The following is a 72,089-nucleotide window of genomic DNA, read 5'->3' on the forward strand; positions in this document are numbered from 1 at the left end:
GAGTCCAAGGCTGAGAACCACTACTCTAATCTAAAGACAACTGAAGATATGTCACAAGAGCATTCATATTTCAGTTATGTCCATGCCTTTAAGTGTTTGGATCAGAAAGGCATTGTGTTGGGAGAATAGTTTACCAAAATTTTTCAGCTATCATAAAATATTTGACTCAAGCTCAGCTTTAGTTCTGATCTCATCTAAACCAGGGTGTTAAATATATGGCCTGTGGGCTGCATTCAGTCCACCAGAGCCTCTAGAGGGCTACTTGAGAACACTGAAAGTTGAGGTGTTCAGTCCCATTGGACATAGCCATTACAAAGTGAGCCTGGTTTGCTGATACTGGACCCTGCACTGTTCCACTACAGCTGCTGCAGCATCCTGATCCATCCTTGTCACCACTGGACCGTACAATCTGGCCACCACCAAACCTGCATTGCCCCCACTTCTGCCACCACTGTTGCTGCCAGACCCCACACTGTCCCTGCCAAGTACTCCGGCTGTTGCTGTACCTTGAAACCCCACCATCACTGACCTTGTGCAGCTGCCACCACTGCTGCAGTGACCACTGCAGCAACCCTTATGCCTTAGGTTGGATTTGGCTCTCAAGGAGCTCTGCAGTCCGGATCTGGCCTGGGGCACCAGGTGAGTTGGATACCCTTGATCTAAACAGTTTTCCTGTCTCAACTGAAAGACAATCAAACCAGACTAAGGAGTACTACTTGAAGAGGATCACAAGCATTTTCTCCTTCACTGTATAAAGGATACTACCAAAATATAAAACATAGAGTTAAAATATAATTTTCTTAATGTAGTGATATAAATAATTTATATTTAAAATAATTAAAACTGAAATGATAAGCCAGATCTTCAGCTAGTGCAAGTCAAATAGATCAACTAAAGTCAATGGAGTTCTAAAAATTTAGTTATGTATTAATACTTTATACAAATGTATTTACTTTTTGATATTTTGCCTAGTTTGGACAATGATCTTAGACTGATTTATTTAGCTGATTGAAAATATTTTGATGGTACTATATTCTGACAGAATATGGAACCTGTCAAAATTGAAACACTTTGCAAAACTAAGTTGATTTAAGAAAAACAAAATGTGTTAAAATGAAGAAACATGACTGGAACATTTTGATTTCTCATTTTGTAATGACTTCAGTTTTTTTTCTATTTTTCACTGTATTATGTATTATAATACAAAATAAAAAGCTAAAGTCAAATAAAATAATATATTGTTTCAGAATATTTTCTTCATTATCTAGTTAATTTTGAAATTATTCTGTTTTCCTTGGAGTGTTGGAGGAAAGGAAATTTCTAAATCTTGAAATCTGTTGTAAAATAAGACTCCTCTTAGCAGTAGAGATTTGTCTTTTTTTTTATAATCATGTTTATTTTGAAGGTTTCACACACTTTCCCAATATTTTAAAACGTTTATTTTCTAATTTATTTCATGAACACATGCTATATGTTACATTTTATAAATCACCACTATCTTTTGAGGACTTTCACAGAACTGAAATGTAGGCCCCAAATATTTGAAAACATCCTTTTCGTTCCATAATTCTTAGTTTCTGCAACTTTGGAAAAACATTAATTTAGGTCTATCTGGCATTCCCAGGAGGAAGAGTGTCAGTTAAAGTCTGGAAGTGACTCCCTATGTCTGAAGAAGGGTGATTGTGCCTAAAAGCTTAATAAGAACTTTTTTCCAACTACTCAGTTGGCCTAATAAAGGATACCACATCTACTCAAAGAACCTTGCCTGCCTATGTCCTTAGACCAGCACGGCTATAACCAAAAATCTGGAATTCTGAAAACCTGAATTTGAATGATTTGTAGTATCATGATGCAATACTTGGAAGTTACTATTATTCTCGTAAAACTATTTAATAGAATTTAACACCAGAGGTTACCATTATGACCATGTTCTGATATTCTGAATAACACAGATCATGAATTTTTTCTCCACTGATTCCTGCTGTTTTAAAAATAACTTCTAATTAACACTTCTGTGCCAAAGCTGAAGTGAAATGGAGCTTTACTTTCTCAGTTGTTTTGTCTGTCTTGTTAAGTTTTCTTAAGACAATTCTATAATTTCAAAATACAGCATTGCCTATATACAACGAGAGCTCAGGGTTAATGCCCATGTTAAGAAAAGCAAACCATATATTAGCCTGGAGAATGTGAAATTCTAAGTAAGATTTCAGAGGTTCAGAGGCTAGAGAATTACAAACAATAAACCATAATGGCTCTAGCTTCTTAAGAGTTTTATAATTGGCCAGTTCCGGGTAATGCCACTTAATTTATCAGGTTTTTTTATTCTGATTATCTCAAGCATGTTTAGGTTACATATAGTCCGATATACTCTTTATACTGCTTCTGAATTGTCTTATACCCAAAGATTATGTGAAATATTAGAAGTGGAATAAGAACAGTAGATAAATGCTGTTGTGGTCTAACTACCATTCTGCTGTATGCACTTCTACAGCTCATAGCAGATTCAAATTTTGCTTACCAGCTTTCCCAGAGTTCATTTATCATTTGGTAGAAAATATTTATAAATGGAATTAAATCAAATATTCTCACAAACCCTAATCATTATGGGTGATTAATTTTCTATTCTAGACTCCATTAAGTGCCTTTACAGATAGTCCTTCCACAGGCCCAGGTCTCTAATTTATTTCCCCCTCCCCCTTCTTCTCCTAACGGTGCAGGGTCATGCTGGGATACTCATTAGTTTTATGCTAGCGATTCTGCCAGGCAGCCTCAGAGGCATCAGCATCACCTCAGAAATCATTAACGTAACTGGTGCTGCAATCTAAAACTGCCAAGCGTAGAATAATCATTTAGGGGGTGAAACATGTTCCTCCATAAATGAGCATTTTGAAGGAAAAAAGTGCATGTGTTTCAGTCATTCTCTGGAGACAAACGAGATCTCAATAAATTAGATCTGAAGTCACTTTTCTGCAAAGATCCTTGGCATGTCTGAGAAATAGTAGCAGGTTTTCTAGTCTGAGATTTACTTTTTGCTGACAAAGTACAGAGGTAGTATATCATATATGACAACAAACTATTTTATCATATTTGTAATCTACTATTGTATTAGCTGACACGATTATACTATTTGCATAATTTGCCACAAGATGGTCAATGGTCTTTGAATTGGCTTTTGTGTAAAGAGTACAGAACACAATAAAGAAAGTGACAAAAAGAAGATAATTGTAGTAATAGAAGTTACAATTTAGAGACACTCCCATACTTAGAAGACTATAAAAGTTGGGAATTTGGAGATGGTTCCTCAGTTAGGCTAGTGACTGAGAGAAAGAGAAATGGTGTATAGGGGTTGCCCATAGCTCCACAACAAGGTTCATTGTTGTTAGTTCTTCTCATTCGTTAAATGCCTGTTTTTGTTGAAGCCAGTGATCACTACAGTGATGTTCAAAATGTTTGGAAACCTGTGTTCGGCTCCACATTTTGTTACAGTCTTACTATGGAACCTTAAGGAAATCACTTAGGGCTACTTCCAATAAATAACCTATGCCTCTATGTTACAGACTGTGTTGCCTAATTTTTAGATGTTTGCCTCCCAGATTAGTACCTGAAATCCATAATTAGGCATTTAGGACCCAGTGAGGAGAGCTAGACCCCTCAGAAGGAAGTCCCAAAGTACCCACATGCTGAGTGTGGAGTTACCTAGAGTTAGCTACTAAGAAATACTAAACACAGGAGTGTGGAAACTGAATTTATGCATCTCTCTGAAGTGTAGGTGTCTGAGCCAGGACTGTGATAGGAAGACTCTTTGGTCTGTTTGAGATCCAAACCCTGAAATCCTCTGCTGAAAAAATCTACTCCCAGTCTTCCAAGGAACTAAGTAGGACTTGCTTTTTTTCTTTTAAAACATAGCAGCAGTAGCATCAAGCAATGACCACCTTGTGTGAATAGCCTAGAGGTCAGAGCATTCATCCAAGAAGTGAGAGATCTCCATTCTACTCTTTTCAGCCTGAGGAGATTCAATCCACATCTTTCATATCCCAGCTGAGAGCCCTAAAAATCAGGCTAAAGGCCAGTTGGGAAATGAAGTGTCTGCTTTCTATTTCAAGGACCATTTCTATTCTTATTCATGAGCACTGAGTTCGTTAGCTGTATTAGTCAAAAGTACAGCAGAAGGTAGGGCAGAGTTGCACTTTACAGACTAACCGGTTTAGAACAATATGAACTTTGTAGACAACAGTCTACTTAGTCAGATACTATCTGACAACATCTGACAAAGTTGTTGCCTATGGAAGCTCATACCTCCCTGGACCTATCTAAGGTTCACCCTTCACTATCTTCTGCCAGTTTTTATCTTTCTTGGGAGGCAGGAGTGGTGTGTGTGTTTGAGCCCCCTCAGTTTGACCAGTGCCTAGAATCTGGATCTCTCCAGGTTCCCTAATCATTAGCTTATCATATAAAAAGGGAGCAGCTGCACAGTTGCCAACACCAACTGCTTGAAAAAAAAAGCACCTACAAATATATTGTGTTAATGGCCCATCATATTAGGTGTGCTCTGAAAATTCCTACTGTATCAAGATCTTAAGGGGATTCACATTTGCCTGAGTGGGGAAGAACTGAGATTCCAGTTGTGAATAAAAGCACCTAAGCTCTTAGTTTCTCTGTGCCTCAGTTCTCCATTTGAAGACAACAGAATGAAACAACACACCAATCAGGTGTAAGCATACAGGGTTACTTCAGAGCAATTGGAAGGTCCCAAAACTGGCTCGGACCAGGAAAAATTGCTCAAAACTGGGTCAGTGGAGTGAAACGGGCATGCGCTAGATGCTGCATCTGCACCCAAATATGGGGCACTAGATGCTGCATCGGCACCTGAATATGGGACTTATGTTGAGGCGGAGTAGGAGGGGGCCATGACACCAACTCACTCCATATAAACCAAGCATAAGCAATCCCAATTCAGAGGAGAACTCACTTGCAGAGCATCGAAGGAAGAATCGCAAGTAGTTCACGTTGCAGCCTGATCAACTGCGCAGAGTCCCCGAGACAAATATCTCACTCTAAGTGAACAAGTCGTCTCGTTTGAAAGCCACGGAACAGCAAGCCAGCAATATCTCATCTGACTCAGTAACAGAATAGAATAACCAAGTATGCTAAACTTATTGGTGTGGTAAGTATGAAATATGAATAATACAAATAATTCTGAAATCAGTAAAGTAATTGTAACCTGAAACTGTATTTGTAATCCCTTTTCTGTAGTATTATTATCAACAGAAACAGAAGCAACAATTTCTCTTGTATTTTGTGTTTTGTATGTTTGTGTATGTTGTGTTTCGTATTGTTTATGAAAGCTAAGTAGTTGTACAAGCGATCTAAGGAGTGGTAAATTACTTAATACATTGTGCGTAATAAAGGAAGCTTAATGGTTAATAACACCTCAGAAATCTCCTCAGTACTTATCCTTCACACTCCTACATTCCAACTCCTAACGAGCTGTACCCTTCGACCCTGTAACTTTACCACCCCCACACGGTAACGATATCCACACAATAAGCTGGGGATCTTGATAAACTTCTTGATAAACCATAAGCTTGGTTTTGGATCTGAGATTGCAATCTTCAAACACAGGCATCCAAAGGCTGCGTTTGCACATTTGAAGTGATATTGCATTTCTTCATTGAAGTCAGCCTTCTGAGAAAGATGGCTTCTGAGGCACAGGAAGTACTCAACATTCCCCAGAGTCTCACCATGAATCTGAACTACCTAAGCTGGGGACTGCTCATCTAGAGCTTGTTGATGGAGGATCTTAACATTCTGAATGTTAATCATCCGTTCCATTTTCTACTATGCCTCAGTAAAGACGCTGATGGTTGCTTGAAGTTCTGCTTCTGAGTGAGCACATGCTATAGCATCACCAGCGTACTGGAGCTCAATGATTGAGGTTGGAGTGGTCTGTTTTGGCTTGCAGTTGGCTGAGATTAAACAGTTTACCATTCATTTGGTATTTTAACTCCACTCATCATGGTAAAAAATATTGAGAAGAATGTTGGAGCAATGACACAGCCTTGTTCAACACTGGTCAAAAGCATCTGTTATAGATATGTTACTGAGAATCACCACTCGCATACTGTCATGGAGCAGGCAAAGAATTTGATAAATTTTGGTGCACATCCACACTTCAAAAGGATCCTTCACAGTGCTTCTCATTTGACAGAGTCAAAAGCTTTTGTGAGGTCAAAGAAGGCCATGTAGAGAGGCTTATGTTGTTCTTGGCATTTTTCCTGGAGCTGGTGAGATATGAAGATCATGTCAGTTGTGCCTCTTGATGCCCTAAACCCACACTGAGATTCCAGGAGGAGCTCATCATCAAGTGGAAGGAGACAGTTCAGGAGGGTTCTCACAATGATCTTTCCTGTGGTGAACAGCAAGGTAATCCCTCTGTAATTTCCACAATCAGACTTGTCTCCTTTCTTGAAGATTGTCACAATCCTGGCATCCATGGGTCATCTGAGATTTTCTCATCCTTCTAAACAGTTAAGATGAGGACATGGTGTGAGCTTCTCTCCCCCCTACTTGAAGATTTAGGTGGTGATGCCATCATCTCCAAATGCCTTTTTATTCTTCATCTGCTTAATGGCTTTCCTCACCTTGTCAAGCATTGGAGGGATTCCAAGGTCATCTCTGACAGGATGTTGCAGCATGGAGTTGACAACAGTTTCACCAATAACAGAGTCTCAAATGAGAAAAATGCTCCTTCCAATGGGCATTGATGGCTCCCCTTTCCTTGATCAGGTCTCTTTCACCCTTAGGTGGAGGAGTTGGCCCCTGAGAGCTTGGGCTGTACATGGCTTTGGTGACATTAAATAAACCATGCATATTATGGAAGTCAGAGAGAAACTGAATCTCTTTCACTTTGTCATCCCACCAGCTGTTCTTCATAGTGCAGGTCCTCCTTTGGACCTCTACCTTGGCTTGTTGGAGATTCAATTTTTTTTTTTTTTCTGGGAGATGGTGGCAGTCTGCCAAACACAAAAGCCCTTGCACTTGCGGCTGATCAACACTTGGATCTTCTGATCATTCTCATCAAACCAGTCTTGATGTTTCCTTGTAGAGAATCCAAGCATCTCATTGCAGGCACTGATGATGGTGAACTTAAAGTGCTGCCTATTTTCTCCCATTGTTCACCCATCCCACTCCCAGATAGTACTCCTCACCTGCCTGCAGCTCCATCCTATCTACCTGGCTGAGTGCACCCTTCCTGTGTGGGCCACTTAGAGAGTTTTGTTCAGCTGTTGCGGGGGGGGGGGGGAGGGGAGGATGCTGAACTGGCCCACAACAGCTCACCAGAACTCCCTAGGCGGCCCTTCAGCCCAAATAATTGCCAACTCCTGACATATAGTCATTTTACCTCAAATAGATAAGTAGACAGTCTGGTAAGCAAAGACATGGCAGGCATTTGGAGAACTCTTTAGGAAAACAAAAGTCTATGCCAAATACATTTTTTTATCAGTTTATATCTCTCAAGACATCATATCTCCCACAAGGGACTCTAAGGTCTCTCCTAGGAACAGACAGGCATGTTTCTTTTTATGTAACTGTTTCCTTTTACACTGTTTTTTTTTCCTCTGGTTGTCTGTATGCCTGTCTGTCTTTAAAAGAGATCTGGTACACATAAACTAAAGTAACATGCTATCTGGGGATAGCATATGCAGCACTATACAGATTCCAATTTAGTTTTTCAAAATGCAAATTGTATCATTAGACCCACAAAGTGTTCTTCAATAGAATTGAAGAATAAAAACATACAAACATATCATCAATTTTAGTGAAACTATGGACTTACTGGAAAAATACAGCATGTATTAGGCTAAGTTGTTAAAGTCTATGAAATAAACTGTCCTAGGTAGTAAATTCTTGCAGCACACTGGAAAAGTGAGGGGATGAAGTTTCAAATAACATTGGCTTTATCTTCCTGTCTCTGAGTTGCTTCACCGAGTGAATTATACCACACAGTCTGCATAGCCATTACCTCAGACAGAGAAGTGGAAGTGAGGGATATACAGTAGTTTGGATAATGGTGTCAAAGAGAGAATTCTCGTTCTTTGTTATGTGTTCCAGCAAACTTTAGAGAGCAGGTCTCTGCATCCACAAATGTACTCATGTTTTTGCTTTTTCCTGGAATGGTAGCATGAGCACTGCCATTAACGGAAACAACATGGAGAATACTAACATGCAAATGAACAACTAAAATTTGTCCGAGTGTATAGTGTATTGTCCGAGTGTATCCTATAGTGTATCTAACACTACAGCAATAACAAGGTTCTGCATTGGCATATCACTGTACCCCTGACGAGTACTAAAGCAATCTGATCTGATGTTTTTAATTCTAGGCCTAATTCTGTTTTTGTTATCTCACTTGCAAGTAAAACCAAGTCCTAACTTCACTGAAATGACTTCACCCATGAGAAATGAGATCAGAACCAGCTGTTATATTAGCAGAGTCAAGGTAGAAAAATCTACCCAGAGAACTATAAAGTAGATAAATGTTCTGTGATGACCGGAACATATAGCATAACAGGTGGTTTTGCTGTGTGGACAAATGTCTACACAGCAAATGCAATGTCCTACAGAGATTAGGGGTGTGTGAAGCTTCAGTCCTTGAATCGATTTGGAATAGTCGGTCCAATTTGGTGGCCAAATCTCCAAATCTGAATTGAATCAGGAGACCCTTTAATCTCTCCAAATAGAATCAGAACCCTCCAAATCAATTTAGAGAGATTCGGAAAGATTCGGAGATCTGGACAAAGATACATAGAGACTGCTTTAAATGTTTTTTCTACATACCTCTAAGTAGCAGGGGATCATGTGTGCTGTGAAGCTGGGGCACATGGAGTGTCCTATAAAAGCGCAGGGGCTCCCCAGTGCACTCAGCAGTAGACCCGGAAGTGGACCAGAAGTACTGCTTCTGGTACCTGAGTTGGCTTACGCATATCTAAGCATCACTGCATTATGCAGTGTAAGACCCTATGTTCCTGAAGGTGGCAACCAATATAAATGTCCATATTAATCTTTGGTTTTGGAGGAACCCTAAAATATCCCATACATATTGAAAATGTGGAGGCTTAGATGAACTTCTTTAATGTAAATAATTAGGCTGAAAGCTCATTAAAAAGAACCATTTTTATGTTTCTGGCTAGGTCAGACTGGGTATTCTGGGAATTGGAATTTTTTATGTCATTGTGGCATATTCAGTTTTAGTCCTAGAAGTATTTTACAGCATGAAGATTGAAATAGAGCAAAGTATTTAAGTATTTAAGTCTTTTATCTATCTAGTTTTCATTGACTTATCAGGTAACCCTTCTGTCAACACTAGCTGCAATTGAGTGTTCATGCAACTCATGAAAAGCTAGTTTTATATACCCCAGAAAATTATGTGCAGAAACATTCAAAATAATGTGCAGAAAATTCAAAATTATGCAAATGTACACACACACACATACAAATAAAACTGAATATAACACTATTTGAACCTTTTTTAGAAATATATGCAGGTACTTTTATGATGGGGGTGTGGTTGGGGATGTGGGTGTCAGCTGTGTGTGGGAGAGTTGTGAAGATGTGGGGGGTGCGGGTGTGGGTGGGGTTTGTGCAAGATTGTGAAGGGCTGTCAGGGGAGTGGGCATGTGGGGGGGGGTTGTGCATGGGTCTGGGAGTGTGTGGAGTTTGTGAATGGGTGTGGGCTTCCCAGCCACATGCCCCCCCAGTACAGTACCCTGCTGTCACACACCACCCCCATGCACGGTAGGCCTGTGCAAAGCAACTATTTGCTTTGGATTTGGATTTGGCCAATTTAGGGGACAGTAATTTGATTTGGTGATTTGAATCACTGTCCTGAATGGAGTCAGCCAAATCTCTGAATTGGCCCCATCCCCTGCCCACTCTCAGCCCCATTAATGGCTACCCCACCTGGCCCCTGCTCCTGGCTCTGGTGCCTCCACTGCCCTGTGCTGTGTCAGGTGCTCTGTCATGAGCTCCCATTCCCTGCCCACTCCTGCAGCCATAGCTCCTGGCTCCTAACCCCCCCCACAAAAAAAAAACAGCCCCCACTCACTGTCTGCTGCCAGGTGGGGGGGGGCAATCCCCACTGCCCCCTGCTGCCCCATGCCATGTAGGGGGCTCTTCCATGAGCCCCCTGATCCCCAGTCCCCCCCAGTCCCCCCCCCCCCAGGCTGCCCCACCTGGCCCAGCTCCTGGCTCTTTAAAAATAAAAAAATCACCAACTCACCAGCTCCTGCCAGGCAGGAGGCCCTACCACAAGCCCCCAGAAGCCCCAAGGCCTGGCAGGAGCTAGTGAATAGGGACTTTTTTTTAAAGAGCCGGGAGCTGGGGCTGGGTGGGGCATCCATGGAGGAGGCTGGGACAGCGGGTAAGGGTTGAGGGGTGCTTTGGTGGGCTGTGGGACCAGGCAGGGGATGGAGCCTGGTGGGGTCCTCCCATGGTCCCCTTCCCCACTCCTCCAGCCCCCTCCCTTGCCCTTTAGTTACCAGCATGGATCTGGATCCAGCTCCCTGCAGCAGTGAGCAGGGACTGCTCAAATCTCTGAAGCTTCTGAATCTTTTCCAAATCAATTTAGAGAGCTTCAAATCAATTTGGACCTTTTAATTGGTCTCCTGATTTGATTTGGATTCCGAGATTCAGCCACCAAACCAGGCCAAATCTCCTCCAAATTAAATCAGCACCCAAAGCTTTGCACAGCCCTAATGCACAACCCACCTGCCATGTGCTCCCCCTATGCACAGCCTCTGCCACCATACCCTCCTCCCCGTACATAGTCCCCACTGCCACACACCTCCCCAGCACTGTCCCCACCACTGGCAGGCCCTCAGGGTGCTCCTGGCCACAGCAGGAAGAGTCCCTAGTGGTGCATGGCTCTGATGAATCCTGGGGGCTGCACATGGCAGCACAGAGCTGGCCTGGTTCAATTTACTGGCAGGCACGTTCAGGCCAGACTGGGCTGGTTCCATGCTGGCATATGGGACTCATGGCACTGCAGGCAGGAACCACGTGCAGCCCCAGGCAGACAGCTGCAGCCATGCACTGCCATAGGCTCTGCCTGCCCCAGACAGGAGCATCTTGAGGGTCTGCCACTGGTTGCTGCCACCAGTGGCAGGAGGCTGTGCACCATGGGGTTGGGGGGAGGAGGGTGGCAGGGTGGCCCACATCTATCCAAAAACCCCACACACACACCTCCTTCAGGCAGGAGCTCCCCTTCCCATTCAGTACCTACATCCTGGGGAATTATGTGATATTATGCGATTATACACAGTCATATGTTTTACATGCAACATTACATACGTGCATGATTGTGTAATTCCCTGGGACATACCTTTAGGTGTCAGATCTTTTGCCTTTACCAGTATTGTGGTGAAGCCACTTGATTCTTTCATTCTTAGACCAGAACTTGGACTATAAGACTTTGTACATCTACTATATTTACCAGAAGAGTTCCAGGATTCAGTATCTATGGTACTCGAATAGCTAATCTCTGACCAGAGGTGAATATAATGGCAAGGTAGCAGTTTTAAAGCAATGTATTACTTAATTTCAGCAGCAGGAATTTACTTTATACTTTTTAAGGTTTTTTTTTTATAATGTATAAATTATTTTGTCTCTTCTTGTAAGTCTTTGCTAGAAAAGGCAACATATACATCTAATAACTAGATTTGTAACATCTGAGCTTGGGAGAAACTAAGTGGAAATCTTGAAGCTGAAAAGAATCCCATTCCCATCCCACCATTATAAAAAACAAAACACCCCCCCTCCCCCAGTAATTTCACAGCAGCAGGATTTTGGTGCTCCCTCCCCCCCCCCCCCCATGCTCCCAAGCATAAATTCACTTTACATTTCACATAGTAACCTTCTTGCCCAATAAAGAAATGTGCCAGCTTGGCCCTTGACATATCTATGTTTGCATTAGAAAATGTTGTGATGTTTCTGAGTATCAAATTGATTTTTGTCAGAGTCTGGAAGACAGGCACTCTGAGTGCCTCTGAGACAGAATGTATGGAGAGCTTAGGAGTGGAGCCAGATGAGAAAATCTGAACATTTCCTCTTAATGGAAAAGTCACCTGTCAAAAAGGTCCTGCCAAAGGATGTCTGGAGCATGAAGTTTGACGATATCATCTGCAAGTTATAAATATGAACAGCATCTATGAGCCAGAGATGAGAAAACGAGCAAGCATAGAGAATCAACAATTGGACAAGAAAACATAAACATGCCTAAGTCTAGGAAGAAGAAAACCGAATAAAAGTGAAAAGACAGGTTATTCCTTAAAGACTCAAGCTTTACCCTTTATAGTGTAAGTGGGCTTAAGGATAGAGTCAGATGGATTTACAAAAATTCTCTTAATCAGTGTTTAGCTTTCTAAGTGGGAGAAACTGCACAAAATGGAGAGGAATCAGGATTGACCTTCACTTTAAACACTTCCCAGATTTTAGCCAACTTCTGTTACAGCCTGTTGCCATTAAAACCAGTGGGAGTTTTGCCATTTACTTCAATAGGGCTGGGATTTCACCCTTTGTCGCAAAAAGATGCTCTATGAAGTAATCTTGTTTTATAACAATTTCCTGGCTATTTTTCATTTTAACAATAGTCTACATCTCCTTTTCTTACACTGTAAGCTTCCTTTTTTATTATGACACCTCCAATGTGACACAAAAACAGGGGGAGACTGCAAATGTCTTATTGGTTATTACTTACAGTACAATAGTATGTATTTAAGTAAAGCAAGATGAGACACTGACACATTCTATTTGTAGAATATATCCAGCTTACTTGACATAACCCAGACATTTAGACACTTAATGCTGACCCTCAGATTGTAAAACAGCCATGCAGAAAGGAAAATATATGAGTACTTTATATGCAGGCATCAAGCTCATATTAAGCAGCTGTGAAGGAACTTGTATCTACTGAAATGTACCCAGATTTGGAAAGGATAACATATAATAAACACACACATACAGATTTAAGCTGTATGAGTGACAGTGCTGTCCATGTGGTGAATTGCATTATGCCTATCTGAACCTCTCTGACAATTTAATCTCTCTCTCTATGGCTTCTGTTCTCATTCCAACCCTCTGAGAGGTTTCAAATCACTGCCATTTTTGGTTTTAAAATAATGTACCAGAGAAATGATTCTCTCACCCTCCACAGTTACTCTAAACAGAAGTCCAGGATTAACAATGTTCAGCCTTGGACTGGGACCCACAAAGCTTAGGGGTTTCATAACAGTGGAAGAGGAGCTTCCCAAATATTCATTGGCTTCATATGCCAGAATGGCATTACATTATTGTAATGTTTCTAAGAATCATATGCCACAATGTTGCTAAATTATCAGTCTTTATAACAGTGTCATCATTCTGTATGCAACAGCTAATTCGGGTCCTTTTTAAAGGCTTTAAATGTGTTAGTCATTATCATCTGTCATTCAGGGGCACTCTTAATGAACTGAGATGGCCCTTGCATGTGGAGGGAAACAAATTACCACAACATCATATAGTCTCTCTCATATACATTCATGCATTTTCTCCTAAAATTAACAAGGCAGCTATCTTGTGTCATATGATGACAGACTGGAAGTATTTGAAACAATCCCATCTGCCTTCTCTGAACAGCTGGGTGATGAGAAGCAAAAGTAATATGAGTCATTGATTTTTGGTCTGATCAGGAATCAGTGGCCTCATAAGAATTGCTCTGTTACTTACACCAGCAACTACAGATCATCCAAACAGAGATTTTTAAGTCTTCTTAAATCTTTCTTTCCCTGACCAGCCCCTTATGGGAGGTGAAGATGCAAGTTGACACAGTTGGGTACGCTGGTGTGTGGGGAATCCAAGAGGAATTCCCTTAAGAAAGAGGAATTTCCAGATGCTTTGGGAGGGCAATAATGAGTAGTCTTTGAACAGCTGGAGGAGCACAAATAGGATTTAAACTTGGCTCTGAACCCAGCCCTTAGGCTATAGAAAATTAATAACAAATCCAAATGCAAAAAAAACTTTTCCAGGGAACTTCTTTGGTTTTTGCTCACAATCACAACACTTCTCTTTTGTTGTTTCTCCTCCTCCTTTCCTTCTTTTCCGAGAAATTCTGCCAGTTGTCATTTAGATGACTAGGGTCCTTAATGTAAAACAGGATGATTCTATATATATATATAAAGGGCTTGCCCCATCTGTCTGTGTGTCTGTAATGCTCTTGGAGTACTCTGATTGGCTTACTGAAAAACTAATCAGAGTACTCCGCACAGACAGACACAGCGGAGTGCTGCCACGTCAGTGGGATGGAGTCAGGGGGCGAGGCCAGTGCCACTGGCTTCGTTCCTCCTGGCTCAGCTCCTTGTGGGACCCAGGCTGCCACTGCCTTCAAGGGGGTCAAGGCCGCTGCCACCTCCAATGAGCACAGCCAGGGTGGGGACAAGGCCGGCACTGCTGGCCTTGACCCCCTGCTCTGTCCCCTCCATCCCCACTGTCATGGTGGCCCTCCTTCCCCAGCAGAGGGGGGCAGAGGGGATGGCAAGGACAGACTGGCACAGCAGAGCGCCACCATGATGGCAGGGATGGATGGGACGGAGCAGGCCCTGCTTCTCACCACCCTCCCCCCCACCAGCCCTGCTCCTTGAAGGCAGTAGCAGCATGGGCTGCTAATATAGATATGTGTGTGTGTGTGTGTGTGTGTGTGTGTGTGTGTGTGTGTGTGTGTGTGTGTGTGTGTATTAGGGGTGTGTAAAATGAGGCGTATTCGATTCGAATTCGGCCTGAATCAGGGACAGAGATTCAATTCGTTGATTCAGATCACTGTCCCCAATTCGATTCAGCCAAATCTGAATCTGAAGATTTAATGGTGATTCAGAGAATCAGCAACTCAGCCATAGACATAGCTTGAAATGTTTTTTCTACATACCTCAAGGTACCAGGCACAGCTTGTGAACGGCGAGATGGTGGGGCAGATGAAGCATCCCACATGAGTGTGGGGGAGCGGGGGGACCCACATGCTCGGCGGCAAACTAGGGAGCTCCAGGTCCACTAGGAAGTATGCAGGGGGGCTCCCTCACACCCCTCTGGGTCGGTGATCAGCTACGGGGGGACCCTGGGTCCCCCTCCAGACCCAGAAGGCACCAGATGCTGAGCCAGGAGGGAACTGGGGGCCCCCATCATGCTCCCCAGTGGACCTGGAAGTGGACCGGAAGTGCTTCTGGTCCACTTACATATCTGCTGCCAAGCATGCTGGGGACCCCCCGTGCTCCTGTGGGATGCTCCATCTACCCCAGCATGGCAGCATTCATGAGCCACCTGGTACCTTGAGGTATGTAGAAAAAACATTTAAAGCTGTCTTTCTGAATTGCCTAATGTTTCTGACTCTCTCTGATTTGATTCAGATTTGGCGATTCAGCCACTGAATCAAGCCAAATCGCCGCCAGATCAAATCAGACACTGACACGTCACACAGCCCTAATATATATAGCCCTAGGTTTCAGATTAATAAGGTAAATGATCAAATAAATGATCAAAAAGGTAACTAAATACTGAAAGTAGAGGAAGAGATAAAGGCATAAAAGGATAGAGGAAAGGTTGATTACAACTAACACATTTTGATAACCATTGTTGGAAAGGTCTGATACAGGTGTAGTAAATTAAAGACAGGTTAATGGGATTTCAAAATATACAGTTAACTTACATAGTGTTTAAGAGGCAGGTTGCCATAGGATTCTATCCTGAAACCGTAGGGTATAAAGATTTACATATCTGTGCTTCTTTCTACAATTTCATATTAAAGAGAAACTGCTTCTGATTTAAAGCTTTCAAGCAGACAGTAACAATAAAGTTATTGGAAACATACTTTCACCACAAGAAGAGATCTCATTACTGCTCTGAGCTGGGGATGCTTGTTTCTACCTTGAATTTTTGATTTTGGATTGTTGGTTGCCTTCATCTGTTTTATATTTGAAAATCTTGTCTGGGCAGAGCTAGAAAGAATTGTAATATATACTAAAAGTTACAACCATTTAAATAAGAACATAATTGTCTGGGTTTACTTTGCTAAAATGATGTTTAAAGAAGATCTTTACTTAGTAAAGTATGAGACCTTCCTAATAGACCTGCTAAAGTTAATTACATAGTTGACACTAAATGAAAAGCAGAGCTCAAACCAAATTGGAAAAAACAGCAATAGTGTATACTTAAGTACTGGAATTTTCTAAAGTGTATATATTTAAGGTAATTATGCAAAACTTTGGCTAATAACATGTTTCCATCTTTTATTCAAAACAGTGATCAAAACACATTTTTCTAAATGTACAAAACATTGATAAGACAGCAGAAATCTTATAATTTGAAACAAGAAGAAAACAATACCATTTATTTCACTTTAGTATCATTCATGTAAAAGTACTACAACAGGTTTCCAGATGAGTTAGACAATGTGTAATCAGCTGCACACAAACTATATAGAGAAGATGCATGGTAGAAGAGGCATCTTTAGAGGTGGTAGGGTAAGAGCTTATAAGACACTTAATTGCCACTCATCAGGAAGAGTTATAAAACATAAGGAAATTAGGAAACTGAGAGAGGGGAAAGGGATGTTTTATTGGCATAAATAGACCTCACTCAAAAAAAAAAAACAAAGAGTTGACAGTTACCGCTTTAAAATTTACTTCCACAGACCCACATTTTCTCATGCACATTTTACAAGCTCAATTTAAGAGGTTAATTTGAATACTAACTCCATGTAACTAATAATTTACATTTCAAAAAACATTAGAAATATTAGGATATTACAGAGCAATAACCTAAGAAAAAATGTGACTTCTGAGAAAGCTAAGTGACCAACAAGCAATGAGTAATTTATTTTGTTTCCTTAGCCCACTTTTCTGGTCATGGTTTATTCATACAAACAAGCTATGAATTCTATTAAATTGTTAGCATTTTGCAATAGTTTCAGAGGTCATAAGTACCAATGAATGTTAACCCATGACCTCTCCATGGATGGATCACTGAGAGCATTTGTGATGCATTATTTGTGCTGTGACTGGTACCTGAATTCACATGCAATTGGATGGCCAGAGCTGTCAGGAGTGCCTGAAGAAATCATTGAAACATTGATTCCTTTAGGGAGAGGATGTAGTTTAGGAAAAGATTGACAGGAGAAGATAAACAGGACTATAGAGTTTTAGGGCATTTAAAATCTATTCCAATCCTCTTTGAACGAGAAAAAACATTATATTTATTTAGCTTCACACATGGACCCCAGATTTAAAAATAACATGCTCCTTCCTGAGTGAGAAAATAGAGTGAGAAAGAAGGATAAAAGCCAGATGTACTGGCTCTCTGGAAGACTTAGATTCATTTTTTTCTTGACACATTCACACCAAGTAATTGTGTCCATGAAAGTGTGCGGTCCTTGTTGTGAAAGCTGTTATTAGATTCTAGTCTGGCTCATTTTAATCAGCTTTGTGCTAGGGTTCTGGTCAGTGGGTTCAGGGAATTTTTGTGTCTGTGTTCCACATGCAGCAATATAGTACATACTTTCTTATACCTGCCAAATGCATGACTTGAAATGAGTGGTTTTCATTTTATGTGGTGCTACAGACTACTTGTCACACAATTGCAGATACCTGTGCAGTGCTCTTTATAAAGCAATGCCCATTTATTGTGGCCATCTGATTAAATGGTTTTCTCATCAGAATTTGTGGATTTGGTTCAAGGAGACAGTTCAATTTGATTAAATTCTACCAGAAAATCAAGCCTGGTTACTTGCCAGCTCAACTCCCTGGTTGCCTGCTACCTTGGGGACCAGTCTCAGGTTGTGACTTCATTTTTACCAGCATCTGTGGTTCTTGTGCAGCTCCCCAAGCAAAATGTCCCTGGGGCAAGTGGTTCATTTGGAGAATTTTAAATTCTAAATCCTCAAAAACTTTCTATACTCATTTCTTATCCTCATTCCATCTCTCATATGCAATTATTTTACTTTCCAAGTGCATTTGCTTACTATACTGGTCTCCATTTACCATCCCTGAGTCCCTGGGAGAGAAAGAAAGCAGTAGATTGAGTTTACTGGTTGGAGCACTCACCATAGAAGTAGAAGACTTGGGTTCAACCTCATGTCTGAATTGCTCATTCTTATATGAAACAGGATCTCTTTGGGAGGACAGACTAAGGGAGATTCATAGTAGAAGGCCTGGTGGTTTGAGCTTTGTCATGGAACATCGGGGACCTGGATCCAAATCAGGTGGTCTGTAGATTTGCAAACAGACCTCACAAACAAGTGTCCCATCAAGGCACATATTGGATATAACAGGAAACAGGCAGACCCCAAATCTTACCCACAGCAGTCTTTTGTTCAAGGTCTCTTCTGCTACATGTGCTCAGAACACAGCTGCTGCCTGGCAGCCATACTAAGTGGGAAAACGCTTTTTTGGAAATCCTGCTACAGCTCCAAGCAGCTAGGCTTTCTGATTAGCCCATCCCTGTACTATTTAGCCCACCTGTGGCACTGCACAGATGTTGCCAGACTTGCTTCTGGAGGCATCCTTCTAGGAGCACCATGAGTATATGTAAGGTCACTGCTGTTGGACATGATAAGTTTATAGTGCACCCATACCCTTTTGGCCAACTTTTAATATGTTATTTCACACTGGGATTTCTTCAAAATAATGGGCTGACAGCACTCTGAACCCAGGATAACGTATTATGTAATTGTGAGGGCACTCCTGGAAATGCAAAATGTGGCGTTGAATCCCATTTGAAGGAGGAGGTAATTGAAGCCAAGTCAACCTCATCTTGCACATGTGTACCAACCTTGCATGGGAAAGATTCTTATAAGACAATTTAATCAAAAGCAGCAGCCAGCACTAATTTTAGTGCTGGGCCCTATTCTAGGTAGTGCATTGAGTATGCTCTGAAAATGCCTATAGGCACCTGTTCCTCAGGTCAGATTGGGAGAGGAATGCCTAATTTCTGAATTCCAACAGGGCTTCACTGAGCTGCTCAGCCTTGTCAAAACTAAAGACTTCTAAGAAACATATCTGTGGGCTTCAGGGCAACATGGTCAAAAGTGTGTGTGCCAATAGATTGTGGCTTTCCTGGGCTTTGATGACAGCTGATCTGGGAGTCTTCAGGAAGAAAAAAAAAAAAACAGTTCTGAGACTTTTAGGTGTCCAAATTCCAGAGGACTCAAATTAGGTGTCTGTGTCCTCTTTTGAATCTGGCTTATAAATTCTTCTGAAAGGTTCTGTTCTTTGCATGTATGGAGAACTTAAATTATTTTATGTTAAATATTATATAAATAATTGCCATTTTGGAGATATATGGTTCTGTCTTTGAAATGTTATCAAGCTATCAGGCTTGTGAAAAGAAATGTTCGCTGAACTGATCAGCCCCTGCTTGCAGTGTTTCCACACTAGACTAAATTTGCTGAAAGTCTCACACAGCTATATTTTTAAGATAGTGCCTTGGTGATGTGGCCTCCAGTGCTAGAAGAAGATATGTAAATTACAGAGAGATAAGTCAGTTGGAAGTAGTGACAGTTTGAAAATTGAAATGATCAAATTTTTTTATCTGATCTTATATTTGATTTTTACAGTCCAAATTGATAGCAGCTATCTCATCTAAGTTCACAGATTTTTATTACAAAACTTTATGTATATATATTGTAGTGAGGCCAAGTACATTCTCAAGTAACTGACACAATACACAAAACATGCAAGAGGGAAATAAAGCACTCAAAAATAAATAAAATGACACATAAAATGCACTACACAATATTATTGAATTCACTATACTAAAAAAATCCAAACCAAGAATTATGATAACATTGTGGATTGCTATCTCAGTGAAATGCTAAAGTGCATAAAAAGTGTCAAGAAACAGTACTTCTCTATTTGATTTCTGGGATTGCTATTTCTGTTTCAAAGGTCTCTGTGTGTGAAATCCAGCACCTCTTAAGCCAGTGGTGAGACTCCCATTTACTTCGCTGGAGCTATAACAATATAACATCAGCTGAAGATCCCTCATCTGGCATAAAATCTAGGCACCATTGAAATTAATTGAGCTATGACAATTTACACTGGCTGAGATGCTGAGCCCCACAGCTGTACAAGTTTCTGAAGTATGCGATTCCGTGCTTCAATGTTTTTTCCATGTTTCCTCAAATGGAGATGTTATGAGAGAGCCAATAGTTTGCTAAGAGGATGATTGCTCCAGCAGGCTTGTGAAAGAAATGTTCACTAACATGCCCAATAGTCAGCTAGGTATCAATGAATGTATTAAGTGCCAGAGGACACTTTTGTTCCTGTCTAGGACATGCACTCATATAACCAACATGATCATGCAGAATGAGGTAGGTACTAGAAACAAATGAAAGAGCCAGCTCAGGATTTATTTATTTATTGGCACAGAGCCGCCTTGTTTTTTCATAAAGTTTTAATTTTTTTTTTTTTTAGGTTTGGAACTTACCATTTTTTTATGAGACAGGGAACTGAGCCCATCTTTCTGATTCTAAGTCTGGTGATTTAACCATGAAACCATTCTTTCTTCTCTACAACCCACCAAGGGAAGACATTCAGAGCATGCCTGATTATTATGTAAATTAGAAGCGCCTGTCCTAAACAAGCAGTAATGTCAGTTTAATTTGTGGTTAGAATGAGACCCTATGGGCATGTCCACATGCTTGCTGCACCTGGTGTGTGATTATGTATCTAACTTTAAGCTATGATCATAGATCAGGAATGGTGTATACAGGCATTCACCAGAGAGCTGCACTGGGAATCTGTGTAAGTAATTCAGGGGCAGGCCAGATCAGGGAGAGCTAGCAGGTCTGGGAGGTGGGGCACATTGGTGGGATCATAGGAGGCTGGCAGGTCTGCTGGGAGAGTGGAGAGAGGGGTGTTGCTGAGTTTGTGAGACAGGGCTTGTTTGTCTGGAGGTGTGGGGAGTTATAGGGCTAAAAATAATGCAGGCAGGGTGACAGGTTGGAAGAGCACAGCCAGAGGGCTAGGTCAAGCAGCTGGGCTTTCCCAACCCTGAGGCTGTGCACCAAATGTGTGTAGACATTCACTGATTCAGGCTTACCTATTCCTGATCTGTTAGTTCACATATTCAGGTTAACTTACGTTGGGCCTGCCATTGTTGCCCCAACTTAACCACTGCAAAGACCCTCACAGATGGGCATTTAGATCTACCTAACCCTAGTTGGGTCAATGTAAATGTAACATCTGCATGTACGCTATGTGCCTAGATCATATAAAAAGATTGTAACAAATTAATAAGTTTAAAATACAGTATATTATAACAATTTACAATCCTTCTGTGTAGGTAAGTGGAAAATGGCACTGAATCTTCAAGCGTAAGAGGAGGATTGTTTTGTTCTGGTTTGTAAGGTATGTTCACTAACTTCAGTCCATTTCAGTGGGAAGCTGAACTCGTTACATTGAATGTTGTTTGTCTCATTGTTTGCTGACGTGCTTTCCCTTTCTGAGGAATAAAATCAATTCCTATTTATGTTCAGATTTCAACTAGTTCTGTTTTTTTTTTTCCCTGAGATGGTAATAAACATAGTTGTGTATTTGGTTTGTTTTAGATCCAATCTGAATCAAATATACAAAATGGCCTGAGTTTCTAAATGGCATCTGATTTCCACAGCCTTCTAATCCCTCAAATGGATATGCTGATTCTTTTCATTTAGCAAGTTTAAAATAATCTGCACCATACTGGACTTTCTCTTGCTCTTGTTAAAAGCATTCTCAAGGGAGAAAACAAATGAGTTTTAAAGAAAATAAACTTGTTTCTTTACAGCCGCTTCTAAATTTTGTATATAGTCAGCATGTTAATTTCCAGAAAATGTATGTAGCATGCATTGGTACATGAATAAAACATTTTTCATGATCTGACAAACACAAACCTCAGATAATGAAATAATATAACAAAAACATATATAAATGATATGCTTGTGTTGATTTATTTATTTATTTGTGTATTTCTTTAATTATTCTTGGCACCTACCACTTATTTTGCAAGTGGTACAGCTACTCCACTCAGCCTGTCCTGCTTTACAGAAGTTCTATATAAGACAGGAAAGCAAAGCCTATGTGAATTTCTTCCTTTTGTGTTTCATTAGCTGCTGCCATTCTCCTGCGCTGAACTGTGTGGTCTGTTACTAGATATCACTTTGGTAAACCATAAAATGCAAAAAAAACCCCAAACCCCAAAACCCCTTCACATTGCTTCTGTGGCTTTTGCTGAAGATGTTGCAGACACTACAATTACTTCTAACCAGTTCAAATGACTCTTGTCTGCTACCAGAAAAAAATACCATCATGCATATATTGCACAGTAGTATTCAATTTGATATTAGAAGCAGGATATTGGCTGCTGTGGTTCCCCTACTTTACCTGTGGCAGGTTAGGGTGTTATGTCTGTGTTGTGTCAGGGTTGACAGTAATCTCATGAAGGGTTTAGATTATGGCTTGTAGGGTATGGCCTGGATAGGGATGATTTTGCCTCAAGCAGGGGGGCTGCACTAAATAACCTCTGGAGGGCCCTTCCAGCCCTACTTCTCTATGATTCTATTATTCTATTTTTATGTTTGTAGAGGTACATGTACTTTTCTATTATACAGGTGTCTCTTTTTTGTATTTGAAACTCTTTTTCTTTATCAAGTCTTAGTTGCCAAAAATGTATTCTCGCTAAGGCCTTCATTTGACATATTGTAGTGTATTCTCTATGCAAGACTTCGAACAATTAAGCTCAATAGCATGGAAGAATTTATCAGCCGTAGATCCCATAGTAAGTAACCTTGCTCACTTGAGAGGAGGCACTTGATTGTGGATCTGTAGCAGCAGCTGTTCTATAATTAATCTTGGGTTCAGCCGATTTCCTAATTAATAATTAAGGTTGGGTTCAGCTGGTTACTTAAAGCAGGGATTCAACCTGTGATTTGTATGATAAATGCAATCTATCTTTCCTGTGTTTACAGCACACAATATGTGAGTAAAGATCAGACCTACGATTTTTCAGCCATTTTTTTTGCTTAGTTTATTAGTTAGAATTAATTAACATGGAAACTTTAAACATTTTCCCACACCCATTCTTCTTTAATGGCCTTTCAATAACAAATGGCTGGGTCATTTTTCTTTAGGCAGAGATTTTGCTAAGGTTTCAATAGGTATTAATTCAATAAAAAAAATAAAGAAATGTTTGTACTTAAGCCAAGTTCTAAATGATGACTATAGCCTGTCTTTGCATCATAATTAACATTTTCCCTTGTTCAGTGGTTTTGTGAACTCACAATAGGTCAGATACTATAAATTAATTGAATTGACTCATACCTGGGATAGTAATGACTACCTTATCATGGAAACTTTGAGAGTTGATGTGGAGATTGTCACAGGTAGAGAAGGCCATGAGAAAGAACTGACGTGTTTTGTTCTCATCAGTCTTAATGATGTGAATTTGGTGCTGACTGAGATGCTCTGAATTTATTCAGATGCTTAGAAACTTCTTTAAATATGAACAAAATATAGGCCAAACAAAACACACACCCCCAAACTGAAAATTAAATAAAACTTTAACCTAATACCTTGTTTCTGACCAGATGTCTTTCTGAAGTTTTCCTTGCTTACTTGCCACCCTTTTCCAGCCTAAAGAAGGAAGAGAAGGAAGAGGTTTTCTCCTTTCTAAAGTGTACTTTATAAGAGACATTTTTCATCAGTCTCATCTTCCCTGGTATTTAGAAAAGCCTACCAAAGCCAAGCAAATAAATTCATTTTCTTACCTCTAAATAGATGCAGTAGGTGGAGTGATGAAATCCAATCTATTTTATGTAAATTGTCCGTGGTTTGGGGGCTCTTGATATAGTGCCAGTTAATCTTTGACTGAGAAAAGATTAGCGATGTAATTTTAAACTTATGTCTTTGGAGGGTGTTGCATGTTTAATAACATACTTATTTGTTTCATTTAGTTCGTTCAGTTTTCTGAAATCAATAGATGCATGTTGGTTGGAGTGGTCTGGGTAGGTTATGTAATTCCTTCTGGCTCATAAAAGGCTGTATTATCATTAGCCACTCATTCCTACTAGGGCTTGTGGAGTCTGTGGTTTTCTTCGTTCAGTCAATGGTACAGTCAGTTCCCCAGGGAAGCATATATTTTATTTACACAAATAGGAGTGTTCCTTAAAGAGAATCTGCAGAGCATTTTTATGGAGAAAGGCTGCTTTCTCACCCAATATTGCTGTCAAAAATGATCTGAAGAGATGTATATACTGCAAGAACTTGTTTCTAAATAATGCAGAGCATATGTACATGCCACTGACAAATAGACACTCTTGCAGGTAATGACCAATATCTTTATAATATTATATATATAGATTTTAAAAAGTAAGAAATCGTTTTTCAATCTAGGACTTTCCAGTGCTCTCACACTGTAGAAACTTCCCTCTGTACATTTTCGGTATTAAGTATTAAATCATTCTGAGACTGATGTGTGTAGGCAGGCAGCACCAGTATGCAAGGTTCCCATGTGACTCCTATTGACAGCATTGAATATGGGGATAAGGGAGGAGTCAACAGTCCCGTGCATGGTGTAGATAGAAGGATTCTTTGACATTTTTATACTACTCTATTCACTTGTTCTCCATTATAGTTGATAATCATGAAAACAGGGCTCACACAGGGTTAGTCATTACCATCTGCTTTCTGCCTTTCTCCTTGCCAGTTTTACTTGATAGAGATACAGGGCAGGAATGCAGCCATTACCTGATATCATTGTCAAGCAATGGCACACTCCTTAAATTTGTTTCCTGAAGAAAAAAATCCATCAGGGGTAAATAATTGCATTGTGATGCAGCAGCTTTTTATTATTATTCAAAATTGATTTTTTAATTCATGTAATGCAGTCAGCCATGGTCTTGACTTTGTTCCCTAAGCACTTGCAAATCATTTCAATGGAGTCCAGAGAGACTTATTTTTGTGTTTCAATTTCTTTTTCTTTTACTTTTGTGCCTGGATATATAAAAGGTAGAGGAAAATAGCTCTGCTATGATTTCTACATAAGTTGTTACAGAAATCACATGAGGGAGTGACAGTAGGAGTGTTCACTCACTGCCATGGCAAAAATCTGTTCTTAATTTTTTTAAGTTGCTGAGAAGCAGAAATAATATTATCATGCATTTAAGTGACAAATGCTGGAAAGTCAGTATGTTGGCTTGTGTCACTTAACTCATCTATAAAATTATTAAACTTAACTTGAATAATCAAAATCTCACCACCCACTGTCATAGAAATACATCTAGTGGTTAGAACAGAGATCAGACATCCAGGCACGTGGGTATGGGCATATGGGCCCATGAATCCAGCTGCACAGAAAGAAAACAATGGATAGCTACTAAAGTATTTTAAAAAAATCAAACTATTTTTCTATACACAACAGTATTTCATTTGTTAGATCTGATCTTGTGAGACCTTCCAGGTACTGTGGGGACTTTGGAGCCTAATGAGATGGTGAAATCCTTCCTCTTCCAAGGGCACAAAACTCCATTTCTAGCTATACAGAGTGAAAAGATATTAAAGCTGCAACCTCTCTAACCTGGGTCTGAATTGGTGGGCTCTATGGATGACATTATAGAAGAAAATTCTGTAACTACAGAAGAAGAGAAAACAGAGGTCTTTTCCAATCCTGGGATTCTACGAAAATGGGGAAATAAGTGTTTCTCCGTCATGATTGTTCAGTTTTGTGCTGACAGTCTTATGGTGGCTAGAGAGTAGGCATTTTAGTACTCTGCCATTCATCACTTGGACAGGACCGCACTGTAAGTGCACTGTGCTTCTAAGCATGTCCATATAGCACTTGCACATTTTAAAATATAATTGTGGTTGTGCATCATATTATTGCAAAAAACCTATGCTAATACAACTATTAAAAATATGTCTTGTGAAAGATGTTAGCCTTTTCTAGGTGAATGAAAAGGTCATGGAAGCTTACAACACTGAAGAAAGGAAGTGATCCCTTCACATATTGCTGCAGAAAAGCTGCAGCTTCAAGACAACTTATTGCAACAAATTATTGTGATCTCTGATCTATTTCATTCCAGTTTTATTTTATTTACTTTATCCTTGCATATATAGTGAAAAAAAATTAATAATGGATTCCAGAGGAGGAGGTTTTTTTTGTCATAAATAGATGGTCTTAAAAAAACCCTTCACATTTAAGATTTTCTTTTTATGCAAAGTACTAATTTTGAGTACACCGTTCCCATAATGTAATCATTATATTAATCAGATAGAGCTTAGAAAAAAAATTAAAACACAGTAGATACACATAACATTATAAAGCAAAGTGTTTTTAAAAATAATGGACTATTGCTATATAAAATGTACCCAATATTAAAGGTAGTTGGGTTAGTTTTCAGGACAATTTTGCAACAAGAAATATAATTTAAATAAAACTGAACTTTTTTTTTTTGCAAAATCATGCCAATTTTTGTGAAATTGCCAATAAAATATAGAGTTCAATGTTTTGAAAATTATTTTGAAAAAATTGGTTTCAAAATAAAGTTTTATTTCCAGTTATTTTTCATTTGATATGGTTTTACATAAAATTATGACTTGTCAGCAATCACAGTGCATAATATGTATAGTGTGTGTAGTATAACATAGTATACTGTGACATAACACGGTCATTATGACATATGGCAGTCAAAATATTATTTTTACATTTTAAGACCAAAGTGTTTCCTATCTGTATTGCAATGAAACAGTTTGACATTTCAAGAAGAATATAAGCATTCAGTGTCTAGATTATAAAAATGGCTGTTTTCAATGTCCTTGTGTTAATCTAAAATCATTTTTTGTAGTGCTGTAACTCTGCTCTAATTTACAGTAGGAGGCTAGACTGGTGTCTAGCTGACCCTGATAGGGGTATTGCAAGAGAGGCTAAAAGCATGCTGTCTATCTTGTGGCAAGAGCCAAGAATAGGGACTGCACATTTCAAATCAGGCAGTAGTTGTGGTTAGAATCTATAAGAAAGGTCAGTGAGGAATTCTTAAAACTCTGTGAAGTTACAGGCAACAGAAAAAATAGGTAAAATTCATGGTTTGTAAACACAGTTATTTCCTGCTATATTTAATTTCTGCTTTCTCTGTCTCACATTCATATCCAGATTTTTAAAAAGCAAAACAGAAACAACATTATTTGAATGTTTGTTTGTTAATTTCTGGGCAAGCATACGTTGAATGTTCTACTTCCAGGCTCAGACCTGTTCACATTTTCCTCAATATAGTATTGCTGGGTTCCCGCACTGGTTGCACCCGTCAGATCTGAGTGTTTATTGCTGTCCAGTGAAGTGTCTCTAGTATGACATGGCAATAAGAAGTCATGTTGACTCTGCCACGGATTTCTGTGCAGTTCCACTGAAGATTCTGTTTGGAGCTGTGCCCTCTATTGGATACAGGTGCTCAGATTGCTGCTGGTTCCTTCTCTCATTGTCAGGAAGTCATCAAGGTCAATGTAGGTTGAGGACAGACTGCCCATTTTTAAACTGCATGACATAACAAATTGAAGTGTCCCATTTCAGCTAGTCGGCATGAAGTTTATTCCTGTCGTTGGTGCGATCAAATCAAATCTGTTCACTAAAAGTCAAAGCTATCAAAGCCTCACTTCTTTCTTTGCTTATAATTCAGGAATTATGGAGCCATCTACTGGTATCTATACACACTCATATAATAATGCAGTAGCAAAAAATAAAAAAAGGCTTTCACACGAAATGAAATGGGTGAATTCTGGTTTCTTGAATGAGTTTTTAGAGTGGGCAGTAGAAAATTGCATTTCACTTGTGAAGTTCATAACAATGACTGGAAAACTCATAAAATGAGGCATGTTTTGAATGGATAAGTGAAGGGAAAGTAACAAATTTGATACTGCAGTTTAAGTGGGAAATAAATACTGGAAATTAGTGGGCGCTAATTGTGAGCATCAGAAAAAGCTCTGATAACAACTAGGCATGGGAAGTCAGAGAAAGATTAGAGAAAAATCAAGCATGTCAGGGGAGATGAAGGTTGGTGGTGAGACATGGACAATGTTTGTTTATAATGAGACAGGGAGAGAGTGATGATGAGGAGGAAAAGAAATTGAAAGAACAGAAAACTTTCAATTAAGGGTCTAACTGAACTGACCAAACAATCTTGGAGGTTTATCCATCGCTAATCAAATAGTGGCTAAGTTCTCTTCTTTTCATCATCTTTCATTGTGATCAGCTATTATTTCTATTAGAACCAGTGTTGTGTGGTTGGTTTATTTGTTTTCCTTTCCTTCAGAAACAGAACCAAAACTCTTTTACCATCTACACTTGGGAAGTATGAAATGTTCTGCAGGACAAGCAGTGGAATATTTCTAGGTGGACAAATGATCGTTTCTCTCCGTTAACAGTGAGCTCTGCACAATAGAGAAGTTAGGTTTCAACACAGCAAACCATCCCTAGAAGAGCAAAGCCTTAGGTCGTGTGTAGATGAAACAAGAGGCGTGTGTGCACAACACTTTAAAGCGGGATAAATGCTTTTGCACCACTTTAATGGTGTCCGTGTTTGCAAGCCTTGGTGGCATATTGCGCATTAATTCCAGCTGTTGTGGGAAATTCAGCGGCGTAATGCATCTTGAATGACTTGGGTCGCATTCAGCTCCTTCAAGGAGTTTTAGTTTGCTGCCCCTACAGCCTTGAAGCGAAGCACTGGGCTCTGTGCAGCTCTACAGCTCTGCAGGAAGCCCTGTAGGCAGCCTGGCAGCAGCCCGGGAAAGCAGGCTCTGCCCAAGAAAAACAGCGAGCCTGATCTTTATTTTTTCCCCCTGGAGCCTGCTTGCCTGCTTGAGCTGCATGGGATCCTGGTGCTTCCCTATACGGCTGTGGTGCCCCCAAAACCACCCAAGCCAGGTGCCTATGGGTGGGTGCTGCCCTGGGGGGCTGCCACGGAGGGAAGCACCAGTCCCTATCCACCACAGCCCAGGCACTGCTCCACCCACAGGCAGCTCGCCCTCCCCTCCCCACCGGACAGGTAGGTAAGTCAGCGGGGTGTGTGCATGGCATGGAGGGTTTTATCAGCCTCAAGTTGAAGCTGTGGTTTTTAAAATCCACCTCTTCAATTTAGGGCCCCTGTTTCATCTACACATGCGCTTACACTCTAGCTTAGCATTAAGCACTTAATTAAGTCAGTGGAACTTAACCATGTGTTTAAACTGAAGCAAATGGTTTATTACGTTGCTGAATAGGCATGTATTGAGTACATGCCTCTGTGCATTGCCAAACCTTTTTAGGAATGGACTTGATTAGATGTAATCTAATTCTGATCCCCATGAATCTATACGTTTTTATCCCATTAGACATCAATGTAAAAAGTCCAGGTTCTGAAAGACATTTGCTTCCCTGGGCTATGACACCTGGACAGATCAGGCAGGTACTGCTGAGCTTCTGCAGCACTCTCAGGAATGCTCTGCACTCGGAAGCATCAAGCCTTGGGTAAGATTCTGAGCTGTTGAACTTATGGTCCAGAGGGAGAAGGGACAAAATTGCTCTGAGCTACCTAGTATTCTGTGCTTTCCCAACCTGGGGCTGCTCTGGAGATCAGAGATGAATCCCATCTAAAATTAATCAGCATGGATGGCCTGCCTATGCTCTAGTCTACACTAAGCTGTCTCTGCTACTAGGGCTAGGTACAGAGCAGACGTTCAAAAAGCCTGAGGGGAAATTGATTTAAGCTACATGGTTTTCTGTAAGCAACATAGTTTAGATCTGTAGCAAATAGAATGCAAGTTCACCTTTGGAGGGTGGGGTGCAAATGTTAGACTGGGTTCTGCCATTTTTAAACCAGTCTGTGTGCCAAACTTCTGCTCTGTTACAGGTATAGACCATTTTCTGATCACTTATACTGGTAAAAGTGCAATGTCTGTACCTGGCCTAGAAGATCTGGCAGCAGACAGCAGCTGCGCACCCCAGCATGCATGAACACACTCAGCTGCAGTATATTAGCTATGGCACCAGAGCACAAAGTGCAGCCAGGGAAAGCACCAGGCTACTGTATGGAGCATGGCAGCTAGTTGAAAGAACCAAAGCGTCTCCATGTTCCTTCAGTCGGTTGCCAGGTGGTGGCAGAAGCCTCTCTCTGCACCCTACAGAGAGGACTGTGCGTGTGCACACACTCATTTTGAAAACAAATATTTATAGCGTGGACTAGAGAGAGGCAACAACAGCCTTCCTAGGCTGCCCTGGGGTAGCACTGCCCAGGATATCTCTAGTGTGCTATGATGTACCTTCCCACCTCAGGCATTTTAAGGCTTTCTTACAGAGTTCATTTCTTTAACAGCACCAGTGTGCAGGGTTGTTGCTCCTGCCCTCTAGGTACAATGGACCCTTCAAAGTTTTCAGCAACACTTGCAGCATGAAGTGGGGGGAAAAATCTCTGAAAAAAATAAAGGAATAACTGAAATGGCCCTGGGTTTTCCACTTTTTAACACCTCCTAAGTTCTAGTCTGTGACTTATTGATTGGATTTCATTAGATGAATTGATCTGAAAAATGCAAGAGCCTGCTGCTTGCTACTGCCAGTGATTCTACTCCAGTGTGCTACACTGGAGCTACAAGGACCTCTGAGGGGTTTTATCATAACACATTTATACATTTTTAAATGGTCTAAGAACGAGCAGTAAAGTGTTATTGGATTTGTTAAATATCCCCTGCAAGCTGATATCTTCAGCACAATTCAAGCACAGCCACTTTGTGGCTGTCAGAACTTAATTTGCAATTAAAAATAGAAGAAAAGACAGAAGAATAAAGCCTATCCAAAGATATTTTACAGTGGGGCTCTTATTTGCCTGAGGACAGATTCAAACAGAAGTTGTTTGCCATTTTTTACAACACAGCCAATCCTGCAAAGCAGTAAGCACTGTCAGTTAGCTTAGCAGGATTACAGGACTCTCAGCACCTAATTATTATTATTTTTTGTGTTACAAAAATCTCCAGCTGAGATCAGGGCTTGCTGTGCTTTGCCATAGCCAATTCAAAATAAGAGCCAGTCTGTATCCTAAGGCTGCACTCTAAATAGGTAATGGCTAGCGGGAGGGAAACCATTTACTTCATGCTTCAACTGGAGAACTGAGGCACAGATAGATTCAGTGATATGCTCAAAGGTGTGCTGGTAGTCTTTGGCAGATGGAAAACTGCACCAAACTTCCTGAATCCTTCTGTAGTATCTTTGGACCAGATCCAGAGAACAACTTAGGAGTTTGAAAGTTATCTTAAGTGTCTAAAATAAATTTGCCATAATAAGATAAATAGTCATGCTCAGTCTTGTACTCTTATGTATTCTTCCCCCTGCACACACTCCTGCCACCCCATGAATCTTCATTTCTGTTCTTCAAAGTAGTAAAACTTCAACAGAAGGGATAGAGCGTGATCATGTCCCAGAACAGCTGGGTACTTAAGGTACTTTCCATTAATATGGAGATATAAAGATGAATCCTCTCAGGTATAAGAAAATTAGAAGACCTAGGATCAGTCATTAATGCATTTGCTCAAAGAATAGGCTATATACAAAAAGGAGTCACTGTCCTGTTGGGAGATATCTTAAAAGTGGAGGCTACTGTGGTTTTTTATGAGAGATCTGATCCTATTTATGAGTACTTGATGTGCTCTAAAAAGCTTCTCATAGAATCCGGGACCTCCAGAGGTCATCTAATCCAACCCCCTGCCTGAGGCAAGATGATACCTATCTAAGCAATCCTACACATCCATAATCTAAACTCTACATGAAACTATAGTCAACCCTGACACAACACAGACATAGCATCCTAACCAGTCAGGTAAAGCCAGGGGAACCATGGCAGCCAATGTACTACTTCTATAAAAGGTTATCAATATATACTGAAGACATCCCAGGTAGAGGGCTGTGCCCTCTGCTACAGAGGAAGTAAGTGTAGCAGACTTGCCTTTTGGGGCTTGGTTGAGTCCCAGGCTTGAAATCTTGCTGTTTTGATTGGTGGAGCCCATCCACCAATCAGGAGGCAGCAAGAGGAATTCAGTCACACCCTTTCCTGAGGGGAGGGAGAGAGGAGTTCCACCCCCCCTCCCCACCTCCATGGACCTGATTGAAGAATGCAACACTCAGGTCTGGAAGACTTCAGGGGTGGAGCCCTGGAGCGTATAAAAGGAGCTGCATGCCCAGCATGAGGGGAGCACATCTGGGACAGAGAAGAGAGAAGAGTGAGGCTTAGAAAAGCTGAGAAGAGCTGCTCAGCAGGGCGAAGCAGTAGCCCAGAAGTGCCCCTGATAACTTCCATCACTGGGGAATGGCAGATGGCTCCAGCAGCTAGGCTCTCAGTGTGCAGCATGACACATGGCATCCAGACCCTGGGAGCTGCGCGAGGCGGCTCAGGTCTACAACCTCTGGCGTGCGGCCAGAGACATGGTGCACAGGACGGTGCATGGAGCAGGACCTTTGGACCACTTGGGTGGCTCAGATCCTCAACCCCTGGAATGAGGCTGGGAGCTTGGTGCAGGAGGCGCTGCACGGAGGGTCTGGGAGCAAACCAAGCCTGGTGCTGCACAAGGCAGCCCAGGCCTCCGACCCATAGCAAAAGGTTGAGTCCAGAGAGCCAGACGGTGATTGGGCTCCTGAGCCAGCTGAGAGGGCCAAGCCAGAAGTCCCAGAAGCCCTGCATAGCGGAGCCCTGTTCCAGGGGACAGTGACACCCCCCGTCTCCAAAGCCCACTGCAAGCAAGAGAGAAGCCTGGCGCACAAGATGAGGACCACCCTCCAGGCCTGGGAGCCATGTGTTGCAGGGAAAAGAGGATTACCACAGGGGAGGGGAGTCCCCCTCCTGGTTAGTTAAGGGCTCCTGAAAAGGGAGGTCCCACTGAGAGGGCCCCCCCTTAAGTTACCAACTTCTTTGGAGGGCTTGAGAAAAGCCCAAGGGCATTGGGGTTTCCCCTCGGGATTGAATTTATCTTTGGGGTTTATCTGTTTCAGATCAGATACTTACTAGTGACTTACCTGTATCTGGAGCACTGGTATAAGGTTTTATGTCATTTACCCAGAGATTATTGTTTATATTACTGGTTTAGATATCTTGTATTATATATATTGTACATATGTTTATATCCATGTTCCTTTCCCTTGTGATAAGTGAATGTAAATAAATGTGTATATAGTTAAGTCCCCTGACTATCCTGGCCTGGTTCTATAGGGACAGAGGGAAACTGAGCGGTCTGCAGTTCCCCCACAGCACACCTGCCAGCTAACAATCCCCTTCAATTGGAGAAGGGGAGTATATACCCAAGTTACCCGGGCTACATAAAAAAGTGCACAATCTGTACCAATCTGCCCATGAGGTAAAATTCCTTCCTAACCCCACATCTGGTGATTGGTCTGCCCCTAAGCAGAGGGAGTAAGACCCTCTAGCCAGGACCCCCTAGCCTTAGCCCCAGCAATAAACCCCAGTCAAAATCTCCAGCCTTGGCTGTAGCCAACACCAGTGCCTCTGGGGAAGGCTTAAAAACATCCTGACATATGTTTGTGGGGTCAGGGACAACCAGTGGGGGCAGGGACAACCAGCAAAGCACAGGAAAATGGAAAATACAGATCATAGAGTATAGGCATAGCTACACCTAGATCATCCCAAACCAGTAGCGGTCCAACCACACCTTGAGCACCTCTAGTGGTAGAGAGTCCATAACTTCCCTTGGCACTCTATCCCACTACCTCATTATTCTGACAGTAAGGAAGTGGAGGAATATCTGACTTCTGGAACCCAATCACACTTAGACATGAACTAGGTACCAAACTCTCCATTAAGACTTAGGGGGCCTCAGCACATCCACAAAAACAGAACTGAAGATAGCTTGGGAATTTAATAGTTAACATCACAAATGCCTATGGAGTTAGGAAGCTAGGATGGGACTTCAGATGAACAGGATTTTTCAGAATCACTTTTGTTTGGGGTACCTAAATACTGTCTTAATCCCTTTATTTATTTGCCACCCTACCCTAAAAAGGCTCAGGAGTCCTACAATGGTAGCCACATCACTTATAAAGACAGCTAGAAATATTAAAATAAAATAATACGTAATAGAAAAAACTCCCCAGACAATGCCCCAAAACTTACCTCTACCTGCTCAAGGCCTGCCCAGACAAAAGAACCTAGAGTGCTTCAGGGACATATCCAGGCTCAGGTGGACCACAAGGAGAAGGAAGTTCCAGAGCTCAAGAGCATCTACCAAGAACAGCCTTCCACTAAACCTGCTAAACCGGAAGCAGTATCACTTCATTTGCACATCATTTTACTCAGAATAGTTAGCCCTGACCTTCAGCCTTTCTAATTAGCCTGCCCACAGCACCACAACAGTGTAGGTATGCTGCTTCCAGTTTAGCAGGTCTCAAGTAACAACCTTCACCATGTGCTTAAGCTTCTAGCTATCTGGCACAATAAGTCTGTGGTAGTGAAATTCTCTAAATGTAGTTGATAAAACAAGGAGGAAATAAGAGGTTTTTCAGTTATGCCCTACATTTCATTTAACCAGGGGTAAATGGCTAATGCAAACATAAATACACCTGAACATTTCTTTTTATGTTTGCAATGTATTTTCCACTATATAATATTGTACAGTAACATCACACCTGTCACCTGAAGATGTTCAAACTTTCTTCAAATAATTTATCCTTACAAAAATGCTGTTTAGTAGATACATTTTACAGATCCTCATTTCACAGATCAACAGACTGAGGTACATAAATACTAATTCCCACATTTGGTGTTTCTCCCAGTACTGTTTTGCCCTCTTGGTTAGTAGGAGGCAACTGTGAATCCTCTGGATCATGGTGTATACATAAGAGATCTAGTCAGATACCTGATGAATCCATTTAAAGTTGACAAGTCCAATTCGAGAGTGACACAGCTTGTTTAAAGTTTCACAGATCCATATGTTGTCTGATTTGGAGTTCAACTTTACAGCATGCTGCTTTCTTCTTTCTCTCTTTGCTTCCATCCTCTGGATCAAAGTTACTTTATGTTGAGCTGCACCCAGTGCCTGATGTTCCCTGCACATTGAACAGGATTCTGCGTGCTGCTCTGAACTTTGTATGTCGATGTTGAACGACTTCATATAATTTTTGCGCACATCATGGTACCAGCGTAGAGGGCAACCCCACTTTCTAGAGCTTTCAAATCTCATTATCCAAAATATTTTGGGGGATACAGGTTGTGGCAGACCAGTAGGGGGTGGTTCTGCATTGAGCCACTCACCTCACTGTGCCCAAACACCTTCCAGCTTCCAAGTGCCTCCCTGGGGGTACCTCACGTCTGGCTGGCCCCCTTCCTGGAGCACACCCACTAGCCTGGGGGTTCTACTACCACCACCCAGGGCTGGACTAGATTCAGGCTCTGTGCACCCCGGGAAACACAGGCCTAGTAGCCCTCAGGAGTACTTGATTCACTTAAAAAACTTGGGATGCCTCCCTCAGTCAGAAGCACAAGTAGTGGTCTCCCTTAGTCAGCTGAACCAAGGGGACCCCAAGGCATAATCTAGACCCACTCCCAAAAAGTCTCCCACACTAGGTACAAAGGGGAGCTTTATTGGTTACAAAGGGTAGGGTTGGAATATGGTACAGGGTAGAGTAATTTCAGAGAAATCCCATAGAGCAAACTCCCATGGCTGGGTAGCCTTTGATCATGCATCTGAGTTACTGAAAGCTATATATCTAGTTAGATCTCAGGTAGCTTACTCACAAGTATCATCCAGAGGCAAGTGGAGATTCCCTCTGGAGGCAGGCAGTTCCTTGATCATGAGTTTTGAGAGAGAGAGCAAGTTTCAGATGATTCAGCTCTTTTCCCTCTCTGAGTTTTCCTCATGGCTGCTGCCCCTTCCTCCTGGGCAGTCCTTAACTTATATAGCCCTTGTGACCTCATTTACCTGGTCCAATGAAGACCAGCACCTGTTGGCTGTCAGCCAACCAATTTGAAATGCATCACTAGTTGCTGGGCAGACTAGCAGTTCCTAGCTCCCCAGGGAGCAAGTCCCTCACCCAGGTATGTGATACCAGCCATGTAGGCAGAGGGAGCAGGTTTCCCCACTCCCTCAGGAATGTCTCCAGCTCAGGTTACCTAAAAAGATAGGGTAAGGTGTGTATCCTCTGCTGGGCCCATCCTAACCAAACTGTCACAGAGCAGAGTTTTTGGGGAGAAACAGAGGTGGCCTTCTGCCACACAGGTCTCCTCCCAATCTGTTGGCATGGCTTATCCATTGCAACCTCTTCTTGATAGTGGTTTCTAAGTGTGCCAGTCCTTCATGCTCCAGTACCTGTGTGTGTGCTATTCTGTCTTCCCACTTTATTTTCAGTTCTTACACAGGCATTTCATGTGAAAGCTGTTCAGTCTCTTGATGTACCTAGCAAGCATATGTAGTCCATGTTTCTGAACCATTAAGTAGGGGTGACAGTACACAAGTCTTGTAGATTGGCATCTTCACCTTAGCTGTTATTCCATGCAAGTTTCTCTAATAGCCTGACGTTCTTAGCTGCTTTCCTGATTCTGTTGGTCAGTTACATTTGAAGGTCAAGATTCCTGCTGATCATAGAACCCAAGTAGCAAAACTGGTCAATGACACCAAGAGATTTATCCTCCAGAGTGATGTCAGGTATTGGTCCTTCCACCCCTTAGTACATGATCACAGTCTTCTTGGCTGCATCCAGATAAACACAGAAGTTTGGTACCCTGAGGACAACTAGCAGAAGGACTCCTTGTGCCACTGCTACATGTTCCTAGGGAATGCCCATATCACGCTCCTTCTGGCATGCAGTAGGTTACCCTGGGTGGGGTAGAGGAGGCTGGGGCCTGCAAAGTTGCTGGTCTCAGCAGCCTTACCTGTGGTCCTGGGAGCCAGGGAAGCTGCAGCTACATCACTCCTGCAGCTTGGAGCCTGGCAAGCAACCAGAGAATGGCTCTAGCTGACCAGGCTTTCGTTTTGGGCAGCGCGCACTGTCCCCATGTTCTCTGCCCTGCTTTTTTCTGTGCAGGTATTTTTTACCCCTCAATCAAAAAAAAAACTGGCACTCATCTGGATGCAGCTCTTGAGGCTGATTGATTGCCATCCCAACACACACACATATAGGAGTTTTTAAACACAAGTGAAACAGGCAGGAATCTCTGTGCATAAATGAAGGTTTTTGTAGGGGCAATTTTTGTGAAGGCCTTATGAAAATATGAATATCAGTGATTTAGACTTTCGTTGACTCAAAAAAGAAGAGAACCAACTCAGTTTGACTGCCACTTTCATTCTCTAGAAGAAAACTCTCCTTGATGTAAAAGGTATTTTTATCACAACTTTCTTAAATTAAACTTTATTAAATGTCTTAAATATAAATTCAAAGGAAAAATCCATTGGAATGAGTGCATATGGATTCCTATTTGTTTTTAGCCAAGTGTTATTTGCTGATATTAGCAGACACTTGCTAAATATATAAGATAAAAGATAGACTAAATAGAAATGCTAACTTTCATTGAACTCCCTGGGAGATTTGGTTTCTAATGTTAAAAACTAGGGCTCCATCTGCAGTTATCTTAGACATGGAGCAGATCCTCAAGGAATCCATTTGTAAGCACTTGGAGGAGAAAAGGGTGGTTAGGAACAGTCAGCATGGATTCACCAAGGGCAAGTCATGCCTGACCAACCTGATTGCCTTCTATGATGAGGTGACTGGCTCTGTGGATGCAGAGCTGGGTTGGAAAGAGGATAGAGCTAGGCTGTTCTCAGTGTTGGCAGTTGACAGAACAAGGAGCAACAGTCTTCAGTTGCAGCAAGGGGAGTTTAGGTTAGATATTAGGAAGCATTTTCTCACTAGGAGGGTAGTAAAACACTGGAACAGGTTAACCAGAAAGGTGGTGGAAGCTCCGTCCTTGGGGGGTTTCAAAACTCAGCTAGACAAAGCTTTGACTGGGATGATCTATTTGGGCCTGGTCCTGCTTTGAGAAGGAGTTGGACTAGATAACCCTAACTTTCTATGATTATATAATTCTATGTGCCCTACCTAACTGGCCCATAAATTAGAAGACCCTGATCCTGCTTTTTTTTTGATTTTCAAAAATGGAAACATATGCAAAATATTTCTTTTGTGACTATGATTCTTCACCCTATTTTTTTAACCAGCTATAACCAATAGGAAGGTTTACTACAAAAACTGTACTCAGCTCAGCATCAAGGGTATGGAAGACTCGGAAAAAAAACATAATGGTACTGAACATAGTAGGAAAATAGGAATAAAAATAAAAATGCTTCAGCAGGACTGCTTGAGTTCAACTCTCAGCTTTTACCAAAGGCACTCTGGTTTGGTAACATTTTGTATTGTAGGTGCATATTAATTTTTTTCATTATTTATTTCTCTTTCTGCCCCTACCTCAGTATTTCCATAACTAGACATATCTAGGAATATATTCTGATCTCTAACACAAGAAATGTGGTTAGAATGAGAAGTCAAAGAATGGCTTAATAATATAGCTCTTGTATGATAGCAGCTTCATAAAACTGAAAATAAAGGGATGTTCTGACTGTAGTCTTATGGTTATCACTTTTTTATTACTTCCATGGGATCCAAAATTGCAGCATTTAAATATCATGGCAGCATAGCAAATGACTGAGAAATACAAGTCTAGGTAAAATAATGATAAAAATGTTATTCTACTACTCTGCTAGTGATATTAGTGGTAGTGAATTATAGATATGACATTTGCTAATGTAGACTTGGCCAAAGAACTTTCAAAATGTAGAGGCTCAGTCCTGCAGATGATTATCAGAAGGAGAGTTCAGCTATGTGAATAATTCTGTTGCATTATAAAGTACAACACTCAGCAGTGTTGGCAGATGTAATGATGAGTATAAACCTGAACAAAAACAGATTCTTGGTGAAAATATTCCAAAATACCTTGCAGTTACTTGAGTTTATTACTTATGTATCTTGATGGCTATAAAGTTTCTTTTTTTTTTTTTTAAACCCAAAAAAATGTTGCTGGAGTATGTATTTTTCTTTTGTTCTTAAAGGAGAATATTTGATCTGTCCAGGGATTTTAGTTTTGCCACGTGGAAAATGGCATTTCAACCTATGATTAAAATGAATACATATTTGTGTACATGCAATCATTCTTTAGCCAGGGGCGCATCCTACAGCAGTTGCTGTTTGAGTAGGCAAGAGAAGAAGAAGGAAAGACTTGCATGGATGAAGAATTTCAGAAGCTAAACTAAAAGAAGAGAGTAGGTCTTAGTTTGGGTGGATTGTCCAAATAGCTGGTAATACAATATCTTTATTACAAAAGCAAAGCAAGTTTACAGTACATGTTTGTGATACATAGTTGGATTGAGTTCATTATCAGGACTGGGTAGATACAGCATTTTATTCAGAGGAGAGAACCTGTGAAGCCCTTTGAATCACAAGCTGCTGCATGATAGCTGTGGTTATTGCTTTGAGATATTTAATAATTTTTAAGGCATCTTGCTATGTTTCTAGATGAGTTTTTGCTGTGTATGAGTCCAGGACCAGTTCCAGGCTTGTCCTTATAGCTATTCCCCTGCCTCCTCCACCACCCCCACCACTGTTGACCCATCCGTAAGCCTGTTTCCATTGGCAATGCATAGGGGGTGCACACAAGTGCACGTGCACCTCCTGAGATTGGTGGTGCACACCTTGACAGAAGCACTGCTTATGCTGCCAATGGCACCTGCAGGCAGCTGCCACTTGCCACCCACCCCCCCTACTGCCAAAACCACCAGTGGTGTCTGGGGGCTGTTGCTGATAGCCGCTGGCCACCACTGACATTGCCAGTAGCGTTTGTGGGTGGTCACCAACCACCGGTCTGCACTAACCACCCCCCCTCCCCTGCCACTGACACCACCATAGGGACTTGCGGGATCTCCCCACCTACTGCCGCCACACCCCCGCTGCCACCTCTGCTGCTGCTGCCTGCGGGCAGTTGCCGCGCCACTCCAGCCTCCAGGGGCGCACATCATTTATGCCAGTATCTCATTATTTTGGGTCATGGAATGGAAATGTGGCTAACATCACATTCCTCCCTTGAGTGCCATTGCCTAGAGAAGCTGGTGTGCTTTAACCAAGCAAACCCTATGGGCCTCAAATGTTCAATACAAATTTTGACCTTACATGCAATCTAACGTCGCTAAAATAATTTATACACACTTCATGTAGTTGTATAGGCTTCGCAGGGTTTAAAATGAATGGGTATATATGATCATCTTCCTATGCTCAACACTGTACTTTTTGCTTCATATGTGACAGAGCAGGAAGGATCAATAAGCAGAAAGACAGGTCAAAGCCTGCCTCTCCCCCACCTCTGACGTACTTCCTCAGCTCCTGACATTGGCAAACATTGATACTACCAGCACAGGGAGCGGCTTGCAGGATGGGATGGGAGGCTTGGTGGGCTGGGAGGGAGGGGAGGTGGCTGGTCCGTGGTTGGGGAGGTTGTCCAGCTAGACGTGGAAGGGAGGGGCTGGGGGACTAAAAATAGCCTGGTGCCAGGGAGTGGTTTGGAAAAGTGCAGCCTCAGGGCTGGGGCTGGTAGATGGGCTTTCCCAGCCCTAGGGCTGTGCTGGAAACTATACAGAAGTTCAGTTAGCTCGGTCTCACCTCAGCCAAGCTAAGTTAGACTACATTAGAGGTACACTTAACATAGATCAGGTTGACCATTTTTAGATCAATCTGACTGTCTTGAATTTCTGTACAGTTCACACATAGATCCACCTAACTAATGTACAATCTGCACCTTGACAAACTAAGTTAGATCAGGTAGCCATTTTTAATTCAATCTAGCCTCCCCCTAATCTTCTTAAATGTCTTTACAGAGCCACGATGTATTTTTAAAGTGGGTGGGGTGTACTCATACAATAACATAGTCATTAGAGCATTAACTCCAGGAGTAGAACCCAGTTCAATTTCTTCTTGGGCTGAGGAGTTTCAAACTGATATCAGCCACATACTAGTAAAGTACCCCAACCTTTGTATTATGGTTATGGAGAGAGGCTCTCCATCCTGGCTATTGAAGCTGTGTCACTGCAACAAAGAATTCAGGATTCAGTAGGCCAGGGACCACAAGATAGAACACAACTATGGCCTCATGATTAGAGTACTCTCTATGACAGAGGGGAAATCTGGGTTTAGTGTATTTTATCCAACAATATCTTTATCATTGACTACAGACTTATGCTCAATCTTGTGTTCCCTTTTCTGGCCAGTGGATCCTGAATTCTTTTCTGCACAGGGATTGAAGAAGTAGAGTGGTGAGTGTTCTCCTTCCCTTCCCAAGAATAGTCTATAGCCTGGTAATTATTGCACTCTTGTGAGGGGTGAGATCCCAGGCAGAAGAGAAAACTAAACCTTAGGTTTCTCACTTTTTGGATGAGTTACCTAACCCTTAAGTTGTTATATATAAGGTGGCAACACACTGGTGCTTTTACAAGAAAAGCATGAATACTGCTCATTTCTTTGAAAGAAATAGCATAGGTGCCTACCTTCAGGAGATGGCTGTAGGCAAGTAAAGTCAGGAGCTTTCCTATAGATCTCAGTAAAACTTGGGGCTCTGGCTAAGATATGTTCCTGTGCTCAGTGCTTCCTCTTGGCTAGGCAGCTGCATGCTGAGCATCACAACTAAAGCATCTTACCCAGGATGCTGGCTGGCTTGGAGTTTAGGGAACCAAGGAGCCTCACTTGGTGTTCTGGATTGCACTCTGGCAGTGAGTAGCCCACAGATCAGATGCTACCATATGTAAGTGCTAGGTATTTCAGCCCCTTATTTGCTCTGGTCCTTATGTTCTATTCTGAAACATTCTTCCTACCTTTTAGGAATGGAAAAAACATTGATACATTTCCCAATTATATAGTAGATCAAGTGTTTCTTTTCTTTTGAATTGTATTTTTGGGAGTATTATATAATGCATTTTATCATAAGATTTTTGGGCCAGAACCTCACCATAAATTGCCACAGTCCCATTGATTACATTGGATGATACATACATCCACACATCTGCGGCCCTGGTTCATGGCCTATTGCAAATATGAAAGGTGAGGTAGTTGCTGGGGAAATAGGGAGAGAAATAACTAACCAGATCAGCATAATAATAATTAAAACTTTTAGGAGGGCCCCAAGGAAGATTCTAATGCAATAATTGGTGCATAATGTAATTCCTAGAAAGAGCTCCAAACTCAATTTAAAGACTGCTAGTGAAGATTCATTTATCTTTTCCCTTAGTAAGCTGTCCCAATGGCTAATTACCCTCCCTGTCAAAAGTACAGTGATATTTATTGCTTAGCTATCCTATGAAGTTGGTTTTTGTTTTGTTTTTTAACTGGTTTGGTACCATAAGTCACTCTGTTGTTGTATAGTCTTGTTTTGTTTTATGTTTCCTGGGACTTCTGCTTGTTTTCAGTTTTTTTAGCTGCATTTTAAAATATGGTTCAGAAAAAGATTGTACCCTGAAAAAAAGAGTTAAAATCCTGCTAGTCCACATAGCTAGGGATGAGATGCAATGAAAATCAACTTATTGCTGATAAGTCACTGGTTAGTCCTTGCCTGGAGTACTGTATCCAGTGCTATGCACCATGCCTCAGAAACAGAATAATTTCTGTTGAATGAGCACATCCTATTGCAACCAAAATGATATCAAGCTTCAAAGATTTGTATTATGAAAAACCTGAAAGTTAATTGGCCTGAAAACCTGAAATGCTAATTGAATGAGGGAGCTTCAAAGTGATCCATTTGAGGTTTCTAAGTTATAATGGAGATTAAATCAAATCTAAAGCCAGCCCTTACATTTCAAAAAAAAACTATAGTCACAAAGAGATTGTTGTCTCAAAAATTAGGGAATTAGAGAGTAAAATGGCAGTTGATAGATTTGAAAAAAAATCCTGTTGCACAAAAGAGAAATAAATCCATGGAATATTTATCTCCAAAAAGGCACTAAAGCAACTTTGAGATCAGGGATGTTGAGATGCAGGTTGCAACAAAAGGATTAAAGAAAGATAAGAAATACAGTCAAAGTCACAGGACTTGTGCTCTAGGAAGAGGATGAGGGAATCATCTGCAGGACTGTAGGCTGAAACAGAAGGCTATTTCTCACCTACAAGGGGTTTTTTTTGTTTGTTTTTTATATCTTTGAAACATAAGCAAAGGATGTTTTGTGTCTGTTTTCAAAAGATTAGATTTGTTGCATTATTTCTTGTGAATAATGGGTTTAATTTATCATAATTTTGCTCCTGTCTTATCCCATTCCAGTAGCATTTCAGTCAATTGATTAGGCATCAGCATAAAACAGAACATAGCATAGTCAGGACCGGTGGTACCCAGGGACTTTTTTGTACCCAGGACCTGTAAAATATTGCAGTAATGCAGTCCTGTCATGGTTCCCAAAGAAAATATTGGGAAGCTCTATGTAAAACTTATTCATTAAAAAATCAGTCAGGTTGTCACCTCAAATATCTGGGCACTTGACAAAATTCCTGAAGATTCCCCCACCCTTTTCTGTTGGTAGCGGTGGTCAGTCCATTATTAATGGCAAATGTACGCCCTTCCCATCCTGTTCTTGAGTCAGTCGCAAACCAGATTCTTTGCTGGTTTAGGGGCCTAAACCAGCGAAGTGTTTAAAACATGCTTCACTTTAACCTTGTTAGTAGTTCTATTTATTTCAATGGGATTATGAAACTGGTTAATTATTTGTGCTTATTTGGAGTCTTAGTTTTTCATTCTATAAATACTATAATTATGGGTTAGATTATGGAAATACATTTTAGCCTACAGGCTATTCACAAACATTTAACTTCGGGTATTCATTATTCATGGGATTTTTTCCATAGTTTAAATCATGTAGTATTGTTTTTTGTACCTGAAAGTGTATTTAAATTTAAATAGGCAGATAAGAAAGTATGGCAAATGAATAACATACAACGTATTTCTGATTTGGATTTTTATATGAATAGTCACTCAGTTTTATATTTGTGAAATTGTACTCATTTTCATGAATAAAGTAGCAGTTGTCAGAAAATTTTCAAATGATATATATTAAGATACTCTGCATAACAGCAGAGCAATTCACCCTATCCATTCATAACAATATTCATGAGTATGTATTTGGTATTGTCTGACCAGTTCTGATAAAGAGTGAAAAGCAGCAATTAAGGCAGAAATTATAAGGAAGTAGCCCACATTATAAGGCATGCACACACAAATTTGCTGTTACCACTTAAACAAACAAAACAAAAAGTATTGTATGAACATTAGCTAGGATAAATTATTGAATTCACTGATTGTGTTCATGCTCCTTTTCCACTCACATTCAATGCCTATTATAACACTGACATTATTTGCAACAATGTTTATGGAAATGGCAAATTTGGGTCACGTGTTGGGGAATGTTTGAACGCAAAAAAATAGATCAGCTTTTCAGTATAAATACTCATAATTTCCCTTGGTGCTTGTAGTGATCCCCAGGTTCAATAAATACAGGTATACAATGAATGAGAACACATTTTAAATTGTGGAACAGGCAACAGCTGAAGGTCCTTTATTTGTCTCTTGACTCCTAAGTAGCTTCTCCCTCAGGGACCGTCTCCCAATTCCCAACTTTCTCAGTCTCCTTCTAGTGAGCATCTATAAATTAACGTCTATCACTACAGTTTTCTTAATAGGAACTTGGAAGTGGAAGTGAATATCCCAAGTCATAACCTCCAATCTCCTATTGTAGGCAACAGTGTCATGTAATCTATTTTACAAAATTATCAAGATCAGGCCATTTCTTATTTTCACTACTCCTTTTGGAAGAATGTTCTGAGACCCTCACACCTTTGATAGTTAGGTTTCTTTTATGTCTAAATTTATTCATGACCAGTTTATACATATTTGTTCTTTTGCCAACCTTGTCCTCTAACTTAAAGAGGTTTTTTCCTCCCTCACTGGTATCTAGTCTCCTGATTTATTTATGCAGAGCAATCATATATCTTCTATGCCTTCATTTTGTTAGGCTAAATAAGCCAAGGTCTTACAATTCTGTCTTGCAAATAGCCTTTTCACAGTACTTTCATGCATAGTTGTCCCACATTGATTTCATCTTTTTGAATATGGATGTCTAGAATTGTACACAGTTCTCTAGATGAGGTTTTACCAGTGTCCTGTATAGTGGCATTAATACTTTCCTGCCTCTACTGGAAATGTTACATCCTAGGATTGTATATCTTTCTCTTCCTCTGTCACTTTCAGCTAATTTTTTCTTGATTCTTAGTACTCAATAGGTGCTTGCAAACATTACATTTAGATCAAAAGAATCCAGTTTAGTCCAGTAGAAATGCTGGATGTGTAAATATTCACAATGCTTAGTATTGCTTGGCGGGAATATTGGAAAGCTTGTGGGGCACGGGCCAAGTCCCGGAGGACTGGAAAAGGGCCAACGTGGTCCCCATTTTCAAAAAGGGGAGGAAGGAGGACCTGGGCAACTATAGGCCAGTCAGTCTCACCTCCATCCTTGGCAAAGTCTTTGAAAAAATTATCAAGGCTCACATTTGTGAGAGCCCGGCAGGACAAATTATGCTGAGGGGAAATCAGCACGCGTTCATGGCAGGCAGATCGTGCCTGACCAATCTAGTTTCTTTTTATGACCAGGTTACGAAATGCCTGGACACAGGAGGAGGGGTGGATGTTGTATACTTAGAGTTCAGGAAGGCCTTCGATACGGTATCCCACCCCATACTGGTGAACAAGTTAAGAGGCTGTGATGTGGATGACTACACAGTCCGGTGGGTGGTGAATTGGCTAGAGGGTCGCACCCAGAGAGTCGTGGTGGATTGGGTCAGTTTCGACCAGGAAGGGTGTGGGCAGTGGGGTCCCACAGGGTTCGGTCCTTGGACCGATACTCTTTAATGTCTTCATCAGCGACTTGGACGAGGGAGTGAAATGTACTCTGTCCAAGTTTGCAGATGACACAAAGCTATGGGGAGAAGTGGACATGCTGGAGGGCAGGGAACAGCTGCAGGCAGACATGGACAGGTTGGACAAGTGGGCAGAAAACAACAGAATGCAGTTCAACAAGGAGAAATGCAAAGTGCTGCACCTAGGGAGGAAAAATGTCCAGCACACCTACAGCCTAGGGAATGACCTGCTGGGTGGCACGGAAGTGGAAAAGGATCTTGGAGTCCTAGTGGACTCCAAGATGAACATGAGTCGGCAGTGTGACGAAGCCATCAAAAAAGCCAATGGCACTTTATCGTGCATCAGCAGATGCATGACGAATAGGTCCAAGGAGGTGATACTTCCCCTCTATCGGGCGCTGGTCAGACCGCCGTTGGAGTACTGCGTGCAGTTCTGGGCACCACAATTCAAAAGGGATGTGGATAACCTGGAGAGGGTCCAGAGAAGGGCCACTCGTATGGTTAAGGGCCTAAAGACCAAGCCCTACGAGGAGAGACTAGAGAAACTGGATCTTTTCAGCCTCCGCAAGAGAAGGTTGAGAGGCAAACTTGTGGCTGCCTATAAGTTCATCACGGGGGCACAGAAGGGAGTATTTATTCACCAAGGCGCCCCCAGGGGTTACTAGAAATAATGGCCATAAGCTAGCAGAGAGCAGATTTAGATTGGACATTAGGAAGAACTTCTTCACAGTTAGAGTGGCCAAGGTCTGGAATGGGCTCCCAAGGGAAGTGGTGCTCTCCCCTACCCTGGGGGTTTTCAAGAGGAGGTTAGATGAGCATCTAGCTGGGGTCATCTAGACCCAGCACTCTTTCTTGCTTATGCAGGGGGTCGGACTCGATGATCTATTGAGGTCCCTTCCGACCCTAACATCTATGAATCTATGAATCTATGAATAAGTTTAGATTGACAGAAGCTAATTGGGTGTGACCATGTATACACTTAGCAAGTAATAGAAGCTTGCCCTGTTGTCCTCCAGGCATCCCAGTTTGCATTGTTCCTCTCTTCCAGAAAGGGACTGTAGGTGACTCCACTGCTCTGGCTGAGTCACAGACCAGACTCCTCCCCCTGTCAGCCTTAGGGCTGAGAAAGCTGAGCCCCTCTCCACAACTGTGGGACTATCCAAATATTGGCTTCCCTAATCTTGAGCAGACACAGGGCAAAGTCACCTGCCAAAACCCCATTGGTCTCAACAGCTCCCCCATTGGGCAAATCAAACCCAGAACCTGCAGCCCCATGTTTGCACAGGGCTCTGAAGTGCCACAAAGGAGGGGAATCTATTCCCCCCACAGCACTTGAGAGCCCCACAACTGCAGCCCCACACACAGGGCTGCTGGCACCAGATCTGAAGCTCTGAATGGGGGAGATGCTCCCTCTAACTGAGCTCGAGAGCTCTCAGCTCTGGTGGCAGCAGTGCAGCTTCCTGTGGCCAGAACCCTAGGATCACTGTGGTCAAAGCCCCGCTCTTTGGCCAGATCCTCAGCTCAGGCTACAGTTGCAGGAGCAGAGCCCCAGCTGCACTGCAGGCAAAGTCCCCACTTCCATGTCCATAGTCCCAATTTCAAAAGACAGAAGCCCGCTTTAGGCCTGGTCTTTGGCATCCTGACAACAGAGAGACTGGGAGGGAGGGGCTGTTAGGAGGTTAATCAGTCCTGACCTGTTCCCTCTGTGCTGTCTCCTGTCTCCAGGAGGATTTCAAAGCATGCTGGGATGTGAGCTCTAGGGGTCTGTGGATGGTTGTCCTTTGCAGTACAGCCAGCCAGTTGACTGAACGTTAGTACAACCTTGAACCAATAGGGTTTTCAACTACTTAATCTAAACTGTTTAACTACCATCTATATATTGCATGTTGCATAGGGCTATGCAAAGCTTCGGTCCCTGATTTGATTTGGTGAAGATTAGGCCCAATTCAATGGCCAAATCTCCAAATCCAAATTGAATCAGGAGACCCTTTAATCTCTCCAAATCAAGTCGGAACACTCCGAATTGATTCAGAGAGATTCAGAAAGATTTGACGATTTGGACATAGACATAGCTTTACATGTTTTTTTCTACATACCTCAAGATACCAGGCAGCTCATGAATGCTGCAATGCTGGGGCAGATGGAGTGTCCCACAGGACCATGGGGGGCTCCCCAGTGTGCTCAGCAGCAGACCCAGAAGTGGACCAAAAGCACTTGTGGTCCACTTCTAGGTTTGCTTAGGAGCGCGCTGGGAGTGGTCCACACCCACCCCCCAGCTTGGCAACTGCTGCCTCCTGGGTCTAGGGGGCACCCGGCGTTCCCCCACAACTGACAGCTGAATCAGGGGGGAATGGGCCTCCCCCACCATGTGATTGGTGACAGACCTAGAAATGGACCTGAAGTACTTCCGATCCAATTCTGGGGTCACTGCCAAGCATGCGGGGGGGGGGGGGGGCACGCTTCTGTGGGACACTCCATCTGCCCTAGCATCACAGCATTCCTGAGCTGTGCCTGGTACTTTGAAGAATGTAGAAAAACATTTAAAGCTGTGTCTTTTGTGAAATCACTGATTCTCCACATCAGCATTGAATCTTCAGATTTAGATTCAGCTAAATCAAATCAGGAAGAGTGATCTGAATCAACAAATCAAATCACTGTCCCCGATTCAGGCCAAATATGAATCTGAATCAAATATGGCCCCTTTTGCACACCCCAAATGTTGCATGACAATGAGAGATCTGGAAGTTTCCAGTGAAATTCAGAATTGTATTCCAGCAAAATGGGAATCCTCACTATTAGTAGGTGGTGGCTATACTTTGGCTTTAATGGAAGCAGAATTGGGTCATATTTTCTACAGTATTCTGATTTTAATTTGAAGCTGAAGCTTTGTAATATTGAATTACAACAAATTGGATATATTTATACATACAAGAGGCAGTAAAAATGTCATTGCATTTGACAGAAATCTGCATATGGTACAAAGGAATGTGTTTTGCAAATAAGAAGAAAAAATGTTAAAAGTCTCAAGAAAATCAATAAAACAACATTTCATTTGTAAAATGAAAGAGTGTTTTAATACTCTTTTTTCCATTTTATTTTCCTTTTGTTTTAGCAGGCATAAAATACATTGCTAACATAATTATCATGACAAAAAAAAAAGTTGAATCAATTAATTTTGAGCCCATTGTATATTTCCCAAGAAATACTTGCTTGGGAATAAATTCTGAGCCACATATGAAGGAATTGCTTCCAGTAAAATCTTGCTGCAACTATAATTCATAACATTTAAGGATGCTAAATAGGGAGCAGATGGGACAAGGTATTGAATACTCCCATTGGCTTTAAGGGCCTTATAATGTGGTGTTATGAAGAAGATGGGATTAAGAAGAACAATTCCAAGTTCATTTCTCTTCCCAAGTAATTTTACTGGAATACTTAAACACAAAAGTGCTTGCTTCTCCTTGGAAGGAAAATAAGTCTGTCAATGATATCCAATTCAGAACGTGCATGAAAGTAAACTGTGCGTGATATTTACATAGTTTTATTGATCTAACCCTGGGGTGGGCACAATATGGCCCATGGGCCAGATACAGCCCACCAAGGGATTTTATCTGGCCCACAGTATGTCCCTTGGCCCTGCCCAGCCCAGTCAATACTTGAGGGACACCCTGGGCCATGTCATGCTCTGGTGGGAGCAGCACAGTGACTGGTGCTGCAGCCCCCACAGTGCTGGCTTACTCTGCCCAGCTGCCACTGCCAGTTTGCCTCATACCCACTGCTGGGGGCATAGGCGATGCATAGGGGGGAAACAGGGGGGGACATGCCCCACCTGAGATTGGCCATCGCTGAAGCCACCTCTGGCTTCTGTGGGTGGTTGCTACCCCCCACCCCGCCCCTGCCACTGACACCACTGTGGCTGCCTGCAGGCAGTCCCCGCTCAGCCTGCCCTCACCACTGACATCACCACAGCCACTTGTGGCCAGTCCCTGTTCACCGCTGACGTGCCCCCACTGCTGACACCACCACCACCACCTGTAGGTGTTTGCCATGGCCCTCCAGTCTCTGAAGGCATGAGTCATTCATAGCTGAGGGCACTAGACAGAGGGCAGGTTGGTGGGGAGCAGCGTCAAGGAGCAGGACAGGTGGGTAGGTGCTGGTGCCAGGGCTGAGATCACAGGGCAGTGATAGCATGGGCCTGGGGCCAGGGGCAGAGCTTCAATCTCTTCTGCCACACATCCCTGACTCGGATGCCAGGTCCACAGACAGGGATGTGCAGGTAGTAGATTTCAGCTCTGCCCCTGGCTCCAGCCCCATGCTATCACCAGCATGCTATCTCAGCCCTGGCACCAGCCCCTGCCCACCTGTCCCATTCCCAGATGCTGCTCCCCATCTGCAGCCCAGTCCCATACATGTGACTGAACACACCCTGTCCACAGGTCTCCTGGGCTGGTGAGACCCCACCCACAGACTGTGTCTGGCACCCCCAGTAGTGGGTGAAACGCAGATGACCTGGGGCCAGATAGGACCAATTGCCCCCACCCCAGTCACACCAGGCCACATCAGCACCCCCCTTCCCATTATGTTAAGGTGCAGGTATGTACAATGAATGGTGTGATCCCATTTTGATCTTCCTGATAATTCATAGAACATTAGAATCATAGAAAATTAGGGGTGGAAAAGGCCTCAGGAGGTCATCTCATCCAACCCTATGCTCAAAGAAGGAACATTCCTAACTATATCATCCCAGCCAAGACTTTGTCTGGCAGGATCTTAAAAACCTCTCAGGATGGAGATACCACAACTTCTCTGGGTAACCTGTGCTTTACTACCTTCTTGTGAGAGTTTTTCCAAATATCTATCCTAAACTTCCCTTGATGCAACTTGAGACCATTGCTCCTTTTTCTGTCATCTGCCACCACTGAGAACAATCCAGCTCCATCCTCTTTGGAACCATGCTTCAGGTAGTTGAAGGCTGCTACTGAATCTCTTCTCGGACTTCTGTTCTCCAGACTAAGTAAGCCCAGTTCCCTCAGCCTCTACTCATAAGTCATGTGCCCCAGCCCCCTAACCATTTTCATTGCCCTTCACTGGGCTTTCTCCAATTTGTCCACATCCTTTTTATAGTGGGGACCCAAAAATCCATTACATTAACCAGGGATATTTCTTTCTTCAATAAATAGGATCCTGAATGATTGTTAAATGTTATTTAGCTGCTAAATGTGTGTGTAGAGGAACTTTAATAGTATAAAGGACAGATACATTTTCCCAGAGCAATTATGCTCTGGGAAAATGTATCTGTCCTTTATACTATTAAAGTTGTATCTGTCCTTTATACTATATACAGTTGTCAGAACCTCAGGTCTCTTATAGTCTGGACTCTATGTTTCTGGGAGCATTAGGAACAGTGTCACTGATGAATGTGACTAGTGCAGGAATACCCAGTCACCACCATTGTACTTCAGACCTATTTAATGAGCCCTGTAGTTGCCAATAAGGGAACTCATTTACTGTTCATCTAGTTGTGCCCCCTACATATTCTGGATGAGATGAATCCCAGTGTAGACTTCATTCTCAGAAGCTGCTGGATTCTGAGTCCTTTGAACTTGATCTACATGCAGACTTCTCAATAGCCTTGACAACCCTGTCCTTATATCTTCATCAAGGTCTAAAAAGCTTTACTTTGGCAAGCCTAAATTCTCTCTCTTACCAATTTCCACCCAAATACTGGTATTTGGCTTCTAGCAGCTAACGCTTTGTTGTGTTCTGAAGTGGTAACTCCCCAGCTCTGCGAGCACATTATACTTCACGTGCAACCTTCAATATAAAATTGTCTAGCCTTCATGTATCTGAATTTGTTAGCCTACCTAGTCAAACACTAGTCTAGAAAAGATCTTGAAGCCTGTATCTCAGTGGTACATATTTGTTTATATCCATTAAAGAGATTTTAAAAAACTAAATAAATTTCAAGTAGGTGAATGTAGCAACCTTTGTACGTTTGCTTATCAGTGGGGCAAACTTATTTCTTTTCAAATATTATGTCTGCATTTCCAAGATCTTCTATTCTTTATATTAACTGTAAAAGGTTGTTTTTCAGAAACAGAGGACCACATTCCTCCCTTACATGACTTCACTGAAGTCTCTAGGATTACACCAGGGATCCATTTAGCTCAGAGCTTTAGCAGAGATGTTTAATTTTTGTCTCAGATTTATATGTATTTTCTGCCTGTGTTGGTTAATTTAACAACCTTCCCAAAATATCTTATGAAATGGGAAATGAACTGCCTGAGAACTTTATTCTAATTTCAAAATAATTTATTTGTAATGTAAGAATCTGGGAGAAAAAGAATTGAGAGTCTCTATAGACTTAGTAGTCCAGATGTGCTGAACCACCCATGGAGAATCAATGATCTCCAAACCTCAAACCTGCGGGCAGTGCAGGCATTATATACTTCCTGCTGTTGACATTATCTGCCAAGCTCCCTATCTGGATCATTAGATTGAACCCATTAAAAAAATCAGTTATTAAATAAAAAGAAGTGTATTCAGCACATTTGTATATTATAGATGAGATTGTGGAAATGGGATAACAGTGAAGAATTCTTCAAAAGCCCAGACGCATTTATGATGTCCTTATTCAAATCTCCATTTGAAAATCACCACTTCTGCAAAGCCTATCAACTATAATTCCATCCCTGAATGCTACTTCTTTGTAATAAATACACATATAAATGTCACTTCATGAAAAAAAGAACTGTAACATGTTCAGGCCAGAAATCTATAAAACAGTTGAACTTTTAGTTCATGATTTCCATGGGAAAATACAGTCCTTCAACTAGTATCCTCTTCCTTTTAAAAAAAAAACAACATTGCCTTTCCTTCTCATTCTGTGTCTGTCATTCTGTTTGGTTTCTAGTCTAACTTTTATGATTTATTCCTCCCTGAGCAGGGACCTCATCTTTCCATTCACTTCTAAAATACCATGTGTTACTCCAATATTGTAAACATAGTAAATAATGATCATAAGCAGACTAACTTCACTTTTTTGCAATACTTTCTATCTGGGAATGTCTAGCTGTTTTATAAGATTTACAAAAATCTTATTGGGACATAACTGTGAGGGAGAAGGCTGCGGGGGGGGGTTGTTTTATTTTGTTTAGTTTTTAACAAAATACTAGCATATCCAACTATAAAACAGAGGTGACCATGATACAACACATAGGCCAGACTTGGCCTGCAATGCTGTGTCACCTGGCCCGCAGGGCTTCCCATGTTTGAAATTTGAAATTGGCACTAGAATGAACTACAGCAGTGTTAATTGCCAAGGAAATTTATCCTGTGGGGAAGATGGTATGGCTGGATTAGACCTGTGGAGAGGGGCCACATGCCGTATTGGGCCTGCAAACTGGCCATGGGCACTGGATAGATAGGACAAGAGGGCCAGCCCTGCACAATTCATCCATCCTGTGGGACAGAATGAGTTGGGCACCACTGCTATAAAACATTACCTTGCTGGTCAAGCTGCATTCTACCCATAATATGTGCCTCTTGATATGGTCTTCAACTATATATGTTTGGGCTTTTAAACTGACTTAATTGACCCATGAAAACAATTTATGGACAACTGCAAACAGGTTATAAAAATATATGTGCAAGGTCAATAGTGTTCAAAAAAAGAAGCAACAAGAGGATTAAATAGGAAATAATACTTAAAACATGCACTCAGTGAGAATATACTTAGGTCTAGTTTTTCTATATGAAAAAGAAAATAAGAAAGATACAAGCAGCATAATTTAATCATTGTTTATTCTATCCTGATTTTCCTACCCACCTGATCATAGTCTTGCTTATTAGTATTTCTTATTACTGGCTGCATAGCTTAGGTTGCCAGTTCTTGAGTCAAAAGCCTTGTCTTCTTGAATTTAAAAGCATATCCAAGACCAAGATTCTGCCATCTTTCTACATGTTGGGTGCCTATACAAGAGCAGGGAGGCTTTCTGATGTGCTGTAATTTCACAATTAATCGAGTCTGCTGGACCATGGCAATTACCGTGCTCCAGCAGCCTCCTGTGTCTTGTGTACCAGTGTATCCATGTCTCAAAATGGGGGTGAAGCACAGGGATGCTGGTACATGAGACACTCCAGGCACTTTAATTAGAGCAGTTCTCAGAGCCAGTCTAATTAAAGCATCCGTCCCCTGCCACCATCTCGTGGAGCATGTGTATAAATGACCATTAAGTTGTTGGACCAGGCCTAATTAGTGCTAATCAGCACTCTACTTAGGAGCAAGGAAAGGGGCAGGAAAGGGTTAAAACTGACATCATTTTAGCTAAAAACTTCGGCTTCAATGAGCAGTGCACGTATAAGGGGAAAAAAGATTAATGGTTGGTTAAAACAGAACAGGATTTATTGAATCAGGGATGGGTAGAACAGTGGAAAAATAAAGGGAAGGAAAAACAGGAGTGGAATAAAGACAAACAATATATTTACAAGTTCAATCTTCCTTAACTGGTGCTCATAGGTGGGTGCTACTGAGGTCCATACTCCACACAGTTGATGGTGTGGCAAGCAAGGCAAGCAGTTGTATTGTTAGACTGGGTAATTTCTCTCTGGACTAAGATGACAGACAGGCAGGAACCGGATCATCAGTCTGGACTCAGTACCATGTACACTGACAGACAGTAATCTGTGTCTCACCCACCCAACCTGTCACAAGGCACAGATACTGGGTACAAACAGGATATGAAGAGACTTTCCCCTTCTCTCACTTACAGATCCAACCACAGGGGGAGACAGAGACTCTAAAACAACAACACTACGTAGATCCCAATCACACGCTGTGGGGCAGGCACCCGTGCGCGCACACACACACACACACACAAACCCCCTCTCCCCCACGCCTCCCCCAGCTGCATTATTTTTTTTATAACCTTAGAGATCTTGATGTCATCAATTGATGGACACACCAATCATGCCAGGGTGGTAACAATCCTTGTCCAATCATTCTCTCCTGCCCACAGGACCTGTCATTCACGTCACCCATTACCAGTCATCTTTGATCCTCTTAGCAACATTCACCTGTCCATCATTGCACTCAACCAAGGGTTTCTAGGCCCTTCTCACTTGAACTCAATTCAACAGATCAAAACCTGTGGACTACACAGTGATACATTACTTTTAGAGGAATCCCGTTGATTTAAATGGGACTACTTGCAGGTTAAGGCATTTACTCACTGGGACAAGAAAATATGGGCATTTATACACATACTTTTCTGTCTTGCAAAGTGCCGGAAATCCGCATGCAAGCTGAGGTGAACTGCACTGCACCACGTGTAGTTGTATAAGTAGCAAAATGCACTTCAGCGTGCAGAAAATGGCGGCGGTCTGTTTTTTAACTAAAACATCTCCAATGTTTTTGAACTAAAACACCTCCCATTTTTTTCATTGCTGATGCGCATGTTGCTGCTTATACAACTGCAAGAGTCAAAGCACCAAGTGCTTTTCAAAGCACCCACTACTGCAGCACTTGCATATATAAAAATGCCCTATAGTTTTAAATGGTCATGGATAATAACATTGTTGCAGAGCACTTAGGTGCTCTGCTCCTTTAAAGGGCTGAAACTGCTAGGGAGAGAGCCCTAGCAGTGAATTGGGAGCCCCAGCTGCTGGTTACCAGGGCAGCCAGAATGAGTTAGTTGGACCACACCTGCCAGCGGTCAGCTGACCAGAAGGGGCAGGGCCTGGCTCCCATATAAACCCCAGGCCTGAGGCCAGAAAGGCAGTTCCTTGTCAGCAGCCAAGGGAAAAGGAGCTCTCCCAGAGGAAGCAAAGGGGAGAGGCCTGACTGCAAGTGTAGCTTCTGGTACTGTTGAGGGAGAGAGCACGCCCTGTGTGACTCGAATTATGTTATAGCCTTGGTGTTGATTTCTGTTTATAAGACTGGTAGCTTGGGTGAGGCTATTTGGGGGAAGGAGGAGGCTTCATCGGGGGCCCACTGCAGTGTGGGGCACCAGAGAGGGCACGGCATTTGGTGTGCACAAACCCTGGTGCCAGAGAGGGCGCAGCATTTGGAGGCACAGACCCCAGGTGCCAGTGAGGCACGGAGACAGGGCAGCAGAGAGCCCAGGCGTCATTGAGGCATGGAGACAGGGTGGCGGAGAGCCCAGGCACCAGTGAGGCATGGAAACAGGGCTGTGGAGGTTCAGAGAGTCCATTAAACTGTGTCCAAGAGGACTTAAAGGCAGTCTCCCTATTTTTATATTTCCATCAAAGACATGGTGGGCGAGAATTGAGGGTGCCCAGCGAGCCAAATTGGCACGGTCGAGGGGCCTTAGGAGAACACAGCTACCCTTGAGGACCCCATCCCATGACAAACATAAATAATATTATATTAGAACATCACATTCAAAAGACATTTGCACTTGGATGAAGCATCCAACTATACAAGACAGTCCCAAGTCTCAGGCCCATCACTTCAGGTCTCCAAAGAGCTTTTCAAGTTGAATTTTTGCCCCAAATGTTGAAAAGTTGATTCTGAATCAGCTGTGCCCAGAACAGTAGGGTTGTGGTCCATGACTAGGAATCCTAGGTGGTACAGTAATATAAAAAAGTGTGTGTGTGTGTGTAAACAATAATACATGAAAACCATTAGAGCAGCAACTGGAAAGTGCAAGCAGTGGAGCTGGGAAAACTTGACTTTGGAGGATGAATTAGTAAATGTTTTGTTGTACAACTAAAATATTTTTTACTATGGGACAATTTTTTTACATGTACCCCATTTCAAACACACAAGCACGCCCAATGCATACACATATATATCCAATTTTAAGCAGGTGCTTGAAAAATATTCCACAGAACATTAAGTTTACTTGCAAAACAAAAAATATAATTGGTTTTCACATCATTTGCTAGCTTCCATTTATTTTTTTGCCTAATCACACAATGGGATATGGGGAAGCTGCAGGGAACAAGTTAAATAAAGCAAAAAAACATGTTAATGGTGGTAGGCAACTGGAGGGCTATGAACCAGTTTGGTGTACATATACAAAAAACTCTTTGATGCTTTTATATGAGTTAATGATGAAGTGAATAATTCATTTCCTTCTCTATAGTCCAAGTGTTACTCTAACACCTAAAACAAACTATATCCTCTTATAGGAGCTCCATTCTTGTTTGATCATTTTCTAGGACTTTTGTCCTTTGATGAACTTCAACTGCCTGTTGCTGATTATTTGGTATATATTCTGTTTTACAGCACAGTAAATGAAACTCAGCAATTTTTAAGCCTAGAATGAATTTTTTAAAGACCAATCATTAGCAACAATTATTTTCATAAATCTTTTAAATAAAATTTTCAAATCACAACATTGCCTAGTGGCAATATTCACATTCACTAATGGATGAATGTTTTACTATGTTTAATATTTGATACATTCCTGGTATTAATAGGAAGACGCTGAAAATTGCATTAGGTTGCAGGAAATAGTGGCATTCAAAATGTAAGGCTTGTTTAAACAAAGAAGACATTAGAATCTGCTACAATAAAATATGGATGTCCTTTGGAAGTTTTATAGAGGAAAGGAGAGAATCTTTCCTAGATGTTAATCATTCAATTATGAGAGAAGATCAAAAGTCAAATGTTTTCCTAAAATGCTGCATAGTCATCTCATTTTATTTAAAACACTCATTTCCACATGTCTTGAGAATGCCATTGATGATGAGATGAATAACATCTGGTTGTATGTTTGTCACTATTGTATCAGGACTTCATTGGCTAATCTCTCATTCATGTAAAGTTTCAGTTACCACTGAAAGTACATTTAATAACCTTGCTTTGAAGAAGAGAGTGAAAGAGAGAGTATGGGAATCAATATTTCTAATGGTTCAGTTCTACAGAAAATGTAATAAATGTAAAGGATTTGAAATTCTGGGCCAGACTCTGTACTCATATACAGTTAGCATAACCCCACTAGTGCATTGATGGCAGTGTTACTGAAAAGGGTATAAATAAGACAGGAATTCAGGCTCTTACAATTTCTTCACTTTCAGTGAAGACTCCTTCTTTAGAAAGGAAAAAAAAAACATCTAAATGTTTTATGTACGCAGTTATAATTGACTAGAGAAGTATTTTCAGTACCCATATATAGCTGGGCTCCATCTGAAACAGAGGCTAGATAGAGATGTTCAAAAATCATGAGGTGGAATCAAGCTAAGCTATGTGGTTGTCTGTAAACAGCTTAGGTTAGATTGGTAGTGAACAGAGCCCACATTCACCCTTTGGACTGGCTTGCAGTGCCCAAGGCTGATAGGTTAGGGGCACTCCTGCATGCCTCCCAGCAGGCCCTGCTGACTTCCAAGCACCTAGCTCACCCCTGACTGGCTGCCAGGCACAGACAAACATGCCCCCAAGCCTGCTTGCCCCGGCTTGGGTGCTCACCCTAGTACTCTGGGGTCCTGTAGCTGCAGGCCAAAAAATAGTCTGTACCTAGACAGAGTATTAGTGCTGTAGGTCTCTCCTGAAATGTTCTTGATTCAAGACTTTGCATTAGGTCAGAAGTGAAAATTATTTTGGTGTCATTCCAGTTCATAATTTTGCCTCAGAAAAGATGTACATAACTAGGATAATTCGATAGCTTATGCTCAGGAAAAGCTCAAGGTCAATAAAGGGGAGCCAGGAAGGAGGTAGTCTGGTCAAAAGTAATTTTAACAGAATGTTTTTGTTCCATCAGAAAATGTCACTTCAAATTTTCCCTGGGAACATGCCAAATTCGATATAATTTACTCTTTAGAAATGGTAATTTTTAAATGGAATATTTTGCTTTAATTTTTTGATATTTTGAAATGATCTGTAAATAAAATTGAAATGCACCAGGCTAATGTTAGAATGCAGTATTTCAGTGAAACTGAAACAAAACTATTCAGTGTATCCAGTAACATAACAATTGTTAAATCCTTTTCTTAAAAGCAACTTTTTTAAATGAAGGAATTCCAGTTCCCAACCACCTCTAGTGATACAAGAATAGTATAATAGGTCTGCAGAGGTCCATTTGAACAGGCAGAAATAGTAATGATTGTAATAAATTATGTGGTGCAAGTGCTGTGAGAAGTTCAGAGCTAGAACTATTAACTAAAATGGGGAAAATCCAGGGTAGAGGTAAGGAACCAAGCATACTTGCCTTCAGTCTGGAACCATGAATTATTAATCCAATATTAATCCTCAATATTCTAAGCCCTATCTCAAAACAGCACATATGCACATGCTTAGCCTAAGTAACGTACTTGGGTCAACTAAATACATACTGCAGTTATGATGGAATTTGGATGCTACCTATGATCGGGGCTATAAGCACTAAAGACCATATCTACAAAAATATTAATGTACCTAACTCATTGGTTTAATTGTTAGCTACCTAAACATCAGTTCAGTGCCTAAATACTTTATACAAATATATGTATATGTGTGCAGTCTCTCAAATGCAATGTTCTCACTGATAACATAGGTATTTGGACATTGTTATATGTATGCTAGCTATAGTCCATCTTTGTCATGAGAAAGTGCAGGGCACCCTCATAAAAACAAATGCACCCAGTTCTCTTACTAAAAAAATCTCTACGCATCTCCATCCTTTTTAATTCAGTAGCACCTTCTGCCGGTAAATTCCCTCGAAACCTTTATTATTTATTTTCAACGTCTCATAACATTTTGTGTTGTTTCCCTCAAGGATCATACAACATCTTACTGAAAATGGGAAGGTTGTTATTGTGCCCTAAGGTATGTATCCTTACCTCCCATTCTAGGAAGAATTTGAACTCAGGCAACACAGCAATACAAATAGCAAGACATACTTTATTGTTTGAAGAAGTGAGGCAAAAAACAGCACCTACAGCCAATCACTGAAGGAGCTGAAAACTGAACCAAAGATACCAATTTCCTGGCTTTAAGCACTAGACTGCATTTTACCCTGGCTAATAGAGGACTCAGCAATACTTATATAGTTATCCTTTTTGGACTGATGATACTTGCTAGTTCGGACATACAGTCCTGACAGCTCTGCACATTTTTGAATTCTGCATGGCTGGAGTTTTCAAACCTGAAAAATTCCAGAAGAAAAACTGGTATCATCCACTGCTTAAACAAAGTAGGCAACTAGTGATCTGGAAATGTTAACATGACAACACAGTCCTTTTCATTTGAGAAAGAACAAGACTGTATGTACCATTTTCTCAGAGATGGAATCAGAAACACTCTCCTCTCAAGATGCTAAGCAACCATACTATACAGTCTTTTCTCAGGTTTCTGAGAAGGTGGAGCCTGCCTGTGAAAACAAAGTGTGCTTTCAATTTTTCTTAATTATAATCAGTATTTTCCAGCAAAAATATTGAAGAGTTGAACTGTGGAATGGTTTTGCTATTGCTATATCCTCTCACGAGCTAAAAACCATGCTGGACTGTTATACTGTAAAGCACATACTGACTTGATATATTATATATATACTACATATGTTATACAGACACAAAATGGGAAGCCACTTTGGCTTGGTAGATAGCCCTAAAGAAGGAATCCAGAAACCTGCTCTATTTTTCTCTCTCACTGGCTTGGAGCTTGATCTTGGACATGTCACTTCATTCCTTTGTGTCTTAGGCTACTCATAGGCCCCCTTTCCATGTTACATGTATTATGCAATTACCTGGTTATTTGAACAATTAATTTAGACCAGCTACATGTGCAAATTAATTTTCATACCATAAAAGGGCCATCCAGCTTATAAAATTAAAGCTGGAAAATGTGTACTAAATGTATAGCTGGTTTCTATCCAGCTTTAATTTGCACATATAACTTAGATATGCCCCCACAACTGAGGAGACTCCCAGCCACATCACCATCCCATGGGCTACCAGGCTAGAAGTCCTGACAGCTGACAAGACTCCCATCCATGGCAGCTTGTGGAAGCCCAGCTGCAGGGCTCACAGCAGTGGGAGCTGGTGCAGGGGGGAGATCAAGATCAAGATCCTGAGCTTCCTCCCTATACTGGCAATAAAATGTGACAAGATCTGATGCTAGATCCCACAATCATGGCTCCTGCCATGCACATGCAGCGTGACATGACATGCTTTGGAGACATGATTGTGTGGATCACACATTAGCTCCTAGCACACTTTAGCCTGAACATCTAAGGAGGGCCATAGAATCATAAAAAAGTAGGGCTAGAAGTGACCTCAGGAAGTCATCGGGCACATCCACACATGCAGGCACATGCACTTGCAGCAGCTCAAGTAGAAGTGGTGCAAATTTGAGCCAGGGCTTTATGCTTCAGCACACATACTCAGACATGCAGTTTGGTGTGGGGCAAATTGTGCCACTTGGGGCAAAGTAACCCTGCCTGGCTCCTCCCAGATCTGCAGCCAGGGGAAGCTAGAGCCCAGGGCCAGCACCTGTGCTGTCCCCAGCAGTATAAAAAGCTGCCCTGTCCTAGCCCCATCAGTACAAAAAGCTGCCCTGGCAAGTAACTCAGGGCTACTTGCTCTCAGGAGCTTCTGGGGCCCAGCCAATTGGTACCTGGGGACACTATCCCTTGTGCCAGCTGGACTGCTGAAGCAGCCCTGAGAGTTCCCTGCACCCTCTACCCACTGCAGCAGTCTGGCAGTGGGGGCTGCTGCCTGGCTGTGACCTGCTGTGCACCTGCCAGACCTGGATGGGGACTGCAGAGCTAGTAGAGGCATCTGCCCCTCTGGGCCAGCTGCCAGTGGGCAGTGGCTGCAGAGTTGGCCTTTGTGCTGTACTACTGCCAAGTGTGCCCCTGCCCAGCTATTTAGGCAGCTATTGCCTGGAAGATGTTCTGGGTGTAGTGGCCTACTTTGAACTGCCAAAGCATGTCCTCCTGGCCCCAGTTGACCAGGAGGTCAGCCACCTCCAGCTGGGTCCAAGGTGCCAGCTTTGAGCAGGCTCCTCTGTCTGGGTCCTGCCACTTGCCTCCCTAACAGGAATTCTGGTGTTCCCCATTTGAAAACTGAAAAATCCCAAAGTCACTCTGTAAAATACCCTGAAATCCATGTTCCTCCACAATTAAAACAAAAGACCACTATAAAGACAATGAGACAGAGAGACAGGGAACAGTTGGGCAATGTTGTATTGAAATGTCTATAGTGTTAAAGGAATCTGGAAGCCTACCAGTGTCTCTATCATCATAATAACATGAATTCTAAATACCTATATGTTTTGCTGCCCCCCACAGGGACCACAGCCCCCCAACAGGGCTTGCAGCCCCCCACAGGGGTTATAGCCCCCACAACAGGGGTCAAATGGCCCCCACAGGGGCTACCCCTCCAGGGCCCACATGCCCCACCCCTGCTTGCTCCCACAACCCCCACCTTGCCCCATCACCCACCAGCTCCTGCAGCCCCCTCAATGGCTGTCCCACCCAGCCCTACCCCCCACCTGTTCCCCCATGCCCCCCAATGGCTGCCCAGCCTGGCCCCATCCCCTACTTGTACCCCCAGCTCCCTGATGGCTGCCTCCCCACCCCACCCCAGCCTCTGGCCTGAAAAAAAAAATAGAAAATAAAGCTTCTGCTCACCACAGGAGCAGGGGCTGTGAGGGCTCTGGGGCTTCCTGGCAGAGCCCCCCCCATGCAGCACAGGCCAGTGGGGGGCAGCGGGGCCCAGGCTGGGGCTGCTGCATCTGTCACCTGGCCCCACACTGTGCAGGGCGGGGAGCCACAGCGACCCTGATAGCAGCTGCTAGTGCTGGTGAGTGCAGCGGGTGGGGGGTTGTTTGTTTTTAATTGCAGGGATGCTGGGGTGAGTGCAGGGGGCTCAGGGGGATGGGGATGGTTGGGGATGGGTGGGGCAGAGATCGGGGGGCTTTGGGACCAGCAGGAGGTGGGGCTGTGCAGTGTAGTGACCAGGGGGCTCGGGAGGCAGGTAGGGGATGGGGCCAGGCACAGCAGCTATGAGGGGATCAGGGGGTGGGGTCATGTGTTGCAGGGATCCAGGGTTCCAGGGGACTGGGCAGGGCTGGTGGGCATCCCCCCCATGGTCCCCTTCCCCCTACTCCAGCCCCTATTTACCAGCACTGGAGCCTGGGTCCAGCTCCCTGCAACATGCTTCAACACCAGGGCAAGGGCCAACCATAGAGATGCTCTGGCTGCTACCAAAGCATCTCTGTGGAGGACCCAGCCTCCAGTTGCCTCAGGGCACAGTCAGGAACTGTGCCCTTCCCCACTTTTTTTCACTCCAGTTTTTTTTGACCCTGGATATCCAGGGGTTTAATTTTGCCTCCGTGCTGCAAATCTGCAGTGCATGGAACCTTTTCTCATTCCCGCACATGGCTCTTGTAGTGTCTCAAAGGGCTTGAGACACTGCAAGAGGCACATGCGGGCTCATCTAAATGCGCCCATCTAGTCCAATCCCCTTCTCAAGTCAGGATCATCCTTGTCTAAAAAATCCTAGACAAGCATGTGTCTAACCTGTTCTTAAAAACTTTGGGGTAAACCTTCATGCACAATTATTCCTCATTTTACAGATGATAATGGTATTTCATAAAGCACTTTAAGATCTACCTGGTAGAACCCCTATATAAGAGCTACTTCTTAGTACTGTAACAAAGACACATTAAAACAGCACCCCTCCTTTCCCATCATGTGTAGACTCTTTCCCCTCTTAGTAGACTCAAGTACATACAGACAAAAAGTTGCCAAACTCAGTAGTTTCTTGGTTTATTATCATCCTCTAACATTTCTAGTAGAGTAGCACTTCAGTTTGTTTTCCAGTGGCAGCTAGATAACATACAACATTGTTATCTTAAAAAACAAAAACAAACAAAAAAAACCCTTTGCCTATGTGAACTTTCTCTAACGTGAAATAAGTAAAATAAGTGTGTATCAATATGTAGGTCTCTCTCTCTGTCACTCTTTTTATTTTTTATTCTCTAAATAGCTCTTCTAAAAATAATATCTTTAGACAGCTAGATTTTTAGACAAGTGCATTTAGCACTCATTTAATACACCAAACAATGAAGGGATTTGCTACAAGCTGGCAGAATATTAAAGGCTTTTAGTGTATCCTGTGTTAGGCTTTAGACCCATTGGGTGCACTGTCATTATCACTGTTCACTCAGCAGTCATTGACTTTAGCTCATGAATAAAGTAATGCCCTGAACTATTCTCAAGAGCCTCATTGCATTTCTGGCTATGAAGTCTATGGCACTTAGCTCAGTGTTTCCTATCACCCATGTTTTAAGGGTCTTTTATAACTGCCTGAAGGAATTGGGATATACTACATTGCTTTCAAGGGACATCAGTCAATGTCGTTTATACATATTTATTGACACCAAGAACTGAATGCAAGAAGTAAGAAAGAAAAGCATCTTTGGCAGTGAGATGTCACAGCTTGAGAGGGACATCTCTCTTTTAAAACAACGTGTGCAAGCATGAAATGGGTACTGAAATGACTGCTATGACAAACTGCTTGGCTCATCCATGGAATAACGACATAAGGTAAAATTCTCCAAAGTGCTGTAGTGACTTAAAGCCAGATGCAATAAGGAACTTAGGGTATGTTTGCAAAGGCTTCACACCACTCTTGAAGCTGCTGCCAAATAAAATTCCAGCTCTTTTCTGCACTGCATGCTATCAATCCAGAAGCATGATCATGAGGACACTCTCAGGGTGCCCTTCACTGTCAAGATCATGAGAGAAAGAAATTTTAACAGAAGCAGTGGTAGGTGCCTCTAAGCCAAGCTGACCTTTTAGGGGCCTCCAATTAGTTATCATAATACTTAAAATATAGGCGCACAGTGCTTCTCAGGCCAATTGTTCCCTAACCCAGAAGCAATGTAGCCATGTACATATGACTCCATTAGGGGGCCAAGTTCTATGGAAGCAAGCTAACTAGTCCTGTCATTCACCAGTTCTAACTAGCCAGGCTGCAGTGTTGTTTAGACAACTAATATTGTTTAGAAGGCAACTCACCCTGAGCAGCATGGTAAATTTATCATGTAAGTAATGCCTGCTTCTTCCCATCTCTCTAGAGAGACCCTGGTTGACAAAGCCTGAGTTGCTTTTCAGAGGTGCCTAAATATAAAGAATCCAAGGTGCCTACCCCTGTCTAAATTTTAGGTGATGCTGGGTGCATGTACATGAGACATTTACTGTGCAGCTGCCTAATTAGTTCCACAGCAGTCTCAAAGTCTACATATGTGGTCCTATTAAACCATAGGGAATTAACTCACTCCATAGCAGGTTGGTACTTGTAAATGCATGTACTGTCCTACTTCAGAGTTCTTTAGTGCACAGCAGTGCATGAGCAGACGCTAACAGAGCTGGCTAAGGTATGATGGTGCTTCAGTGTGGGAGTTGCCTGCCAGCTAGCCCCACACAGGAGCACCCTCGTGCCCCAGCCAGCCCCCACCCCACAACCCCATGGTACACTGAGCTAGGTCGGAGCAGCCCCAGGCTTGCAGGCTGACCCACCCCACCCCCCCCCAGACTCCCAGCCTGCTGCAGTTACTTTGGTCTGGCTGAACATGTTGCAGTGCCAGGAACATGTGAAGACAGAGCTTAGGAGCAATAAACTCTAGAGCAATATGCACTCAAGTTTATTGCTCCATGCTAATAGCATATGTAGATGCACCCATTATGTCTTAATGGAGGTACCTAGGTAGCCTGTCTAGATCTGGATGTTAGGTTCCTAAGTTGCTACTGTATAATGGAAAGTTTCTGTTTTTTCATTATTCTATATTGATTCATATACTTGAAATCAGAAGGAATCATTGTGATCATTTGGACTGACCTGTATAAAATTTCACCCAACTTAGTGCCTCTTTACCCTGAAAGAGCCTGACACATCAAACTATACCAAAATCACTTGACCTCTATATTGAAGCAAACCTAGCCGTCCATGGGGCTGGATGAAGGGGTGGCTTGACAGGAAGAAATGCTGGACAATCATGGGTCTGGAAGAAGAATGCCATAGGTATATTTAATACAGGAGGAATATTAGGTAAGCAATATAAAATCACCTGAAGTGAATTTAGCTAAGACAGTGGAATAAGCCCCCTTATACATAAGGTTTAAATAATCATATGTGGTCAGGGCTTTTGATTATCTTACCTGAGATACCCAGGTGTCTCTTAATTTCATGCCTCAGTATTGCCTCCAAGAGAAGAGTACCAGCTACAATATCACTGACCTGTTGTATCCATAGCTTTCTTGTTGGTCTCTCAAGTTGAACTAGGTCCAATTCCTGCTTAATTTGTAATACTAATATTATAGAAGGGCTTTTAATCCCTGATGTATGAGGTTTAAATAAATCTCTATTATAATGAGACCTACTGTAGGTAGCAGAGGGTGCATCTGCACAAGACACTTAATGCGCAGCAGACTAATTCTACTGAGCATTAGCGCATCAAGACAAAAGCCTTGCTAATGTGTTAATGCGCAGGAGACTTAGTCTCCTGCACATTAAGCATCACCATGTGCCAGTGCTGTTGTGCAGTACTGCTGGTTATTGTGCATTTAGTCAGTACCTCATATGAAAGGTACTAAACTTAATGCACTGTAACAACGGCAAATGCATGCATGTGTAGATGTGCCCTAATTATCCTATGTCTGAGATTATTAGACATTTCTGTAGTACTGGCCTTGTCAGGCTTGCCTGCATAGATAGAACAATGCAGAGATACCTGAAACAACTTTGCATGAAATGGCATAGGCATGTTAGCATGGCATTCCATTCAAGCTAATTAGTCTTGGTGAGAGGGTGGGTATATTATTTTGGGTGGAGAGCTAATTCAGAATTAGTTCATAGGGCAGGGGTTCCCAAATTATATTTCATAGGCCAAGTGGAGTCTGTGAATCCATTTGTGGCAGCCTGACAGCAAATGTGGCTCTTGTGCTTTTGAAATGGTTGTCCAGGGAGAAAACTTGGGAAACCCCTCCTTTACAGTACTTCATTGTGCCTACAGCACTGCATAGACATACTTTAGGTAACAGGATACTCTCTAGAACTAGATGGACTTTGGATCTGTTGAGAATTCTTCTGAGAATATAGTGCAAGGATGTTTTACTGGATTTTTTCCCCCACTTAAACCCTTTTTTTAATATTAGGTTTTCTATTGTATTTTTTTCTCACTGAATGTGTCTTATCTGTGGAAAACTTTGAATTTTTATTACAAAATATTTGCTGAAAACTGGAAATGTTTAGGGTGAAAGCTTTTAATGAAAGCTTGAAATTGTCTTCAGAGGAAAAAACCCTACTTTCACTGTAATGAAAGGGGTTCAGTAAGTTTTGTGTTTGCACTTTACATCACCAATTGATGTGTTTGGGATTCTTTTTTTTTTTAAGAGAAGGGAAGTTGAAGTTATAAGTCATGATTTTTTTTTAAATAATGTTTTTGGCTTTTACAATAATTTGCTATTCTATCTTTCCAATTGATAGAATGATTTTTTTTTCTGTAAAACTCCCAAATATGTGAAATAACATTTTATTTTTTTCAGTAACAGACCTATCATGCTTGTTTTCTTTCTTTGCATTTGTCTTCCTTCCTTGTTTTTAAAGCACATGAAACAAAGCAAGCAAAATAGAATGAGATAAAAATGTAAATGTGTGTAATACCCACCCCATCTCCATACATTGCTGAAGCAATATTCAGACTTTCCAAAAGTACTGTGTATTTATAAAAAGATAGTCCAATATAGCTGCCAGTTAAGGCAGTAGAACATTTCCCAGTGAGAAAGGTAAAGTGAAACAACTACTTCATTTGAGATCAAGATATATTAATAAGGGCTTTTTAGATTAAATTCTCTGCCCCAGTTATTTTAATGGCCAGTTCATATTTATACTTGCTCTAGCAAAAATTGCTTCATTTAGACTTCTGCAAATTCATGAAAATTTATGCTTCAAGAAGTTTTTAGAAAATCTCTATCAGATCATACTAATAAGTAAGGCACAGTTTCTTAGCTTAGCCAGTTATGGTCTAGTTTCTCCATCAAATGATCATAATAACCTAATTCCCTATGGAGGAGAGTACCATGATCAGTTCATCTTTCTTGATATAGTTGTGCCACTACAAACTACTGTGTTTGCCTTTTCTGTAACTTCTGCAATCAAATTATATGATGACAATTACTAAAAATATACATCTTCCTTCTTTAAATAATTGAACATAACAAGAGCACAGAGGGCAATATGGTATGAGCATTTTAAAGCGTGTGTATGCTAGTAACCAATTTCGTCTACAATCTATATGTAAATCTTTCTGTGTGACTTACATTGAATGTAGCATAATTATAAGCTCCTACAGTATATTTTTCTGTTATTTTTGAAATATTATGAATAGCCCTATAATCACTATGAAATAATCTATGCAGGAAGGAAGTTTGCTTTCAAAACTCATTATGAACTATTTATGAAAATACATCTTAAATACTGTATTTAAATTTTATTCTTAGAGAGACACTATGTACTTGAAAAATCATATTTCTATCCAGAATGTTTTAAAAATGTTTAATGTTACAATAAAAATGTAAAGGTGATCACAACTGATTGGTGCTCAAGAAAGGAGAATCTTTCCTAACGCAGTTGATGGAAATCAATGTAGTTACATCAACTGGTCCATTTTCCTTATCTTATTTTTTGTATATTGTGTATTGGACAGCACTGTGGGTATCATCAGTCTAGTTTATGACCAGGTACACTCTTTTCTCTCTTGCAATAGCAACATAGTTTCACCTTGATTCATTGTTTTTTCCCAACCCTTGCAACAGGGCAGTATTCAATTAAAGCTACAACAAAGCTGCCTGAGAAGGTAGCAGACAAGTGATTGAATAGATAGGAAAGGAGAATGAAGAAAAAGTGGTCTTACACATATTTGGTGGTTTGTTCAGTAGTAATATAAAACATTTTCATAAACATTTAGATGTGAGGGCTCCCTGGCTGCAATCCCCCCAGGTCCCGGTCTGCAATCCCCCCAGCTCTCTGGCTGCAAACACCCCACCCTGACTGGAGTGCCCGGCTGGCTACAAACCTCCCCACTCCCTCAGCCAGCTTCCCCCACTTCCCCACAAGCCCCCAGCTGCCTGTAAGCTCCACTTACCTCACTGGCTCCAGAAGGAAAGTGAGCCTGAGCCAAGCCTTGGGTGAGTGAGAGCATCAGGCCCTGCCCTTTCCCCTCTCCCTCCTTCTGCCCCTGCCCCTCTGGGCAGGTTTGAGGGTTTCCCATGGTTTCCTAGGTAACAGCTCTCTACCAGGGCTGGGGCATCAGCTTAAACAAGTGGTTGTTGCCATCCATTCAAACTATTCGCATGTTTCTACTGCTCATGTGCCACTTGGGTGGTAAGGAGATCACTCCAAGCTGCTTATTGGACGTGCTCAACTTTTTGTTGTGTATAATCATTGATTATGTCAGTAGCACGCATAGACAAGAAAAAAATATTATTACTTTTGTTTACATTGTTAATTCAACTGGAGCTATTTTGGATACTTCCAATTAAAGATGCTATTATTTTTTTTTTATTTATTTATCTGACACAGTTTTTGTGTGTAGTTCTGGTAGGGCAGTCCCTAAGTGCCCCCTATTGACCAGCCACCATCGGGTTAGATATTAAGAAAACCTTTCTCAGTAGGAGGGTAGTAAAACACTGGAATAAGTTACCTAGACAGGTGGTAGAATCTCCTTCTTTGGAGGTTTTTAAGACCAGGCTAAATAAAGCCTTGGCTGTGATGACCTAGTTGGGGGTGGTCCTGTTTTGAGCAGCAGGTTGGATTAGATGACCCTCTGAGGTCCCTTCCAACCCTAATTTTCTATAAGTCTATGATTCTAACTCACCATCATATCTGAGAAGAGAAAAGTGGTTTTCTAGATATGAGGAACTTGGGAGCCAAGGAATTAAATGCTGAAAGGAAGCATTCAGAACATTAAGCTTCACTTTGTTACAAAATTGCTAACACCATTGTGGAAGGGTGGAAGGGGGCTAATTGCAAGTATCAGTACAAGGCAAATGTCTTAAAAGTCTCCTTGCTACATTCCACCCACTTTACGCAAGCAAGCTGGAGTAGACAGATGATGAGCAGAACTTTGATTGGTCTCTACCTATGTTCTGAGTTAGCTCAGTGGTGTTGACTTACATTCATAGCAATTTGGATTTATACTCCTATAACTGAGAGGAAAATTTTACCCAGACTCCCAAATGCAAGGTCAAATGTGAAAATGTGTCCCTCAGAGTGAAAATTACTTATTTTAGTAAGATAAGAGCACTGAGGGCAAGATAGGTCTTTCCATAAACATTCTCTTACCTAATGTTATCTTATAAAATAAATAAAGAAAGTGTTGTTTAAAAGGACATTTTATTCTTTCATCTTTTGAAGTATTTGAATGGCAAAAATAGCAGAATTTATCATTCTTCCTTTAAAATATGTTTCATCAAAAGCATATGTCTATTACTTTTTAAATATATGAAAACTCACACATTTAAAATGCTTCAAAGTTAGACATTTCAAGGATAACACACTCTCTGAGACTAACATCTATTCAGTAGTTCTGGGGGGTTCACAATATATTTTGTTTTTAAAGTTATAAATAGGGTATCTACATGAATTTCTCATCTTAACATGCTTTGCGAGACTAAGAAGTGGCTTCTGGTGTGTTATTGAAAAAAAACCAAAATGTAATTGTTAATCTTTTTTTAACACAGAAGGAAGTGGTTTAATAAATGGATTGAGATTCCATTGTTAAACAGCAGGCTAGATTTCATTTATCCCTTAAAAATATTTTCTTTTCTTTTTACAGTCTCCATGGGCTAAAAAATACAGAGCTATAGTTTATGGCCTGATCCTGCAAAGGAGCAACCTCGGCGAGACAGCTCACATATTTAACTTTAAACATATGTGTGTGTCTTTGTGGCATCAGGGCCTGAAATTGGTCATGACTCCTAATGAAAAACCTTTTTTTATTGAATTCTGTTCATGCTACAAATATTACAGTGCAGAGGAAATAGTGCCATTTTCAGAGTGCACCTCCATCTTCTCTTTTTCTTCATACCAGAGCTACTATGATTATCCTGATATTGTAGAAAAGTGATCCATAATCTCCAAGTAAAATGAAGATTTGTGACTCCTCTGTCACATGCCTTCATTAGCTGTATTTTATTGCCATGATATATAAAGGCATAGAGAAGCACTTTGTCTCCAGTATGTGGAAATAGCAATGGAATAGCACACTAAGATTTGTTCTTTAAACCCCACTACAGAGGAGAAACCGACTTCAGACTACTGAAGTCTCTCAATCCAGTATTGAATATTTAAGAAATGACTTCCTCATGTCATAGGCACTGACTTCTATATTTGGCCGGGGGGTGGGAGGGTGACTATAATAGATATGTGGAAAGTAGTATACATATCAGGTGACAGCCTTCTTCCCAAGGCTCCAGGCCCCCACATACTCAGCACCTCTCCCTCGTGTTATTGGATGTCCAGCTTGCTCTGGACCTTGGTGGGCAAGGACAATTCACTTTATAGACCCTAAAAAGTGTGATACTGATCCTCCCCTTGTAAAATTGTTTTTAACCAGTGTTTAATGCCCTAACTTAATGGATCTCTAGAGGTAGGTTTCTTTGTGCATATTCAATTTATTTTTTTTACTAAGACACTGTTTTCTCTATCTGCAAGATTTTTGCTTCATTCCCAAAAGGCAGTTGGGGTGATAACAAGAACCTGGCAGGAGAAGAAACCTTTCTGTTTATCTCCCTGTAAATACTCCATACAACATCATCTGTGTTTCTGGCTATGTATTTGCAATTTCTTTCAGACAAGTATTTTTCTGTTGGGGCAATAAACAGACACCAAAAAGTTAGAAAGTCAGTTGTTTTGATAGTGAAATATGCAGGATAAGTCAAGACTTTATCAAGATTCAATGAGATTGTGTGTGCTTCTATAGGCAACAAGATTATTCTGAGACATAGAAAAGAATAGTAATTCAAGCGTAGGGTGAAGTCCTGCATCCACTGTAGTCGACAGCTAAAATCCATTGACTTTTTTAATCTGATACGGTTAAAAAGGATAAAAGCTCATGCCAGAATTCTCCCATATTGTATGCCAAGTTGTGACCT

This window comes from Alligator mississippiensis, chromosome 2, assembly GCF_030867095.1.
Source record: "Alligator mississippiensis isolate rAllMis1 chromosome 2, rAllMis1, whole genome shotgun sequence".
Taxonomy (NCBI): Eukaryota; Metazoa; Chordata; order Crocodylia; family Alligatoridae; genus Alligator; species Alligator mississippiensis.